At 47.8% G+C, this 71,205-nt stretch overlaps 1 protein-coding gene across 5 annotated transcripts; it reads left to right on the forward strand.

The window, feature by feature from the left end:
* Positions 1 to 1,410: 1,410 nt before the first annotated feature.
* Positions 1,411 to 55,934, forward strand: DOK7 (docking protein 7). Of its 5 annotated transcripts, none has more exons than XR_013224707.1 (11): positions 1,411 to 1,547; positions 1,650 to 1,695; positions 13,959 to 14,189; positions 15,737 to 15,937; positions 24,732 to 24,851; positions 28,630 to 28,737; positions 29,869 to 30,722; positions 39,076 to 39,118; positions 44,908 to 44,979; positions 50,284 to 50,489; positions 51,053 to 51,183. XR_013224707.1 is itself a non-coding variant. In XM_077299949.1 (11 exons), the coding sequence occupies exons 1-11, from the start codon at positions 1,479 to 1,481 to the stop codon at positions 53,763 to 53,765; spliced, it is 2,037 nt and encodes a 678-aa protein (XP_077156064.1). In that variant the 5' UTR covers positions 1,411 to 1,478; the 3' UTR covers positions 53,766 to 55,934. The 5 variants fall into 5 exon arrangements, 4 of the variants coding, with proteins under 4 accessions (XP_077156064.1, XP_077156065.1, XP_077156062.1 ...); XM_077299949.1 differs by lacking the exon at positions 50,284 to 50,489 and adding an exon at positions 53,620 to 55,934 and having other exon boundaries at positions 13,959 to 14,183; positions 51,053 to 51,205; XM_077299947.1 differs by lacking the exon at positions 50,284 to 50,489 and adding an exon at positions 53,620 to 55,934 and having other exon boundaries at positions 1,412 to 1,547; positions 51,053 to 51,205.
* Positions 55,935 to 71,205: the final 15,271 nt, after the last annotated feature.

Below are 71,205 nucleotides of genomic sequence, written 5' to 3' on the forward strand. Positions count from 1 at the left end.
GGAATATTCAGCCTGGAGAAAAGGAGGTTGAGAGGGGACATGATAGCCCTCTTTAAGTATATGAAAGGTTGTCACTTGGAGGAGGGCAGGATGCTGTTTCCGTTGGCTGCAGAGGACAGGACACGCAGTAATGGGTTTAAACTACAAGTACAACGATATAGGCTAGATATCAGGAAAAAAAGTTTCAGTCAGAGTAGTTCAGCGGTGGAATCGGCTGCCTAAGGAGGTGGTGAGCTCCCCCTCACTGGCAGTCTTCAAGCAAAGGTTGGATACACACTTTTCTTGGATGCTTTAGGATGCTTAGGGCTGATCCTGCTTTGAGCAGGGGGTTGGACTAGATGGCCTGTATGGCCCCTTCCAACTCTAGGATTCTATGATTCTAAAACCCTGAGGATCCTACCTTTGGACCCATGTTTTTGCTTCCTGGCAGCACCATGAGGTGTGATTTTTGTGCTGCTTTCTATAGTCTAAGACAGGGGTAGTCAAACTGCGGCCCTCCAGATGTCCGTGGACTACAATTCCCAGGAGCCCCTGCCAGCGAATGCTGGCAGGGGCTCCTGGGAATTGCAGTCCACGGACATCTGGAGGGCCGCAGTTTGACTACCCCTGGTCTAAGAGATATTCTGCAGAATGAAGGTGGTTTTATTTCATGTCAAAATAACTATATGAATTCATTAGGATCCAACCCTCAGATCCACGTTTTTGGTCTCCTGTAGCGCCCCAACATTTTGGATCTATTTTTTTTTGTGGTCCAATCTACAGTTCTGCCTTCCATATGTGATTTGGTACCTCCTTTGTTAAGAGTTCAATTTCCAAAAGTGGAGGATCCACAAAGTGGGGATCCGTCCTTTGGAGCCACATTTCTGCCCTGTGGCATGACCATGAAGGTTTAAATCTGCGATTTTTGTGGTGCGTGTTGTGGCTATCAATAGAAGAGGTGATCTTATAAGTGCCTTTGGGGTGGCTGGGTGCAAAAACCTTGAGGATCCGTGAAGATGTGTCCCTTGGGGCATTTTTTGCTCCAGGGTGGTGCCACGGAGGTGTGATTTTTGTGCTGCTGCCTCTGGTCGAAGACCTCGTCTACTGAACGGAGGTGGTTTCATTTCATTTCGAAGCCAAACTCCTATGATTTCACCAGAATCCGACCCTGGGGACCAGGCTTTGGGTTCCTGTGGCGCCTCTACAGTTTGGATCCCCCTTGGCTGGGGCTCCTTTGGGGGAGGCTGGAGGAGCCGTGCCGAGGCCTGGCCTGGCCTGTCCCGGGGCCCCGCGCGGCCCCCCCTCCTCCCCTCCCTTCGGACAGGCAGACGCGGCTCCCCCCTCCCCTCCCCCTCCCCTCGGCCCGGCCTGCCGCCTCTCGCAAGGGGGGGGGGCGGGGAGGAGCCCGAGCGACGCCTCAGACGGCGACCCGGCGGCAGGCAGGCAGGCGGGCGGGAGGGGGGGGGCGGGGGCGCAGCTGTCGGGCATCATGACTGAAGATGACGGAGGCGGCGGCGGCGGCCGTGCTGGTGGCCGAGGGCCCGCTCAAGTGGCGCGACGGCAGGAAGGTCGGGCGCCCTTTCCCTCCCCCCCCCCGGCCGTCCCCCCCCCCCCCCCGGCCTGCCTGCCTGCCTGCCTGCCTGACGCTTCTCTCTCTCTCTTTCCCTCAGTGGAAGAGCCGGTGGGCGGTGCTGCGCAAGCCTTCGCCCGTGGCCGGTGAGTGCGGGAGGAGTGCGGGGGCTGCCCCAGGAGAGCGGGGGGGGGGTTGGGAGCGGGGGGGGGGTCGCCTGAAGGTCCCCCAATGGCGGGAGAGTGGGCGGGGCATCCTCCCCCCCCCCGGGGCCGACGCGCGTCTTCCTCCGGGATCCCTCCGCCGCCTCAGCCTCGCCAGCCGCGCGCTCCCCCCCCCCCCTCCCTCCCCGGAAGGCGTCGCGTGGGCACAGCGCTGCATGGGCGGGGCCTGAGGCGCAGGAGGGCGGGGCGGCGTCTCCCGACGGCGGGCTGCCCCGGGGGGGGGGGCTTCGAGGCGGAGCCCGCGGGGAGCACGAAGGGCCCGCCCCTCCCCGCCCTTCCAGGCGCCCCGCCCCCGCCGCCGCTTCCCTTCGGCTGAGTTCAGCCGCGCTCTTCCTGTTGCCGAAACCCCCTCGCGGTCCCGGGCTCAGCCCGATACGAACGACGCCCTGCAGGGCAGGACAGGGCAGCGCTGCGGCCCCAGGCACGGGCCAAGGCGAGGCAAGCTGCGGCGCAGCAGGAGGAAGGCCTCGCAAGGAGGGCTGGAAAACCCCCAGAGGGCTCTCGGCTTCCCTCCAGAGCAGGAAGAGGAGGAAGGACGAGGCGGGCTCCTTGGCACAAGGCAGAGAAGGGAGACGGAGAGAGGGCTGAACTAGTCAAGTCCCGCCTCTCTGTTACGGCAGAAATCGTGCTCAACGTGGCAAAATCATTTCAGCCTAGAATCACTGTAGGGCTAGTCCATAAACACCTCCCTTCGACATATGAAACTAAAATCTTCTGGGCCAGATGAAGAAGAAGAAGAAGAGTTAGTTCTTATATGCCGCTTTTCCCTACCCGAAGGAGGCTCAAAGCGGCTTACAGTCGCCTTCCCTTTCCTCTCCCCACAACAGACACCCTGTGAGGGAGGGGAGGATGGGAGAGCCCTGAGATTACTGAAGAAGAAACGGAGTTAGTTCTCATATGCCGCTTTTCCCTACCCGAAGGAGGCTCAAAGCGGCTTCCAGTCGCCTTCCCTTTCCTCTCCCCACAGCAGACCCCCTGTGAGGGAGGGGAGGATGGGAGAGCCCTGAGATTACTGAAGAAGAAACGGAGTTAGTTCTCATATGCCGCTTTTCCCTACCCGAAGGAGGCTCAAAGCGGCTCCAGTCGCCTTCCCTTTCCTCTCCCCACAGCAGACCCCCTGTGAGGGAGGGGAGGATGGGAGAGCCCTGAGATTACTGAAGAAGAAAAGGAGTTAGTTCTCATATGCCGCTTTTCCCTACCCGAAGGAGGCTCAAAGCGGCTTCCAGTCGCCTTCCCTTTCCTCTCCCCACAGCAGACCCCCTGTGAATGAGGGGAGGATGGGAGAGCCCTGAGATTACTGAAGAAGAATAAGAGCTGGTTCTTATATGCCGCTTTTCTCTACCCGAAGGATGCTCAAAGCGGCTTCCAGTCGCCTTCCCTTTCCTCTCCCCACAACAGACACCCTGTGAGGGAGGGGAGGATGGGAGAGCCCTGAGATTACTGAAGAAGAAAAGGAGTTCTCATATGCCGCTTTTCCCTACCCGAAGGAGGCTCAAAGCGGCTTCCAGTCGCCTTCCCTTCCTCTCCCCACAACAGACACCCTGTGAGGGAGGGGAGGATGGGAGAGCCCAGAGATTACTGAAGAAGAATAAGAGCTGGTTCTTATATGCCGCTTTTCTCTACCCGAAGGAGGCTCAAAGCGGCTTCCAGTCGCCTTCCCTTTCCTCTCCCCACAGCAGACCCCCTGTGAGGGAGGGGAGGATGGGAGAGCCCTGAGATTACTGAAGAAGAAAAGGAGTTAGTTCTCATATGCCGCTTTTCCCTACCCGAAGGAGGCTCAAAGCGGCTTCCAGTCACCTTCCCTTTCCTCTCCCCACAACAGACACCCTGTGAGGGAGGGGAGGATGGGAGAGCCCTGAGATTACTGAAGAAGAAAAGGAGTTAGTTCTCATATGCCGCTTTTCCCTACCCAAAGGACCTGAACAAAAGTCAGAAACCCAAAAGTGCCCCAATGTTAAAAACAAAGTAAAAACGACACATACCGAACTGCACATGACAGAATACACCAGCGGTTCTCAATGTGGGGGCCGCAACCCCAATGGGGATCGGTCGACCCTTTTCCCAGCGGGGGTCGCTGAGGCTGCTGCTGCCACGTCGCCGCAGAGTGTTTTTGCAGGCAAAGTTAGGGAGGCCAAATGCCAGACCCATTTCTAAAGCTTTCCCCAGAGGCTGATCTAAGCTGGATCCAAAGGGAGTCGCAGCATTAGGAAGGTTGAGAACCACTGGAATAGACCAAATGCTTTTAGACCCATAGGCATCTTCCTCAGTGATCTATATATTGTGTGAGGTGCTCTTGTGTATAAGATCAAAATCTAAAGGCTTGCTGGGTGGCAAAGAAAAATCTGTTAGGTATAGCTCCAACTAGTGTTTCTAAAGTATCTGATATGGAGCCCATCTTATAAAATATTTATTATCTGAGGCCCCCACTCTCAACTTTTGCCTAATTCTACATCAAAAGTGCATTTCCAGTTGGAGCTACACCTCACTTCAAGAAGGACGTAGATAAAATTGAAAGGGTACAGAGGAGATCGACGAGGATGATTTGGGGCTAAGGGACCAAGCCCTATGAAGATAGGTTGAGGGACTTGGGATACTTTCTAACTCTATGATTCTATGATTCTATCATTTGACTTATAGCCCACCACTTCCCTTGCTGACTCATGGCAGGTAACACAATTTCAGACCACACAATAAAACCCCATAAAATTCATAAAAACCATTACAATAATATGAAGGGAGCAGAATAAAATACCATATATACTTGTGTATAAGCCAAGTTTTTCAGCATATTTTTTTGTACTGAAAAAGCCCTCCTCGGTTTATATGCCAAGAAATGGGTGGTATAGAAATCTAAAAAAATAAATGTACCGTAATTGAAATAACAGCCAGTCAATCGTTGCTTTGCACTTTCCAAATGTATTGCAAGCTGAGTTTGCTCTGGCAACTTGTAGGGCATTAACGGGTTGACTCTGGGACTCTGGTCTTTTTTCCCTTTTGCCTTCATGTTTCTTCTTCCTCTTCCTAACCACTTCTTCCAAACTATTCTTTTGGTTTCTGTGGGTGAAGTGAGGTGGGTTCTGGGGGTGTTTTGAGATTTACTGTTTCTTTCCCCTTTTCTTTGGGTTGTGTTCCTTTTAAAATTTGATTTTTACAATTCTTTCTTTCAGTGATTTATTCGGAGGGGGGCACTGTAGTTGTAGTTCGAGTAATCCATTCTCCCAGTTTGGTAGCTGTTGTACTTGTTTTAGTGGGTTGCCAACTTTGGGTACTGTTGTTCTGCTCTGGCTTGCTGGCCTGGGGGACACTGTTTGGTTCTCCTGCCAGAGCTGTTCTCATGAAGCAGTTCTGTCAGAGCTCTCTCAGAGTGTCTGGCATGAAGAGACAAAGGGAAGGCAATTGTATGCCACTTTGAGACTCCTTTGGGTAATGAAAAGTGGGGTACAAAAACCAGCAGCTATTCATCCTCTTGACTTTTTTTTTTTTGGGCGGTGGGGGGGAGTCTGGATAGAATCCTAGAATCCTAGAGTTGGAAGGGGCCATACAGGCCATCTAGTCCAACCCCCTGCTCAACGCAGGATCAGCCCAAAGCATTCTAAAGCATCCAAGAAAAGTGTGTATCCAACCTTTGCTTGAAGACTGCCAGTGAGGGGGAGCTCACCACCTCCTTAGGCAGCCTATTCCACTGCTGAACTACTCTGATGTTGAAAAAACGGAAACAGCATCCAGCCCTCCTCCAAGTGACAACCTTTCAAATACTTAAAGAGGGCTATCATGTCCCCTCTCAACCTCCTTTTCTCCAGGCTGAACATTCCCAAGTCCATCAACCTATCTTCAGAGGGCTTGGTCCCTTGGATGGGAGAGCCTGTGATGATGGAGCATGGATTAAGCGATTAGGTAGGCCACCCTGAGCTCCTCCACTGGATGGAGATCAGTAGGGTAGGTTCACGTGATAATCTTGCTGAGGAGGAGGAAGGTGTCCATGTGACACTCCGCCCCCCCCCCTTGCTTTCTGACGCTATGGATGGCAGGGAAGGCAGCGCTTTGTATGAGAACGACAGCAGGGATGGTGATGGTGACGGTGATGACGGCAAACTCAGTCCGTGCTGACAACCTCCCACCAGCTACAGCCGAAGCTCTGTTTGACCATACAGATGATGATGAGGAATCCAGTCTTGAAGGATTTTAACTCTTGTGTTTTTGCTTGGTTGCTCATTGAGCTAAGGTTTTTGCACTTTTAAAGTTATTGTTGATACCATATTGTTCTTGTTGACCCTCTTTTGCACTTACAGAGCTAGTTTACTGTTTTTCTTTGAAATAAATATTCAGAAACATTTAACCTAATGTAAATTTACCAGTCGCTGCTGCATTTCCCACCCTCGGCTTATACTCGAATCGATAAGTTTTCCCAGGTTTTTTGTGTTAAAATTAGGTGCCTCAGTTTATACTTGTGTTGGCTTATACTCGAGTATAAGCCACAGAGGGCATATAATCACCTTAGGGGGCGAATAGAGAGCAGCAGATGGCCTCATTTGCTTGGGAAGGAGCTCAGATCGTAACTCCTACCCTGACCTCAACCAAAGACCTGGCAGAAGAACTCCATCTCACAGGCCCTGTGAACTATGAAAGCTCCCTCAAGGCCCTCAGCTCTCCCAGGGGCTCATTCCACCAGATTAGGGCAAGAACCAAAAAGGCCCTCACCTGGGTTGAGGCCAGGCAAACCTCCTTTGGGTCAGGAATCTCCATTAAATTTACACCCACCAAGTAAAGTGCTCTGCTTGGGGCATAAGGAGGCAGGTGGTCCCGCAGATATGTGGGACCCGGACCGCGGATGGCCTTAAAGGTTAATACCAAAACCTTGAACCTAAACCAGGCCACAACCAGCGATCAATGCCGCTGCCTCAGGACCAGCTGGATATGGGCCCTCCAAGGTGTTCCTGTGAGGACCCAGCAGTTGCATTCTTTACCAGCTGTAATTTCCGGATCAGGGACAAGGGTAGGCTCACGGAGAGCGAGTTACAGAAGTCTAATCTGGAGGTGATGGTTGCCTGGATCACTGTGGCCAAGTGGTGTGGAGCTAGCAGCTGCGTTTGGCACAGATGGGAAGAAGCCATGAGGGCCACTCCTGTAACCTGGGCCAAGGAGGCATCCAGGACCACCCCCAAATTCTTCACCGAGGGTGAGATCTTAAGTTGCATCCCAGCTAAGGTGGGCAGGCGTGCTTCCAAATGTGCCCCCTTTCCGCCCACCGATAGGACCTTCAACCTGGAGGGGTTGAATTTCAGACGTCTCATACTCCCTCAAAAGCTATCAGTAACTAAGGCAATCTTCAACTAGGGTTTACTGAGTTGAGATGCAGAAATGGGTGCCCTTTGCAGGTCCTTTCAGGTTTCCCACTGCACCCTGTGCCTGCCCTGGCTGCCATGCCTCTGGCTCATGCTATCACAGCTTGACCAATGTCCCAGGATCTTCTCAGGCGGTTTTCTCACTCGAGCCCCCCCCTCCCACTTTCTCAGGCCTTTTTTCAGAAATCAGGCAGAGGTTAGCGAGCAGAGTCTGTGATAAAGGAGCTTTCAAGGTCCAGGCTGTCAGGATTGTAGAATCTCTGTCATAAATTAGCTTGAGTTCCTCCATGTCAGTTATATTGTTTTATATTGCTTGGCGCCTGCTTGCTCCAGGTCCTGTATCCTTGCTAGCTATAAAAGTGAATAGTTTGTTATGTTAACCTTATCACATGTTGTGGGCTCTCGGGAATGTTGTCACCTCCTCAAGGTTGTGAGAATGTATTCCTGTTTTTCTTACACATATGTCTTTTCTCTTGTCTCCCCTCCCTTGGGAACTGTCAAGTTTTGGGCGGGAGAATTGTATTGATAAGCAGAGGCAAATCTGAACTCTGGTCAGATTTGACTTTTCAGTCCTTAGCGTATAGTACTTTTCCAATAAAGCTTTCTTTAATTAAGAAGCCTGTTGTGAGTTTTCTGTACGTTTGACATTAAGTCAAATCTCACAACTCCTTTCGCCTGCCAACATGCAGGACGAAGGAAACACCTATACGGAACAGGGAGAGGGCCTGGATTGGGACCTTTCCCAGAGCGATGGAGCCGGTGTGGGTCCGTACAGCTCGGGCATGCTCAGAGCCGTGGAGGGAGCGACTCCTGGGCCTGCCGAATTCTTAGAAAGGCACATCACCGAGCGCAGGCGTTTGTCGAAATATGACCGCCTGACGGGGGATGAGCAGTGGCCGGATCAGCTAGGGATGCCTAGCTACGGGCTGGAGCCCGCCGGTGAGACGCGTGACCTGCAGCACAAGTTGGACAAGGTGACCAATTGGCTACAGGACCTCTCGGGTCGGCTGGATCCAGAGGAGCAACGCGAGACGCGACGCCTGCTGCGGGAGGTGCACGTAGGCGCCCGCGAACCCAGCGGTCGGAGATCGGGAGATCTGCCCACCCTACGAGAACGCGAGGACGCAGCGATGCAGGCGGCAGCCGAGGCCGCAGCCTTGGCGAGAGCGCGACGGGAGGAAGAAGACGGCGGTCTCGAGGGCGCAGGTGGCGCGGGTGCGGCTGAAGGTGCCGGGGCGGCCGAAGGCGCCGGAGCAGCGGCTGGAGCGGCTGCGGCGGCGGCGGACGTGACCGGAGCGGAGGCGGCGGCAGCAGTGGTGGCGCGAGAGGCGGCGGCAGCAGCAGCACGAGCAGCGGAGGCGGCACGGGCCGCGGCGGATGCGAGGGCGGCGGCAGGAGTCGGTCGAGGCATCGGTCGTGGAGCGAAAGCCCCGGTGGATTGGGGCCAGGGACGACTGCCTCCCCACCTCCGGGGAGTGGAAATGCGAAGCACCTATAAATTCAAAGCTAAATTTTCGGGGGACCCCTCGACCTTTCCTTCCTTCCTGGTGCATCTCCAAGCCTACATGATGGACATGGGGTTCACCTTCCATGATGATGCCGAGCGTGTGCGCTTCGTGGGAGAATCCCTGGAAGGGAAGGCAGCAAAATGGTTCATGGACTTGTACCGTTACAACCCAAGAGCCATCCGCAATTACAACCATTTCTTGAGAACCATGCGCCAGATGTACGTGGAGCCGTTCGAAAAGGAGACGGCGGAGAAGAAACTCAAGGCTCTGAAGCAAGGGAAACTGACGGTGGCCGAATATGCCAGGGAATTCAAGGAGCTTTCCTCAGCGGTGCCGGACTGGACCGAGCCCCAACGTGTGCACGCGTTCGTGGGGGGCCTCTCTGGGGACTTGTCCAGCAAGTGCCTCCTTCTGGAAGACCCCCTCACCGTGGCCGGATGGGTCCAGCTGGCTGGGGAAATGGAGAGTCGCCTGGAAAGGGCTGCGGAGTATCAAGGAATTGCGGGGAAGGCAGGGGCTAAAACCTCTACGCCCGTGAAGGCCAAGCCAAAGGCGAAGCTGGAGCCGACCGAGCGCACTCGGCGCATGGAGAAGGGGTTGTGCTTGGGTTGTGGTCAGGCTGGCCACTTCCTCGCGCACTGCCCCTCGAAGACAGTGACCGGTGCAAAAGCAACGAGCAGTACCCCTCCGAAAGCTTCACCTGCCAAGAAAACCGTCCCGAAGAAAAATGCCAAGTCTCTGCTGGCCCCAGCCGGTGCCGCAGCGGTTGTGGAGGAATCGGAGGAGGGCAGTGGCCTGGATGGCGAAGATCAAGCGGAGGAGCAGTCGGGAAACGAAGACGGTCTGCTGTAAAGGCGCCCCGCCAGCCGGCCTCCGACAGGGGCAAACGTGCGGTGAGTGATTCCCCCCTGATACTCTTGCCCGCAACCCTCTCCAACCCCAAATCCGGGAAGACAGTGGGGGTTTGCTGCATTGTGGACTCGGGGTGTACCCAGACTCTAGTAAGCCCAGCACTAGCCGAGACTTTGGGGGTGGACAGAGTGCCTTTGGGTGAGCCCCTACCTATCACCCAGCTGGATGGGAAATGCGCTCCCGGAGGGGAAGCTACTGTAAAGACGCGCCCGATGGACTTGGACGTAGAGAAACATTGGGAGCAGATTCAACCCCTTGTAGCACCCCACTCAGCATTCCCGTGTGTCCTGGGGCTGGATTGGTTGAGGGAGCATGATCCCACGGTGAAATGGAAGAAAGGAACAGTGGAGTTTTCCTCTCCTGGTTGTAAGCAACACGTTCGGCCCCAACCCTCCCTAAATGACCGGGTCGTGGCCGCGGTGGGGTCCGCAGGGGAAGCGGCTCTCCCACCAGAGTATCGGGACTTTGCAGATGTGTTTGCTGAAGCTGAGTGTAACCAACTTCCCCCCCACCGTAAAACTGACTGTGCCATCGAGTTAAAGAAAGGGGAGTCCCTCCCTAAAGCCAAACTTTACTCAATGAGCCCGAGGGAAATGGCTGAACTCAGGGAGTTTTTGGACAAAAACCTAGCCCGGGGGTTCATCAGACCCGCCACTTCGCCCCTGGCGGCCCCGGTCCTTTTCGTGAAAAAGAAAGACGGGTCTTTGCGCCTCTGCACGGACTACCGAGGGCTGAATGCTGTTTCTACTTGCAATGCCTACCCGTTGCCTTTGATAAAAGACTTGCTTGGTCACTTGGGGAGGGCACGGATTTTTACGAAATTAGACTTGAGGGAAGCCTATTACCGGGTCCGGATAAAAAAAGGGCATGAATATTTGACTGCTTTTAACACCCCCCTGAGCCAATTTGAGTACACGGTCATGCCGTTCGGCCTCGCCGGCGCTCCGGGCGTGTTCATGAACATGATAAATGAAATTATGCATGATTTATTGTATCAGGGGGTGTTGGTGTACATTGATGATATTTTGGCGTATTCTGAGGATGTGGGCAAGCACCCTGAATTGGTCCGCGAGGTGCTCCGCCGCCTGCGGAAGCATCAGTCGTTTGCTAAACTTTCAAAGTGCGAGTTTCACCGGGATGCGGTGGAATTTCTGGGTTTCCGGGTCTCCCAAGCAGGGATTGAGATGGACCCAGGCAAGCTGCGGGATTTGCTGTCCTGGGAACCACCCCGCACGCGGAGGCAGCTGCAAAGTTTCTTAGGATTTGCAAACTTTTACAGAACGTTCATCCCCAGTTTCGCCAAAGTGGCGCTGCCTCTCACTGACTTGTTAAAAACAAAAAAGGGGGGAAAGACAGCGGGCCGTCCCGGCGCCCCACTCCAGTGGACTCCCCAGTGTCAGGAAGCTTTTGAGAATCTAAAGCTGTTGTTTACCTCTGAGCCGGTGCTGGCCCATGCCGACCCCGCTAAGCAATTCACCGTGCAAGTAGATTCTTCGGATGTGGCAATGGGGGCTGTGATCCTACAAGAGGGGGAGGATGGGAAATTGCACCCGTTGGCCTATTTGTCTAAAAAATTTTCCGGGGCAGAAAGAAACTGGGCGATTTGGGAAAAAGAGGCGGCTGCGGTAAAATTGGCCTTAGCCACCTGGAGACATTGGTTGGAAGGGTCCGCCGTCCCCTTCGTAGTTTGGACAGACCATAAAAATCTTCAGGCGCTCAAGCAGCCCCGCTCGCTTTCAACAAAGCAAATGCGGTGGGCGGAGTTTTTCTCTCGCTTCAACTTCTCTCTCAAGCATCTGCCGGGCAAAATGAACTTTTTGGCGGACGCTCTTTCTCGCTTGCCCCAGTATAATAGCAAGCACGACCCATTGGTGGACACAGTTTTTACCCCCGCCCAACTGGGAATGGCCGCAGTGACGCATAGCCAAACCAAGCAGGGAAATTCAATCCCGGGAGGGTGGGTCCAGAAGGAGGTGTCACAGGACTCTGAATTTGGTTCTCTCCGCCCCGACCTTATTGAGAAGGGGGGCCTGTTTTTCAAGGGGGAGCGTCTCTATGTCCCGGCGGCGGCGCGCAGAGACGTTTTGAAACTTTGCCACGATGCAAAAACCGCTGGACATTTTGGGTTTGTAAAAACTCTGCACCTGGTCAGGAGACATTATTGGTGGCCAACTTTACGCTCTGATGTGGAGAAGTACGTGCAGGGTTGCCCCACATGCATCGTCTCCAAACCTGCTGGTGGGAAGAAAAAAGGGTTGCTGCAGCCCCTGCCCACTCCCTCCCGCCCGTGGGCCGATGTCACCATGGATTTTATCACGGACTTACCCCCCAGCCAGGGGAAAACTGTCATCTGGGTGGTAGTGGATGCATTTTCCAAGCAAGCCCACTTTATCCCTTGTGCTGGCCTGCCTTCAGCGGCCAAATTGGCCTCGATGTTTGTGACCCACATAATACGCCTACATGGGATCCCGAGGCGCCTGCTCACGGATCGGGGCCCCCAGTTCGTTGCCAAGTTCTGGCGGGAGCTCCTGAGACTGTTGGGGGTGGAGCAAGCTTTAACATCGGGCTACCATCCGGAATCGAATGGCCAGACTGAAAGGGTGAACCAAATCCTTGAACAATACTTGCGCTGTTTTATCAACCATCAGCAAAATGACTGGGTTGCCCTGTTGCCACTAACTGAGTTTGCCTATAACAACGGGGCCCATGCATCCACGGGTGTGTCACCTTTCAAGGTGGTGTATGGGACTGATTTGGTGGCTGCCCCCACATGGGAGCTAAGTTCGTCCGAGGCCCCAGAAGTCACCAAATGGGCAGAGACTATTAGAGCCGGGTGGCCTGTAATCGTTTCAAGCCTCAAGGACGCAAAACAGGCCTATAAAACCCAGGCAGACAAGAAACGGGCACCTGCGCCCGCGTGGAAAGTAGGGGACTTGGCTTATTTGTCCACAAAGAACCTGCGTTGCCAGCAAAAGTCCAAGAAACTTGGTCCCAAATATGTGGGGCCCTTCACTATTGTGAAACTTATCAATGCTGTGACTGTAGAATTATCTTTGCCAAAAACTTACAGGAATGTGCATCCGGTTTTGCATTCCAGCCTGCTGCGGAGAGCCTATGTTCCGGATGTGTGGCACCCCCCACTATCTACGCCGGTGCCAATCTACATCGATAAAGACACCCACTACGAAGTCAACCAGATTTTAGACTCTCGTGTGCACAAGGGTCGCCTCCAATATTTGGTTGATTGGAAGGATTTCCCCTCAGGGGACAAGGAGTGGCAGAAAATGTGAAAGCACCTCGCCTTCTCCGGGCTTTCCACCGAGCATTCCCTGATTGTCCTCGCCCTGTTGATGCAGGCTAGGGTGGGGGAGGTCCTTTTAGTGTGGAGGGATGTCAGGATTGTAGAATCTCTGTCATAAATTAGCTTGAGTTCCTCCATGTCAGTTATATTGTTTTATATTGCTTGGCGCCTGCTTGCTCCAGGTCCTGTATCCTTGCTAGCTATAAAAGTGAATAGTTTGTTATGTTAACCTTATCACATGTTGTGGGCTCTCGGGAATGTTGTCACCTCCTCAAGGTTGTGAGAATGTATTCCTGTTTTTCTTACACATATGTCTTTTCTCTTGTCTCCCCTCCCTTGGGAACTGTCAAGTTTTGGGCGGGAGAATTGTATTGATAAGCAGAGGCAAATCTGAACTCTGGTCAGATTTGACTTTTCAGTCCTTAGCGTATAGTACTTTTCCAATAAAGCTTTCTTTAATTAAGAAGCCTGTTGTGAGTTTTCTGTACGTTTGACACAGGCGAAGTAAGGATCCAAAAGAAAGGCTTTATTGAACAGGCTTTATTTTGCCATCTGGACTCCTGCCTTGTCCTGAACATTATTGTTGCCCGTTCCTGCCTCTAGGAGTCAAGCTGTAAACCGTGCATACTCTTTGATGAGAAGGTGGTGCATCTTGTTAAGATCGCATCAAATGGCACAGGGGGGGGGGGGAGGGGGGAATGCCTGGCTCTTTATCCATTCTATTTTGTGTGTTTCCAGCTTTAGCAACAAAATGTCCTGTGTAGCCATTGGTCGTCTCTTCAATAAACTACTGAAGTCCCACCGAGGACTCGGGGGTTTGCCCTTTTGGGGAGAATCGCCATGGCAATTGGCAGTTGGCTCCATGTTTTCCTAGTTAGAGGGAGGGAGGGTGCCAGGGCAGAAAACTGATGATGTGGAGAAAATAAAGGTGGGTTGGCTGGTGGTTAGGAAGGAGAGGAGACCGGAGAAAGGGAGAGGCCGTGGGAGTTTTCAAGGAGAGGGAAGAAGGAAACGGGGCGAGAGGGAAATTCACCCCGCAAGTCCTTGTGGATTCCTGCTTGTAAATAAATAAAACCGTGTTCAGTTTTGCATCACATTTCACTGCAAGTTTTCATCCTTCAGATTGTTTGCTGCTGCTGGTGTTTAAGGACAGGTCTGAACGACTGAAAGGTCTGAAGGAGCGAAGCAGCATAACTTTGGAAGACATCTGCGGCCTCGACCCTGGGCTGTGCTATGAGGGTCTCAATCATACTCTTGCCATCATCTGTTTGACTCAAGTCGTTATGCTGAGTTTTGAGAACAAGGAAACTATGCAGGCCTGGGATGTACGGATCCGCTATAGTTTAGGTGAAGGTAATGTTTCATTTCATTTTTGCTAAAGCAACTTTGAGGCAGGTTTTGAAAATAATGGGGATTTGGAAAGCAATTTATAATGGGGCTTGAAAATTTTATGTTTACGAAAAAATTCTAAAGTTTTGTTGAGCTAAGCACAGGGCCTTTCCTTGACATTGTCCATGGTTTTTATATACCGGTCATGAATTTCAGATTTCTTCCCTAACAAGGTGGTACTTTGGTTTAGTTTTGAATTCTGGCCAAAGTTTGTGTCTAGTTCAGGTTATTTCCCTACAAGTATTTTTTTCCTGGACCTCTCCCTTACAGAATGAGCCTTGTGTGGGTTGGATGTCAAAAGATGTTTATTGTATTAACTGCAACATACATGCCCATTTCATTTGCTTTATTGAAGAAGAAGAAGAGGAGGGGGAGGTGTGGGGGGAGGTTCTTATATGCCGCTTTTCTCTACCCAAAGGAGACTCAAAGTGGCTTCCAATCCCCTTTCCTCTCCCCACAACAGACACCCTGTGAGGTGGGTGAGGCTTAGAGAGCCCTGATATCACTGCTCATTAAGAACAGCTTTATCGGTGCCGTGGCGAGCACAAGGCCACCCAGCTGACTGCATGTGGGGGAATGCCCTTGCCTGGGGGACCCTTGCAAACCCTATCTTTTTGGGCAGTCCACACTCTTGCCCTCTATCAGGCCAGCATCTCTTGCCCTCTATCAGAGCTGACACTACCTGGCTACAAACTTTGTCAGTAGCTCTTCTGTGAGGTGTCTCCCTGGTGATGTGTAGGGCTGCAACTTGGTCTTCTTCAGGCTTGGTTTATCTGACACTAAACTGTTGGCACGTATAGCAGACAAGAATCAGCTTCCAGTGAAGCCATGCGACACTCTGTTTGACAGCTCACATCTTCTTCTGGTAAGTAGCTTGGGAGTCTCCCAGATCTGGGGCTACACAGAAGACCAGAGACGAAAACAGGGATGCACTTTTCTGTAACTGTTGTTCATCAAGTTGTCTTCTGTGTAGATGCACATTCTCCCCGCCCCCGCTGTGAACTCTGTCATTTAACCCACATCCTCATGCAGAAGCTCCAGCAGCTTGGGAGAACTGAAGGGAAGATGCCATTGGTCCCCTTCAGTTCATCTTGCTTTTGGCAGGAAAAGTTGAGCACATGCTGAGAAAGGGAGAGATGTCCTATGAACCAAGAAGTTTCCTCCAGTGGTAGGCCTTCATGTGTGCAGTCCCAAAAGTGTGTCTGCACAGAAGACAACGAAATGGTGAGTGCAACGGTTTTCTCAGTGTGGCGGCTAGGCCTGGTCACTTGATGTGCACCATATGCTGTTCCAATTGAATCTTCCAGGTTGTCTTCAAAGGCATGTATACTGTGACAGTCCTTGAGTCTACAGCATCATAAGGCTTGAAAGATGCCCATTTATTCATTACAGTAACATTTATTGATATGAAAATGTGCATACTAGTTTTAGCAAAGTCTTGTTTGACACTTGGTTACTTTAATATTTTTGACACAAAAACTAATTGTGTGTTCTTGTTTTTAATCTTAAAGTTCACAGGTTTCACGTTGTGGTGGCACCCGGAACTAAACTGGAAAGTGGTCCAGCTACTCTCCATTTCTGCAATGATATTCTAGTGCTAGTAAAGGATGTCCCACCAATTATAATGGGACAATGGAAACTATCTGATCTGCGACGCTATGGAGCTGTTCCTAATGGATTTGTCTTTGAAGGAGGAACTCGATGTGGCTTCTGTGAGTGATGGCACTTTGTTTTCTTGTTTAAGAACAGGCAGTAATACTGGGGGACTGGGCTGCGTTAATGTGTGTGTGTGTGTGTGCATCTTTTTTTTAATATAATTTTATTATTTATTGTTATATGAAGCATTTACAGAGAAGTAAAGAGAAAAAAGCGACCAGCTGATATGGTTTGCCATCCTCTTTTAACATACCGTATTTGCCGGCGTATAAGACGACCCCCCAACATTTCCACTCAAAATATGGAGTTTGTTACATTACATTACAGTACTATGGGCCACTATGGGCAGCTATGTCTATCCCAACTGAAGTGCACCCGGCGTATAGGACGACCCCCCCACTTGGAGGCATATTTTTCAGGGGGGAAAAGTAGTCTTATACGCCAGCAAATACTGTACATATTCAGTTCCCATCACATATTAATCCTAATCTAGAAGTGTTTACCATTTTTCTTAGCAAAATGATTGTTAATACATATGAGAGTATGATCTATTCTAAGAATATATTCTATTATTATCTTAAGTGATATACGGTCAGTCCCTTCATAAATTGGCCCTGACCTAAGAGTTACTGCTGCTGTCTTGTTAATACATATGAAGTATAGTTTGTCATCTTCTTTTAGCATACATATTGGCATACATATTCAGTTCCCATCACATATTGATCCTGATCTAGAAGTTATTACCATCTTTCTTAGCAGAGCAATTGTTGATACATATAAGAGTATAATCTATTATAAGAATATATTCTATTATTGTCTTAGATGATATAAAGTCAGTTCCCTTCATATATTGGTCCTGTCCTAAGAGTTACTGCCGCTGTCTTCCCCACAGGAAACCAGGAGAATGCTCCACTGTTCAACACATCCTTCAGGTGGCCGCAGAAAATGAAATTGTGTTTTTTTCCATAGTAGAGTATTTCTGATTGTCCTTCTGTCAGGGCCAAAGAAGTCTCTTGCTTGATTCTTGCTTGCAGTCGCCTTTAAGTAGGCTCTGTATACTTTATCAATCTGGATCTCTTCCTCTGGTCGCACAGAGATATCTCCTGATAGCTTTTTGCGTGCTGTCGCCTTTGAATAGACTCTTTTTATTTTGCTGATCCAAATAACTTCCTGCTCTAAATAGACTTCCAGGTTTTCGGTGCTTTCCTTCCTTAAATCTGTTTTCCCAAGTTCTTCCAAGGTGCTTTGGATTTTTACGTCCCTAGCTCTCTCCCCCTCCTGTTGATTAACTTCCAGACATTGAATTCTCGTTTGTATTGTTGACTGAGCTGTGTCCTCATCAACTGCTCTCTCCAGACCGTCGGCTCCGTCCAAAAGCTCCCCCTTAGTCCCTTGGATTTCCTTTTCTAGCTTATTGACTGCTTTCAGTATCTTTGAGTTCCCTTCGCATAACAAATGGAAAAGCTGTGCCTTAGTTAATTTTTCCATAGTTCTAGGCAGTCACAAAGTATAAACAGAAAGTCTCATGAGGTCTCGCAGGAGCACGAGCGATCCCAAATTATCAGTTTGTCGATCTCCGTATCAAGTCAGCTTCCCCCACTGAACTCTCGCCAGCAAAACTTTAAAGTTTCTTTTTTCTTAAGCTCTCCCTTTGTTTGGTTAGTGGGTATAATTAGCTGGGAGCCTCTCACTCAACGAAAGAAGGAATTCACTTGTAAATTGGTTGAGGGGGGGGGGGAAGAGCTTGTGGGGAAAGAAAAGGAAAAGCCAGAAAGCTTTCAATCCTTACTGTTGTAGACTTCAGCTCCTGTCAGTCTAGTAATAGATGATCTGGGAAGAATGTAGGGTCAGCTGGTCGTTTCAGGCTTAGAAAGTTATTTACGACAAGGGCGCCATCATGACCTTAAGCACATGCCGCGGTTGATCCGGAGAGCTTAGTCTCCCTCCCTCTCCACGGATCTGTAGGACCCTCAGGATGCTGTTCCCGGTTCCTGGGGCGACCGGCGAGCAGATTTGCGTATCTGCTCAGATCTGCCAGGTGCGGTTGCTCCTGACCCTCAGCATGGCTTAAGAGCTGGACAGAAGCCCAGATGTTACGGCGCCATCTTCAGTCGTTCTCATCTCTGTGTGTGTGCATCTTTAACCACTCCGCAGGAGCGGTATAAATAAAACAGTAAGGGGGGTTGGGGTGGGCGCAGTCCAGAATGGGGAAGGGCGCCCATTGGCCCCTTGCACCAGACTGACAAGTGGAGGGCCCGCCTGCTGATTGGCCCCTCCACTTGTCAGTCTGGCAACAAGGCATCTTGGCCCCAGACTGGGCCCCCCCCCTAGCTGCCGAAACGGCAGGTAGGCGGCCGGCCGAGCCAGTCTGGGGGGGGCAGCTTTGGGCCGTGTCGCAGACATGATGGTGCTGTCCTTTTGCCAGCCTCAAAGCACCAGGTGGTCCCGGAGGTGGCCGGGAAGGGGGACTTCAGCCCCGGCAAAAGGACAGCCCCGCCGTGTCGCAGTTTACACTAAACTGTCCCTTTGCGGGCCCCAAAGCCCAACGCCGGGGATCCTAGCGACCGCTGTATTTAGCATACAGTGGGCTTGCTTTCTAGTATATATATAACTAGTAATCAAGCCCGCTGTAATATAAATACAGCGGGTGCTAGACCAGGGAGCCCCCAGCAGTCACGCGGAGCGCAGCTGCCGGGGGCTCCCTTTTTCGGGGGCCTGACGCAACCATCGGGCAGGGAGCCATCAGGCCATCAGGCAGGGAGCCCCCAGCAGCCGCGCTCTGCGCGGCTGCCAGGAGTTCCCTTTGTGGGTGGCCTGACGCGGCAAGAGGCGCTTTGCGCCTCTCGCCACGTCAGGCCACCATCAAGGGAGCAACTGCGAGCTGCGCTCCGCGCGGCTCGCAATTGCTTCCTTGTCAGCAGGCTGGGAATCGGCCCGGCCAATGGTCTGTCCAGAGGAAGGGGCCAATCAGGCCCCTTCCTCATCACAGACAAAGCCCTCCCCCCAAGGGCTTAACGAATTATTTAGTGTGCCGCGGGCGTGTTAAGGATGTGTGTGTAGGTTGACAGAATTGTAAGTATATGTAAGAAAACGTAAGGAGAAATGGTTCATCTTCTGCTTTATTGTGCAGACACACATTTGGGAAGCGCTCCTTTCTCATGATGTGCTCCGCATACAAGTTAAATAGGCAAGGTGACAGTATATAGCCTTGCCGAACTCCGTTCTCAATTTTGAACCAATCAGTGATTCCATGCCCGGTTCTCACTGTTGCTTCTTGACCTGGATATAGATTTCTCAAGAGACAGATAAGATGCTCTGGTATTCCCGTCTCTTTAAGAACTTGCCAAAATTTGTTGTTCTCCACACAATCAAAGGCTTGAGCATAGTCAATGAAGCAGAAGTAGATGTTCTTCTGGAACTTCCTAGCTTTCTCCATGATCCAGCGTATGTTGGCAATTCAATCTCTACTTCTTCTGCCTCTTTGAAATCCTGCCTGTACTTCTGGAAGTTCTTGGTCCACATATTGCTTGAGCCTAGCTTGTAGGATTTTGAGCATAACTTTGCTAGCATGAGAAATGAGTGCAATGGTGCGGTAATTTGAACATTCTTTGGCATTGCCGTTCTTTGGGATTGGAATGTATACTAACCTTTTCCAATCCTGTGGCCACTGTTGAGTTTTCCAAATTCGCTGGCATATTGAGTGTAGCACTTTTACTGCATCGTCTTTTAAGATTTTGAATAGTTCAGCTGGAACACTGTCACCTCCACTAGCTTCACTGTTGCTCAGACTTCCTATGGCCCATTTGACTTCACATTCCAGGATGTCTGGCTCCAGGTCAGTGACTACCCCCTTGTGATTATCAGGGACGTTAAGCTCGCTCTTGTATAGTTCTTCTGTATATTTTTCCCAACTTTTTAAAATCTCTTCTGCTTCTGTGAGGTCCCTACCATTTTGGTCCTTTATCATACCCATCTTTTCATGAAATGTTCTCTTCATATCTCCAATTTATTTGAAGAGATCTCTGGTCATCCCTATTCTATTGTTTTCTTCTATTATTTGCACTGTTCATTTAAGAAGGCATTCTTATATCTTCTAGCTATTCTCCGGAATTCAGCATTCAGTTGGGTGTATCTTTTTCTTTCTGCCTTGCCTTTCATTTCCCTTCTCTCCTTAGCTATTTGTAAAGCTTCCTCAGACAGCCATTTTGCTTTCTTGCATTTCTTTTTCTTTGGGATGGTTTTAGTTGCTACCTCTTGTACAATGTTGCGAACCTCCATCCATAGTTCTTCAGGCACTCTGTCTATCAGATCTAATTCCTTAAATCTATTTGTCACCTCTACTGTATATTCGTCAGGGATCTGATTTAGTTCATACCTGAGTGGCCTAGTGCTTTTCCCTACTTTCTTCAGTTTAAGCCTAAATTTTGCAACAAGAAGCTGATGATCTGAACCACAGATCCTCCTGAACCTCCTGGTCTTGTTTTTACTGAACGTATAGAACTTCTCCATCTTTGGCTGCAGAGCACATAGTCAATCTGATTTCTGTGTTGACCGTCTGGTGATGTCCATGTGTAGTCTCTTGGGTTGTTGGAAAAGAGTGTTTGCTATGACCATTGTATTCTCTTGACAAAATTCTACCAGCCTGTGCCCTGCTTCATTTTGTACTCCAAGGCCAAATTTGCCTGTTATCCCGGTAATCTTTTGGCTTCCTACTTTAGCATTCCAGTCCCCCATGATGATAAGCACATCATTTTTTGGTGTTGCTTCTAGAAGGTGTTGTAGGGCTTCATAGAACTGATCAACTTCATCCTCTTCAGCAGCAGTGGTTGGGGCATAGACCTGGATTACTGTGATGTTGAATGGTTTGCCTTGGATTCGAACTGAGATCATTCTGTCATTTTGGGGATTGTATCCCAAGACTGCTTTTCCTACTCTCTTATTGATTATGAAGGCTACTCCATTTCTTCTGCGAGATTCTTGCCCACAGTAGTATACCTGATGATCTGAAATAAATTCACCCATTCCTGTCCATTTTAGTTCACTGATTCCTAAAATGTCGATGTTCAGTCTTGTCATCTCTTGTTTAACCACGTCCAGGTTGCCTTGATTCATGGATCTGACGTTCCAGGTTCCTATGGAATAAAAATCTTTACAGCATCGGACTGTCTTTTCACCTCCAGTTGCCTCCACAACCGAGCATCCTTTCGGCTTTGGCCCAGTCGCTTCATTCATTCTGGCACTACTCGTACTAGCCGTCTGCTCATCCCCAGTAGCATAGTGGACACCTTCTGACCTGAGGGGCTCATCTTCCGGCGTCATATCGTTTTGCCTTTTGGAACTGTCCTTTGGGTTTTCATGGCAAAGATACTGGAGTGGTTTGCCATTTCCTTCTCCAGTGGATCACCTTTTGTCAGAGCTCTCAGCTATGACCTGTCCATCTTGGGTAGCCCTGCACAGCATAGCTCATAGCTTCACTGAGCTACGCAAGCCCCCTTGCCACAGCAAGGCAGCGATCCCTGAAGGAGTTCTGTAGTTTAGGAACGTCAGAAATGGGGTATCTTGTCCTAGTTGGAGCCATGCATGCATGGTGGGTTGGATGCCCCTCCCTCAGTTCCTTTTTCACTGCTGTGTAAACAGTAGGTCTCTCTAGTGAACTCTGTTTGTTTAGCCTTATGATTTCAAATTGTTTTTCCTTGAGATTTTGGAGGATATCTGTGTGGTTGTTGTGCCTTCTGAGATTTCTGTGAAGTCTCTTTTCATAAGAAGAGTGAGGGCTTAATTGTTCTGTATCGTCCTTGAGCTTGTGATCCCATAAGAAATGGCGTTCAAGTCACTTTTCAAAAAAGTGCAGCTCAAAAATGCCCCATAGTGACCAGCATGAGCTGTGCTTATTCTGTTTGGGTGATTCCCATAATATTGGGATCAGTACCATATGCCAGCGTTTCAGCCCAAGAGACCACTAAGGTAGGAGAGAAGGCCTTGTCCTCTTCTGTCTCATGAGTCAGCTCCAAGCTCCAGATTGGGAGCTTTGGTTCCAACTGTTCCAGCTTGTTGGGTGGACCTCGCTCTGACCCTCCGTTGGTTCTCTGCATTCCAGCAGTTTGACGTCTTAAGAAGTGCTGAAGAGGACAGCATCTGGTAATTACTTTCAAGGTCATATGTGGTCTGGGCCCTGAGGATCTGAGAAACCACCTGTCTACCTACATCCCCGAAAGAGCATTTTGCACCACCAATACCAGAAAACAGCACTGTTTGATAGAAGGCTCACTGTTAAATATGTTTGTATTTGAATCAAGTTGTTTATTGTGCTGCATTGTTTTATGAGAGTTACCACCCTGAGCTGAAAGGGAAGGCAATATCTAAATGTAATACATTAATAAATAAAGTGTATGCTGATTCTACAGAGCCTTGACTTATCTTCTAATTAACCTTACCCCTTGATTAGAAAGGATTTTGTACCTGAGAGAGCAAGATACCTCCTCATTGCTTGATAACATCTAGGCCAGCCTTTCTAAACCTTTTTACCATTGAGAACCCCCTGAAACGTACTTCAGGCTTTGAGAAACCCAGGAAGACTACCTTTCAGCAGTCTGTACTTTCCTGACCCAAAGTCACATGCCACCAGACACTCCCACCAGATGTGACATCACTGGGCTACTCCCACAGCACTATACCGGCACTCTGGACTGGCTTGTTCTTCTTCAGCTAAGGGGAGGAGCCTGCAGAGACAGGGACAAAGCAGACCTAAGCCACTCCATCACCACCTCTCTCCCCCCCCCCCCAGGCCAGAAACAGCTGAAGCAGGCTTATGCTGCTTTGTCACCCCAGCCCCAGAAACATGGCCGGGGTAGGCCTATGCTTCTCCATCGCTCCCACACCCACCACAATGATAGAAACAGGGCCAGAGCAAGCCTATGTCTCTTTGCCGCCACCCTCCTCCCAGTCACAGAAGTTAAAATGAGAGTACTTAACCTCTCTAGACTCCAGTCACCACCATGCGCGATGAGTCTTGGCCAGTGAGGATTTTTATGGTCCCTCTCCTTCCCACCTCCTCCAGGCCCATCATAGGCCTTTGCAGGGGGGCATAATTCTTTAAATTATTTGTACCATAAATAAAGCCTAGTAGGGATGGTGGGAGGCGTTGGGACTCATCACATATCTGATTGGCCATACGTCCAATGAACAGCTGATCGAGCAGGCTGTTCGTCCCTGATTGGCCATCCATCCAATCAGTGGCCAATCTGGTAGCCTGTCCCACCTCTGGCCATATCCCCCTCCACTGCCAGTCCCCGATACTCAACTGACTGCAAGAGGTAAGGCAGCCAGCGAGCGCGAGCTAGAAGGAGTGGGGATGGCCTGGGACTGCAGCTGAGACCGGGGCATGGGAGGGAACGGAAGCGAGCCCTGGACTCGCTGACACGTGGGGGGCCTCTCTAGGCCTCAGTGGATTGTGGGGGACGGAGGAGATAAGCCCCCACCTCCGCTCCCCCCTGACCTGAGAAGGCCCCTGCGGCCTCTCCAAGCCTTGACAGGTCTGCCTGGATTGCAGGCAGAGAAGGCTAGCACTCGTCATATATTTTAGATAAAACAGACCTTTTTGCTTGTGTGTGTGTGTGTATGTGTGTATAAATTGATATATGTGTGTATAAAGTTTTTTAATTTAATTTTTTAAAATATAAAAACCAGCCAATCGATGGACCTTTCTGGGGCTGCCACCAAACCCTACTTGAGAAAGCCTGGTCTTGAAAGAGGTCAGCTGGACATGTACAGAAAGGGCCCTGGAAAACCTTCAGAATTGCAAGCTGAAATTCTGGGATCCAGCTGAAAAGTACCTTTGTCTGCAATGATTTGTCAGTGAGCCTGGTGTCTGTCTATGGTGAAATACTTTGTGCTGAAAAATAACTTTTGTTAAGGGAACCCTCCTTAGTGCCCCGCAGCCAGTGAGGATTCCTAGGGCGGACCCTTTGGATCCCAGTAAACTTGGAGTTAATGCTGTGAGAGGGTCAGGAAGCGATGTCGCCACAGGCGGAGGCACTTCCACGAGCCCCCACTCTTCAAAAGAGGGTGCAGCCAAGGGCACCCCTTTGGCGGAGACTCGGTACTCCTGTTGACAGAAAACGGAGAGTGCTTAATCTCTATCCCTGCAGACCTGCAGGGATCCCTGGACCCAAATTTTGGAAATGTATGCAAAGATGCAGCCCAGACTAGCCTGATCTCGTCGTCTTGGAAGCTAAGCAGGTCTTCCCTGACTAGTATTTGGGTTGGAGATGTTCAGTGAAGTCCAGGGTCAGGAGGAGGAGGAGGAGGAGGCAGGTGATGGCAAAGCACTTCTGAATGGCTCTTGCCTGGAAACCCCGTAGGGTCACCATGTCAGCTGTGGGTCAGGCATCTTAAAGGTGGCAGTGGCTGTGTGGAGCTCCTGTGCACACAATGGCTGGGCGTAAATGTGTCTAAAGAGCAGAGATCTATACACGTGACACAGAGACAATGGAAGGTGCGGGACTGTGTCTGTTAGCCCTGCTCCATCTGCAAGTGTGCAGCTCCATCTTGGCACAGTCTACTGACACGTTTGAAACAGAAAGGTTGCATTGAAATATTCAGAACAGAGAACTCTACCTGAAGGCCCCGTCCCCGTGGCTGGGAACTCTGATTTTCCAAGGATCTGCATTGCCTGGAGGCATCTGACTCGGCAGAGGAGGGGGATACGGCTAGAGGATGCCGTGGCATGTGCTCCGTGGCATGTGCTCAGCGCTCGGGTTTCTTGCTGCATCCTTGACATTCCGTATGTTGTGCCATCCATCCAAATATGTTTATAATTTCATGTGTGCTGCATGTTTTCCTTTCTTGCAGGGGCTGGCGTGTTTTTCCTCTCTTGCATCGATGGTGAGAAGATCAGTTTTCTGTTTGACTGTATTGTTCATGGCATCTCCCCAATGAAAGGCCCCTTTGGCTTGCGTCCACTCCTACCAGGTTAGTATAGAAAGCACAGGGCAAGCATGCAAAGAGAAAAATTGCTTTTTTGAATACGAGAGTGGAGATGCTAATACACAGAAGGTGTGAAGTGGTAAACAGCGGCAAATACAAAGTCAGGACCATGGGCATGCCTGCTCTCATCTGTTGCTGTAGGTTACATTTTTGCAGTGAGCTTTTGCCTTGGAATATCTAAGTGTGTACAAATGTTAAAAGCTAAACAGGGACAGAATTAACTTGGAACTTTTTCCCAAAGTTTATTTGTCTGATATTTTACATTATTCGAAGGACTCTGGAAACAACAATTCTTTCCTTGGCTAGCTTTGCCGAAGAAGCCAGACACTGAATTCCTTAGTCATGGTTTTCCTCTTTTAGCCAGTGATAGAGGATAATCTGCCTTAATTGTATGTCACAGAGGGCAGAGCGATCTCTGCTGCGCCTGCACTGTGGAGACTAGCCATGGTAGAGCTGTGGTGCCACTAGCTGCCCCCCGAATGGGAAAGTTCTATGAAAGCCCAAACCGGGGGGGGGGGGGGGGCTGCGCAGCCAGTGTTGGATGCTGCCGTGTTGGCATATGTGGTGCTTCTGCTGCAGTAGTCTGTCCTGGTGTGACGGACAGGGCAGGCAGGACCAATGAAAGGAATGAGTGGAGGGGTGTGAGCCAAGCCCAAGGCACGGAGGGAGGGCAGCCTGGGGAAGCAGGCCCCTCCTGTCACAAGCCCTGGCCACCTGTCAATGGAATAGGGGCCGTCCCATGAGCATCTTATGAGCACCCCAGCTCCCCACTGCTCACAGTGCTGGCCATGACCATAGATACATCGGTGCCCCAACTCACCACCCCATGCTACCCTTTGTGCCATCCCTGCTGGAGAGGGCTAGGGGAGTACAGGAGGAGCATGTACAGATTCTGAGGTCTCTGAAGCCTCCTCATGCCCCCTGAGCCTAACCTACAATCTTCATGATGACGAGAAGTCCCTCCAGGTGCCCGACATCATTGTCCAAATTTGGCGTTTTCCTCAGCTTTGTTGTGTTTTTCCCAACTTGCTTTTTATGTTGGGTCGCTGTGTTGGTCTGAAGCAATAGTACAAAGTTTTGAGTCCAAGGGCACCTTGAAGACCAACTAAGTTTAATTCTGTGCACATGAAAGCTGATGCCCAGAATTAAACTTTGTTTCTTGGACTTAAGTTTGGGATTCCATCCATCCTCACCTGTAGCTTCTTTCCATTGCCATTGGTGCCTGCTATTCCCCCTCCTTCTGGTGGCTTTTGACAGTGGGTAATTCACCCTCTACTGTTAGGGGAAGAACCAGCCCAAAGCCATCCAGTGTGGCAGAGCAAGGAGAAATTGTGGAGAGTATGCCCACGAGGAGGACCCATTTCTATTATGGATTTGCAGTGACAGTGAAAACAGAATGGGGAATCGCCCCAATATAAAAGCAACCAAGCATGTCTTCCTCCTCTGGGGTTTGTTTATGGCATTGATTACTTCTCACCGGATTGTAGCCCAGGATACTCTTCTCCTCCATTTCCACAACTGCCTGGCTAACTTCCTTAATCTGCGGAGGGCTGGAACTGCAAGTTGCCTACTTCGCATTTAACGCTGGAGCTTCTAGGAGCAAAATGCAGAGCAGGGAAGTCATCAAATTCATGGTGGTGGAAAGTGCTGCCAAGTCGCAGTGGACTCCCGGTGACCCCAAGAGCCAGTTTGGTGTAGTGGTTAAGAGTGCAGACTTCTAATCTGGCATGCCGGGTTCAATTCTGCACTCCCCCACATGCAACCAGCTGGGTGACCTTGGGCTCGCCACGGCACTGATAAAACTGTTCTGACCGGGCAGTGATGTCAGGGCTCTCTCAGCCTCACCCACCCCACAGGGTGTCTGTTGTGGGGAGAGGAAAGGGAAGGCGACTGTAAGCCGCTTTGAGCCTCCTTCGGGTAGGGAAAAGCGGCATATAAGAACCAACTCTTCTTCTTCTTTCAAGGGGAGAGACATGTAGAGGCAGCTTGCCCTTCCCTGCCTCTGTGTCCATGGAGGGCCCTCCCATCCAAATGCTAGCCGGGGCCCACCTCGCTTAGCTTCCAGGATCTGGCAGGGTCAGGCCCAGTCCCTCAAATTCATCCAGAAATATCTATTTTATATAAGTTTATTGCAGTCCTATATGTACCACTATAAACTTTTGAGGCTTCAAATTTTAGATCTGTCAGTCTGTGTCCTTAGGGAGGAAGGAGGCAGAAACGACCAGAAAAGACACCGCGGTGTTGCTGTGGTGGTGCTTCTCTTGGGATGGTCTTCCGGGCAGTTGCTTGTACAAAGAAGAACTGGCATTGCTGACGTGGTTCCCAGTGGCTTTCTTTGAGTTCCCACTTGGGACACAGTTGATCCAGGAGCATAGCTTGCTTTTCCAGACACCCAGGCCACAGAGGGCAGGAACAGTCCGAACCTCCCTCTCTTTTTTCGGTGGTGTCTCTGAGTGCCTGTAAACCCCCCCCCCCCAATACCTATGGTGCCCTTGTGCCAAAACCTGCTTGCCATTCTAGATACTGGATGGCCAAATCCCCCTGCCGTGTGGTCTGGGCACATCAGTGATGAGTTTGGGGTAAGGAAGGAGACCGTATGCCTGGAGAGGAGTGTTCCTTCCTTTGTTTGGTTTGTTTGAATCCTGAAAGTGGGATCAGATTGATCTGGAGAAGTGGTCAAAAAAACACAATTTTGTTTTCAAACTCATGCAACTCCACAGTTGCCCTGTGATATTTTATGTTTCCCTTCCTCTTAACTTTGTATAATAATGGAGTTATTATGCAATAATAATGGAGTTATTATGCAATGAAAGGGAAATTGAAATTAGCACGTTGGGTAAAACAAGTAAAATTACCTGTATCTTACGAAGCGTGCATTATGCCTTAAATAAAACTTAAAGGTGCTCCTGGACTCAAACTTTGGTCTGCTGCTTCAGACCCCACATATCTGAATCTAACAAAATTATATTTGCCTTAATTTTCTTAAATTTTCTCCCTGGAGTTTCTGGTGCTCTTCTGTTTGTTTGTGGCTCAAGAACAGTATTTAAAGACAGAGGGTTGGTGTGCAACTTTCAGTGTTTTTTATCTGCTTCACTGGAATGCTAAAAAATACCATTTGTTCATGGGAGGATTTTAATTAAAAGTTAGCTTTTCTGTCTCTCAGCCTGTAGTTTGGTCCTTATATCTTTGGTGTCTGGAGAATATAACCAGTTGGGCTATAGAGGGGCCAGGCCAGAAAAACAAATTTGGCCCTGCCTCTTGTGGCCTCCCCAATGAAAGGGGAATTGATAGGATAACTCCATTTCTTTCCCGTCCCATTCATCACTGAGCCAGATGAAAGGTGGGACAGGGACCATTTATTTATTTTAAGAAAAAGAGGCAGTTTGGAGTTTGGAGACTTCTTTCCTGCCTTCCCACAATCAAACTTGATGGTCTTTTTGGTATGGGAAGTGATGATCCCTTATGTGACAAAGAAATGCCCAGCACAAGTTATATTAGAGCAAAAATATTCTCCTACTTACTTTGAGCGGTGATGTGCTTTGATTTCCCATTAAATCAGTTTAGTGTTGCTTGTCGTAGGAGGCAGCTGCTGCTTGTCCTCTCCAGAACTCTGCATGTTTCCTATTCAGTCCTGCCCCACCAGAGCGAGGGGGAGGGGGGAGGGAGGGGGGAGTCGAGCTCTAGAGAAACCTCGGCAGTTTGTGAGGCTTCTTCCAGACGGGTCTCAGTGCTGACGGGATGTGGTGCTATCCTTGCTTTAAAGACCCCAGTGCGAGTCACAACAGCACGGAAGGAAGAGTGGCCCACGAAGCGCTGCAGTTGGAGAAACGGCTGAGCCTTCTGTCGCACACCAGCCATCGCGGGAGTGGAGGTAAGAACAAACTATGTTCTCCAGGTTGCCTTTTAATCTCAGTTTCTGAGCCATTTGCCAGAATGTGGACCTTTTCTGAACTTGCTGAGATCTGTGGATCAGATCTATCAATTTGCCCCTGTTTTCGATCTATGGCTGAACTCCCAGTTATCCCTCTGCCGTGCAAAATCTTCTCTCGCCTTCCCCTCAATACCTGTGTCCACTGCTGGCAGCAGGAGGCTGGGGAGGAGCCAAGACAGGGCAGCAGGTGGTAATTTGGGGCTGTCCTCAGTGAGATGGCAGCTGCCATGGCTGCCTGCAGGAACGCTCTCTCTTAAAGAGGGCTTGGCCGTGAGCAGTGTCAGGAGCAGCCGTTCTGTCATGCAGCTGTCTAGGGACATGGCTCATCTTGTCAGCCAGTCTGCAAAGGAGGCGCTGTGCCCGGTCTCTGCTCATAAATGGGAGAAGTGCCTGGTCTGAGTCGGGTGAGGGGAAGCTGTGGAGCAAGTTAGCTGTATAGGAGAGGTCTTCTGGGTTTGCTGCGGAGGGATTTCAGCAGGCAGTGTGCCATCGGCCAGGATGCCTCAGCTCCACATGAGCAACGAACGCTTCTCCCCTGCTACATCCAAGCCATTAGGAAAGAGATCAGCCTACGAACGTGCCAAAGGAGAGCTCCTCGTGTCACAATCTGAAGCATTCTGTTGCATGGAAGGTCATCTGCCTGTATTTTTCTTCCTGCTTTATTTATTTATATATATATTGTATTTATATACTGCCTTCCCCGAAGGTTCAGGTTGGTTTACGTGAAACTAGACCAATACAGGTAACAATCCATTTGTAATAATAACATGGTGATAACAACATTAACATAATAATAACAAGAACAACATTATAGAACGGTGGGAACTGCAAAGAGCATCAGCTAAACTCATACTGAGGCCCAGTGGGTTGGGCAGATTTGTAGTAGTCGTCGTAGGAGGGAGGCTCGGGGGCCAATGGAGAAGTGGTGGTCCAGGTCGACAACCAAATGCCTGGCGGAGGAGCTCCCTTTTGCTGGCCCTGAACAAGTTCCGTCAGGGCCCTGATCTCCTCTGTGATCTTCCATGTGCAGACAGTTTAATTTGGATGATGAATTGCCTTTTTTTATCCTAGGTGATGACAGAAGTTTATCCAGTTCGTCTTCAGACACAAGCCACTCTGATGCCAGTGTTGGCAGTCGGTTGACAATCTGGCCCGACCACTCCTCAGCCAGTACTTCCCAAGAGAGCCATGGACTCGCTGTGGCAAAGGAAATTCACCTTGGGGAAGAAAAAGCCCACGGAGAAAGCATCCACAGTATCACCAAACCGCCTCCTAAACAGCGCCGCTCCAGGCAACTGCAAGAGATCGGCCGCCAAAGCTCTTCTGACAGTGGGATAGCTACTGGGAGTCACTCTTCGTACTCTGGAAGCTTCTCTTCATATGCTGGGAGCCTGGACATTAGCCAGGGGGATGAATTTGGATCACTTCTGAGCCTGCCGCTGCACCTTCCTCCAGACCAGAGTGTGTGTACTTGCCCACTTGGCGAGCATCCAAGGAGCTCTAGCTTGGAGTACCAGGTTCCCAGCTCTCTTAGACATGCCTATGACACTCCCAGAAGTTTGCTACAGGTAGCTGCTAAAGATGTGCAGGCCTCAAGTGCAGATTCCATCCCACCCAAGGACCAGGTAGCTCAAGGAACTGGAGACCTGAAGCTGCAGACCCCACATCAACATGAACAAACTACTTCCAAGGCAAGCCAGGAAGCCTTTTTTGTGGCAAGCATGAAAGACTCGGGTCCTGAGGCAAGCGTGGATTTTGCCTCAAGGTGGTCCCATCTGAGGCCGCAGGAGCAGGCCTTGGACTCCAGGAGCGCTGAGATGGGGTCGGCCAGGGCCGTTTCCAGTAGTGCTTGTGAAATCTGTAGCTCTCCCCCGGGGATCGTGCAGCCGCTCTTTTCGTCCTGCCCAGTCTGCGGTGGGCTGAAGGTAAATGCCTGGGCTGTGGGCATCCTGTTTTCAGTCTTCCCTTGATCTTGCCTGGCGCCTTGCCTTGTGCTTAGGACAATGGATTGTCACAGGCTGTGAAATGCTAACAGAACGAGGCACTGGTTTCTTCAAAAATAGTTGAAAATCTGTTGTACCTTTTATGGAAGTAAGGGCCATTCTGAATCGACCTGCTTCAGAAGAAAATTCCTTCTAACTATCACATTTTTAAATTTAATAATGCTGATACCACCAGGAATTAATTAATATTAATAACATCATAGATATTTAGATTTGGAAATGAATAGATTCCTTTAAAATCTGGATTAGTGGTTTTCAGTGTTCTGACAGTGAATATTCTACTTGGCATACACTGAAGCTGATTTCTCCTATCACTGTGAAAATTGGCATGGAGTGTCTGTGGTGAGGGACATAAATCTGATCACCTGTGAAAAATCCCTTCACTGGAAAATGATTGAGTTTTACAGTGATATCTGAGGTTTCCATGTTTGCAGGAGTTTCTTGGGGGGGTGTCCTCTCAAACCATACTTTAACATGATCATTTTGTTGGTTTAAATCTAAATAAGGCAAGTGTCTTGGAGGGGGCCTTTATATTCCTACAGTTACAAGGTTTCAAAGTTTCCTTTTTCAGTGGGGTGAATTTTGCAGTGCCTGGCTGTTTGACAGCTAGAGGTAGAGTTAATGCAGTTTCTTTCCCTAAAGAAAAAGGTGCATTGTTGGGCTGGTTTGGCAGCATAAGGGTACATTGTGTTTTTGTATTGTGTGATTATATGCATACATAAGAATGAACTCCTAGCTCCTATGTTTTTTATAAAATGTGTAACTACTTTATACAGACTATGACTACGTATTATAATAGGAGTGTGTAGTCTGGCTCGCTTCTTCTGTGCTTCCATTTGCATGTGTATTGATATCTGCCATGTTCACTGATCTGCCATGTTGACCTAATTAATTAACCAATTCATTAGTCTCGCATCTTGTGCTTCTGGGCAAGGTGGTAGAGCGGGTCACGGCACGCTAGCTCCTGGCATTCTCGGAGGAAACTTCGGCCCTAGATCCATACCAGTCGGGCTTCGATCCTGGCCATGGGGTGGAGACTGCACCGGTCACCTTGAATGATGATATCCGGTGCCAACTGGATCAGGGTGGGTTGGCCATCCTCATGCTTTTAGACCTGTTGGCTGCATTTGATGCAGCCGGCCATGAGTTGTTGGCCTAGGGCCTCGCTGGAACCAGGATTAGGGGGACTGCACTGCAATGGCTGGTCTCCTTTTTCGGGAACTGGATGCAGATGGTTGCTGTGGGGGATGAGTTGTCAGACCCCCTTGGGCTCCCATGTGGAATGCCACACAGGGCGATTTTCTCCCCTACGCTGTTCAATATCTATGTGCCCTCTAGCCCAGTTGGTCCGGGGTTACAAACTGGGTTGTCACCAATATGCAGATGACACCCAGCTCTATCTCCTAATGGGTGGACAGACTCCCCCCAGAAACATTTGCCAGTTGTTTGGAAACAGTGGCTGGATGGTTCAGGCAGAGCTGTCTGAAACTCAGCCCCTCCGAGACGGAGGTCCTGTGGCTGGGGAGAAGAGGGGAGCATCAGGAAGTGCATCTCCCATGCCTGGATGGGGTGCAATTAACACCTGCAGCAGTTGCCAGGAATTTGGGAGTGATCTTTGATGCCTCCCTTTCCGTGGAGGCTCAGGTCACAAAGATAGCCTGGATAGCCTTTCTTCATCTGTGCAAAGCTCGGCTACTAGCACCCTACCTGTCTTCAGAACACCTGGTCACAGTGATCCATGCAACAGTCACTTCCAGGTTAGACTTCTGTAACTCACTCTGTGCGGGCCTCCCCTTGGCTTTGATCCGGAAATTACAGCTGGTACCAATGCGGCTTCGAGGGTCCTCACTGGGACATCTTGGAGGGCCCATATTCAGCCAGTGCTGCATCATCTGCACTGGTTACCAGTCTGCTTCTGTACCAAGTTCAAGGCACTGGTTTTGACCTTTAAGGCTATACGCAGCTTGGGCCCTACCTATCTGCGGGACTTCTTATCTGCTTATGCCCCCCACAGGGCACTTAGCTCTGCGGGTGTGATTTTGCTGGCTGTCCTGGGCCCCCGGGACGTTCGCCTGGCCTCAACCTCATGGAATGAGCTCCCAGAAGAGCTGAGGGCCCTGTCAGAGTTGTCAGCTTTCTGCAGGGCCTGTCATTTGGAGCTCTTCCGCCAGGTGTATGGTTGAGGCCAGGGTGAGGTCCCAGAGTTCCCAGTGGGGGATCCCTTAGTGTTTACTAGTTCTGAGTTTAGAAGTCTGATTGTATCGCCACCTTTTAAATGTTTAATGTATTAAGGGGGCTTTAGGGGTTTACTGCATTTTATTGTTTTATTGTAAACTGCCGTGAGACGAATTGAAAGATAAATAATTTATGTATTAGATTTCTTTCCTGCTGCTCCTGACCCAGCTGGTTTGCAGTGGCTCACAGCCAGTTTAACACAGGGGACTGTTTCGAGGCCCCCTGTACCTCAGCTTCAGGCTACGGGCAGTATAGAGAGAGCAACAGTGGACTTTATGGCTAGTACAGGTCTTGAATGATAAAAATCACAATAAGCATAGTGATGCTGTGGAGATACTAAAAACTGCCTCCCTTAACAGATAATGTATGTGGTCTTTTTTTAGTTCAGTAGAGCAAAATATAAATCCTATTATTCATGGAAGTGAATTTTTGACCCTCTCCCTTCCCTGCCATCTCCCCGTTTCCTCTTAAGCAAATGCAAGTGGGAAGAAGAACTTCTGTTGGCACCTTATTTATTTCCTGCACAGAAGTGTCCTGAGGTGCTGAGCCCTACCAGCATCCCCTGGTGCCCTAGTGAATGTCCTTTAGCACTCCCCCTTTTCAAGAAAATTCTGCAGGAAGAGTCATCTGTTTATTATTAGTTAGATAGATGTGGGATGATGCTTCTTGTCTCACTCGGCTTAATCTGCACCTGCCCAGGTGCTTCTTTGGCTTTTAAGATCCAGTCTTCCTCCTGAAGAGTTTTGAGCCAACACTGGAAGTAGGATCAGGCATAGGACTTCCTTTACAAAAGCAAATGCTTCTAAACCCTCAACTCTTAATTCGGAGAACCAAACTCTTGACAAACTCCATCTTGTTCATGTTTAGCAACAATTAAGAATAAGTAACGGTTACTCAGTCATCTCTTGTAATGAATTTTATTTTAAGTGGAGCCAACTGCTGACAGGTCTGAGATGCCTGTTTTTAAATGCTGGGCTCCTCTCCTGCTTCTGCTGCCTGACAGTGGCAGCCACTTGCCCCAGTACGTGTCTGTCCTCCTCCCAGGAACCTAGCCTCTCCCTTCCAGAGGGCACAGTCTCCTGTGTGTGATGTTCTCTCTCACCCAAATGAAAGCATGCAGGGAAAACCTCTGAGCAGAGTGCAGCTTTGAAGCTTATGATCCTGTACTGTCCACCCCCCCCCACCCCCCGCAGAAAAAGACGGCCAAGGCCAAGGAAAGAGTGGCCACACGAAGCCTAGGCTGCAAGCTAGAACCGCAGGAGAGACGGTAGAATGGGATTCCTGCTTCCATGGCTAAGCAGCTCACAATGTTCGTACTCTTAGGCGCTTGATTGGGTTTGTAAACACTACTTTCAACCACGTAGGGGTTTTCTTCTTAAAAAATCATCGAATAATATATAAAGTGGCATAGAAGAAACTTTGAGGAGGGTAGTCATCTCATTGAACTGTTTGAATCTGAGCTGTGTTGCTTCTGCCTCTTGTTGCTGGAATACCCTTTACAGGCTGTTTTTTTCCAAAGGCCTTACCCAGCGATCATTGAGAAGGAGGAAGACTGAGATGCTACTGTAATTCTAGTTGTTCTAATAATAGGGCAGTGATGCAAGGGGCATTAAGCAGAATGGCTGCTCTGCTTTCAGAGAATTAGCCATGTCCTTAAAAGTGCAAGCTTGTGGAGCTCAGCACTTAATTTCTGAAATGACACGTGTTCAGAGGCAGTGTATGGCTGGAGGCCAGAGGCTGAGAGAAACACCAGGAGGGAGCTGGTTTCTTCATACATTGCGTGTAAGCAAGCTTCCCAGACTTACCTGGCTGGTGTAAGTTGAAGGTTGAACTAGATCGGCCTTTGTTCGACTCCAGCCTCCAGTTCTCACAGGCGGGGTGGAGCCTCATAGATCCTAACTTTGGTTTGAAATCTCTCTCCCCCCCCCCCCTTTGTTGGGGCTTGTTGTTTTATTTGGCAACAGTACTCCCCATGTGCTTCAAGATGATATGTTTATTCATGTTCAGTCCTGCATTGGGTCCTGCGCTTGTGCAGGTCAGCCACCAGAGGGCTCTCCCCCGTAGAGGCCATTTTCCTGCCTAAGGGCCACGTGCTCTGAGTCTGCAGGGAAGAACCCCTTTCCCACGCCGTCCTTCCTTTGCTGTCACGTTAGGAGGACATATTTCTACTGCAGCTATTTTCTCTGGTGTGAGTTTTTTCTAAGAAATGCACTCAATGTGGAATGAAGAATACTTGCTCTGACATGCATTCATTGTGCCTGTTTAGTTTGGACAAGGCTCACAACACCAGCCCACGCCAGACTTATCTGCAGTTTACTCCCAAGGCCCATTCAGGCAGGTCTGCTTGCCTGAAGGCCAGTTTGTGTGGAAAAGCCCTTGCATGCTCAAGTAGCCCAGCAGCAGATTCGCCTGTCCTGGCAGAGGAGAGCCAGTGGTCATCAAGAGCCCACCTTTGAGCTTCTCCGTTCAGTTGGTGGCAGACTGGATCAGTGTGTTAGGTGTAATCTTCAGTTCACTCAGCAGAGCATAATGCTTCGAAGCCTCCATCAAGAAGACATATTCCATTCCAAATCTGTTCTACATAACATACTTCTGGTAAGGGCTTGGAGGAGGAGTGTGTCTCATGGCTTAAGTGTCACTCAGCACTTGTCCCACCCCTGAGTGCCTCTTCCTCCAACTGGCTTGCCTGTCTGTCCAGCAGCCAGCCAATCACCTTCCGTTCCCCACACCTGACCACCCCCTCCTCCTCTCATTTTCCCTCCGCGGCTCGGAGGCTGCAGATCCCTGCTGTGTGAGAGCTGCCTCTTCCGGTGAGTTCCCTAACAGCTTTTCCGAGTCCTGGGGGGAGGGGGAGGCCATCCGTAGAGTTCTTCCACTTAACCCCTCTAATCTAGCGCCCTTTGCATTCCTGAATGCAATGGGCTTGGCCCCTAGTTGAAACATAAAGAGAAACAGCACTCTGGTACCAGCTGAACAATCACTCAGTTCCAGCCAATCCAGCAGTTCCGTTGACCTTATAAAGGGTGCAGCCTGAGGGACTCTCACTTTTTTAGTCATCCCTCTGCATCCTCACTCGAAGCAAAGGAAACGCAGGCTAAAGAGTGCACAGGTATGTACTCTTCACCTGCAGATAAGGAGCGTCACAAGATTAATGCATTGAGTAGAAAGGCCTACTCTTCTGCCTCCCTCAACTTGCACATTGCAAACTACATCATGGGAGGGTGCCAAGTATTTTTATGGGAGAAAATGACCTCTCACTTAGACTCCTTGCCAGAGGACAAGAAGTTAGCCACAAGTATCTTACAGCAGCGGTTGCGGCCCGTTGCCAAGGGGTGGGGGGAGCGGCCGACCCGGGGGCCCGCGCATGTGCGGCAGCACCCACGCAAATGCACATGCTCAGAAGTGCTGCGTGTGCGCATTTGCGCCCCCATCGGCCATCGGCCGCGCTCTCCTCTCCCCTTCCCTCCCCTCCCCTCCCTCCTGCAGCAAGAAGCTCGCCAAGCTTCAGCAACCGATATGCTTGAGGCCTAGCAAACTTCTCGCTGAGGGGGAGGCGGGGAGAGGGACCCGTGGCCTGCTTGCTGCCAAAGCTCTTGCAGCCCGGCACTGGGCCGTGGACCCGGGGTTGGGGACCACTGTCTTTACAGGCTTTGGCTTTTTAAGCAGCAGATAAATGTGAGCAGACATGCAGATGGCTCATCTCTGAGAGCCATGGCATCAGCATGGATGTTCCAGCATGCTTGGCTGCATTAACAGTCTTGCCTCCTGAAACTAGATTGATATTGGAAGACAGTTTACTAATTTAACTGGATTAACTTTTGCTTACATATTCCCACTGTCATGATGGTCAGTTCGTAGTCTGAGGAAAAGTGCTTGCACTCGGAAGCTCACGCCTTGAGTAAATCTTTGTTGGTCTTAAAGGTGCCCCTGCTGGACTCTGATTTTGTTTTGTTGTCAGATGACTATTTGTCCTCTGCTTAAAAACTTCCAAGAAGGAGAGCCTACATCCCAAGGAAACCTGTTCTACTGAGGAACTGCTCTAACTGTCAGGAACTTCTTCAGGATGTTTAACTGAAAATTCTTTTGAATTAATTTCAACCCATTGGTTCTGGTCCAGTCTGGGGCAGGGATTTCCAACCAGGGATCTGTGGACTCCTGGGGGTCTGTGGGAGTTTTGAAAGGGATCTATGGGAGCTATGAAGTGATGTGATATTGGGGGTGTCTGATGTAGTGATGTAACTCCTGGGGCCGTGGCAAGCTGACATCACTTCCTGGGCTCCTCGAAATCTGAAAGCCTGCTTTTGAAGCACAACTAAATATTTTTTGAAGCAAGTTAGTGAAGGTAGCTTTTCAAACTTCTCATGCTACAACAGATTAAATTTGAGAAGGATGGGAATTTACAATTCAATTTTGTAAGACACATCAAAACACTGAAGCTATTGCAGGTGGAATTTCAGAACAGATTCATTGATTGCCATAATCTTGGAAAGGAAATAAGAATGTTTCAGAATCCATTTGAAATAGCACCAGATGATGCAAGTAACTTTTTTTCAGATGGAACTAATTGATTTGCAATGCAATAATCATAGAGTCGTTTACAAAGATAATAGTCTATTAGATTTCTATTCTGGCCTACCTAAAGAAATTCACTGCAGGCATGTTCACAGACTTTGGCACCATATACATCTGTGAACAAATCTTTTCCAAGATGAAAATTGTGAAATTACAGTGTAGGTCAAGACTGTGATGGACATTTTCATGACATTTTAAGAGTGTCTGTCACAAACCTTGACTTGTACATCAGTGCCTTGGTTAACAGAAAACAGCTACAAAAACCACACTGTGCATGTGTAGAAGAAGAAGAGTTGGTTCTTATATGCCACTTTTCTATACCTGGAGGAGTCTCAAAGCAACTTAGAGTCGCCTTCCCTTTCCTCTCCTCACAACAGACACTCTGTGACAGATTTGAGGCTGAGAGAGCCCTGATATTATTACTCAGTCAGAACAGCTTTATCAGTGCTGTGGCGAGCCCAAGGCCACCCACAGCCGGTTGCATGTGGGGGAGCGCATAATCGAACCCTGCTCGCCAGATTAGGTCCGCACTCCTAAGCACTACAGCAAACTGTAGCTAAATAAAAGGGTTCCACAGTAAAATATTGTTCCAAAATGGATTACATTAAAGTTAACATTTTTTTTATTTACCTTTGAACATTTACTTTAAATCTAAATTAGGTTAATTATTATATTTTATTTCAAGATCTTTAGCCAATGGGCATGCTAATGTGTCCCCCATGTGACAAAAGGTTGGGGACTCTTGCCCAAAACTATAAAAATCACAATTACAAGATGATAGAAATAAAAATCCTCCAGCCACCCTACAACTGTCCACAAAAGGAGTTCGTCAGATGGAATAGCGTAGCCTGAAGGGGCCCATTGACAGATCCAACCTCAACCAAAGAAGTAGTGGAAATGTTAGTTAATTGACCATTTTGTCATGTTTTATTCTTGTCTGTTCCTTTTGCTTTCACACCTCTCCATTGTCTCCCCCCATCCATCTCCATTCATCTTCAGAATGTGACCTTGGCTTCTGCCTACCTGGCTGTTGTGACTAGGGTTGGGCACCTTGGCCGCCAAAGCTGCTGTTAAAGCCCGAAGCAGCCCCCCCCCCTCCCCGCACTGCGGCGCTGGCTGCTTCAGGCTGGAGTGGCCACTTCGGCAGCTGAAGCGTCCAACCCTAGTTGTGATTGTTTGAAGTCTTCCCACATTATATTGGTTCTAACAGGAGGCGGCACAAGGCGAGGGATTCTATGCTGTGCCTGTTTGCCTGTGCCTCAGTTTCGACAAAGTATGGTTGAGTTAACTTGCTTGCTCTGAATAAATGAAATGTTCTGCACCAAGTCAAGGGTTTGTGAATCTGGGCCATTGAAGATCCTACGCAATCTTTCAGAATCATTAACAACAAAATTAGTTCATAGATAATCCTGCCAACTGTATGAATACTCATTCTAACACATTCTGTTTATGTGTGTTGTTTTTGAAGGAAACTGCAATTTTATCATCTGGAGTCTTACCAGCTATACCAGGTAGGAATAGATATTTGCTATTACCTCTTAATTTCAGTATTTAAGAAAAAGGAATTTCAGAGAGACCTAAATCTAGAGACTTACATTTACGTAGATGAATTTTCCCCAATACCCTGTTTGTTGAAGGTATAGTGCTTAGGACTTCTATTCTGGTGAGCCGGGTATGATTCCACACTCCCCCACATGCAGCTAGCTGTTCTGACCAGACAGTAATCTCAGGACTCTCTCAGCCTCGCCTACTTCACAGGGTGTCTGTTTTGGGGAGAGGAAGCAGGAGGTGAATGTAAGCCATTTTGAGACTCCTTCGAGCTGAGAAAAGTGGCATATAAGAACCAACTCTTCTTCTGTAATAATCTCAGGGCTCTCTCAGCCTCCCCCTCACAGGGTGTCTGTTGAAAAGAGAGGTAAAGGAAGGGCAATTGGAAGCCACTTTGAGACGCCTTTGGGTAGAGAAAAGTGGCATATAAGCACCAACTCTTCTTCTTCAGTGATATCAGGGCTCCCTCAGCTTCCCCTCCCTCACAGGGTGTCTGTTGTGGGGAGAGGAAAGGGAAGGCAACTATAAGCTGCTTTGATAGTCCTTTGGGTAGAGAAAAGCGGCATCTAAGAACCAACTCCTCCTCCTCCTCCTCTTCTTCTAAAATCCTAGGGAATGAAAAAAAATCCAAGCATTTTTCGTGTTTGGGAATTCCTTCTACATGGTGATTAGAGAGTAAGATTAGGATGGGGAAATGTTGGTCCAAACCCCTAGTCTGCCATGAGCTCGCTGAGTATTAGCTTAATTGGGGTTGCCAACTTCCAGGACAAAGAATTACAACTTATCTCTAGACTATAGAGATCATTTCCAGTAGAAAAACTGGAAGTTTTGAAGGGTGGACTATTTGGCCTTGTACCTCACTGAGGTCCCTCCCCAACTGCAACCCCAAATCTTCAGGAATTTCACAACTCAGAGTTGACAACCCTATATCCTAACCTACATTTCAGGAAGAAAGGGAGAATCATGCATGGCAGCCAGCACTTGGAGGGTTGAAAATGTGATTGATAACAATGTTACCTAAAAACCACTTGGCCATTTATTTTAAATGTCATTGCAGCTTCTGTGTGAGAAGAGGAACAGTACTTAAAATGGCATTTCTCTCTTGAAATTTTCTCACCTTCTTTCCCCATTGCCATTCTGTTTATTGGAACTCAGAAGGAAAAACATATGGCCCAAGGGTAGTTGTAGTTGGAAACAGTCAGTGGGGGAAAGCACCAAACATCTCCTCTTCAACTCCAAACAAAAATCTTCCCTTGCAAAGTTTTTTTAAAGGAAAATTGTAGAACTTAATGATGGGCAAGCAGTTTCGCAAATAAATTTGAATAACATGAAGGCCATTTACACACGGGCAGTCTGCCTCATTCATAATCTTTTTGGAAAGTTTTTGCTAGTTTGCCCACAATGTTGTAGCACATTCCAGGGCTCAGCCTGGCTTTTCTCTGATCTTTCTTAAAGCTGCTCTGGAATTTGGGGGAAAGATTGCAATAAAGTCTGAGCAGATCTTCTGACCCTTGTTCTTGGCCCAGTTCCTGCCAAATGTTTCTTCCCCTGACACCAGGGGAGTTTTTTGTTTTTAATAAAATTGGCATTAGAATATTGCATCAGTATACCATTGTAGCAATAGTGCAGCAGGTTATCTGAATTCTCATCATTCATGAAAGAAGAACAAGTCTCTAGCCTCTTCCCTTGTGGAGATATAAGAAAAAGATTTATCTTCACAAGGAACGGGGCTAGAGACATACTTTAAAAAAATGAAATGAAAGGCAGTAATTCAGGTCTCGTAGTACCCTGAATTAACTCTCTGTATTCAGTGATCATATGTAGCAGGTTCCAAATAATACCTTATTCAGAAAGCTTATGTAGATTTGATGTGGGTTGTCCCAATTTCCTCTCTCATATACTCCTGGACTGTCATAGAATCATAGAGTTGGAAAGGACTTGCAGAGACATCTAATCCAACCACCTGCACAATGCAGGAATTCACAACTACCTGCCTACCCATAGTGACCCCAACTTGATGCCCAAATGATCCCCCCAGCCCAAAATCTCCAGAATCCAGCATGCCCTGGAAGAAATCTACCTCCCATCCCACTGTGGTGATCAGCAATTCCCTGAGTATGCAAGGAAGGGCCACAAGAGATAAACACTGGCACATCCCTTCCTACCCTGCCACTCACAATCTGGCTTCCTCAGCGTTTCTGTCAGAAATCAGCGTTTCTGTCAGATGACTATCTAGCATCTGCTTAAAAACGTCCAAAGGAGAACCTATTACCTCCCGAGGAAGCCTGTTCCACTGAGGAACCGCTCTAACTGTCAGGAATGTCTTCTGGATGTTTAGATGAAAATTCTTTTGAATTAATTTCAACCCATTAATTCTGGTCCGACCCACTAGGGCAACAGAAAACAACTCTGCTCCATCTTCTATATGACAGCCCTTCAAGTATTTGAAGATGGCTATCATAGTACATCTTAGCCATCTTCTCCCCAGAGAAAGCAGATCAAGTTCCTTCAAAATCTCATCATACATCTTAGTCTCCAAACCCTCACCATCTTTGTAGGCCTCCCCTGTACACAATCCAATTTTTCTACTTCTTCAGTTGTGGTGGCCAGAACTGAACACAGTACACCAAGTGAGGATTTACCAGAGCAGAATAAAGCGGTAACATCACATCACATAATCTGGACACTATACTTCTTTTAATACAGCCCAAAATCCTATTTGCCTTTTTATATACCGAGTCACACTGCTGACTCATGTTCAGTGCCTGGTCTACTAAGACCTTCAGATCCTTTTCACACGTACTACTGCTAAGAAAAGTCTCACAGATCCTATAGTGATACATATGATTTTTACCACTAAAAGAAAAACTTTACGTTTATCACTATTGAAATTAATTTTATTAATTTTAGCCCGGTTTTCAGAACTGTCAAGATCAATGAGGACTAAGGACCCTTGTCGCCAGGTGGACAGTGCCAGTTTAATGGCCGCTTCATTATCCCAAATGACCCAGCTTCTCCCGGTCTCTGTAAATGTTTCTGAAATATAGGCTAGTGGATCGAGCTGCCCATCTTCCCCTATCTGGAAGATCATAGCACCCATTGCCACATCGCTAGAATCGACCTGGAGGGTGAAGGGCTGCATTGGGACAACATGCCACAAGATAAGTTTGGACATGAACAATCTCTCTAACTCATTAAAGGTGTTCTGGCACTCGCCTGTCCATTTGAGGTGAGCCCCGGGTTGTTTCCCACTAACTCCCTACCCCTTGCTTTTCCATAAGTCCTTGAGAGGGAGTACCAATTGGGCATAATTGGGGATGAAAGTTCTATAGAAATTTGCGAACCTCAGGAAGCTTTGTAATTGCCTCCGATTGGGAGGGGGTGCCCAACTCAGCAAATCTTTGACTTTATTGGGATCCATGCTCAACCCCTACAGTGATACTTGGTACCCCAGGAAATCTAGACTTTCTTTCTGGAAATCACATTTTGACAGTTTTTAATAAAAATGGTTTGCCCTTAACCTCTTTAACATTTCTCACACCATCTTGTGTTCTTTCCAGATATAACAATATATCATCAAAATGAACCAGGACCCCTTTCTACAATAAATCATGTAAAACCTCATTAATCAAATTCATAAACTTTCCGGGCACGCGTGATAACCTGAACAGCATCACAAGATACTCTAACTGTCCCAAGTGCTTGTTGAAAGCTGTCAAGTTCTTGTGTCCACTTTTAATCCATACTCAGTAGTAAGCCTTCCTGAAATCTAGTTTTGTGAAGATCTTCCCATTCCCAATTGCCTCCGTAAATTTTTATTAATGAGAGGGATTAATGTGGACACAGCATTCCACATTATTGAATGTGGACACAGCATTCAAACTTCTGTAATCTGTACACAAATGCAAGGAGCCTTCTTTTTGAAAAACAGGACCAAAACAGGACCAAAGCGGCCATGTGAGACATGGCCGTACAAATGAAACCATGAGCTAGGTTCTTATCTAGAAATCCCACAACTCCACCATCTTCCAAGGGCTCATGGAATAACTTTGCCTTGGGCAATGGGTCCCCTGGCTTCAGTTAGATTGCACAGTCCATTTTTCGTGAGGGGGAAATTTGTCACGTTCGTGCTCCTTGAATATGGCCCATAGGTCCCAATACTCCTTGGGCAGGACAGCCCACTCCTCCTGACCCACCCCTGCATGTTCACAGTGCCCTTGAGTTTCATGAGGGATGAAGTGGCCACCCTGCAATGATATCAACAGCCTGGATCATTAAACATTGGTACCCAGGCTCTCCACCTTACACTAGGATCATGTTTCTAGACCCAGCACTAAGGGAAAAGCTGCCCCTGGGGCCACTACCAACTGGGAGGGCTGCTCGGTGTTTAGCTGCACCACCTTTTGAGTACCCCCTTCCATTTGTGCGAAAGGAATGGGCCATTGTAATGGTTCCATCACTATCCCCAAGGCATGCACCATTTTGGGGTTTAGGATGGTTCGCATGTACCCACAGTCTAACACTCCCTGGACCCTCACCCCCACTCCAGTCTTTGGGTCAGATAAAGTCACTTGGATCATCATGGGGATGGGATTCACTGATCTTATGCCCCTAGTTTGGACATGAAGTAGGACTGTCTTACAGCAGGTTGTCCCCATTTCCTGCCACCAACTCGGCTGGCTCCCAATTGAATTCTGGATTAAACTTAAGGTTTTGGTAATCACTTTAAAGGTCATACACAATCTGGGCCCATTGTACCTGAGAGACCACCTCCTTGCGTATACCCCCCAAAAGAGCCTTATGCTCTGTCACCTCCAACTGGCTGCGGATCCCTGGCCCCAATGAAGCAAGTCGGACCTCAACAAGGACCAGAGCCTTTTCTGTCCTGGCCCTCACCTGGTGGAACAAGCTCCCTGAAGAGTTCAAGGCCCTGCCTGAACTTCCACAATTCTGCAGGGACTGCAAAAGGGAACTCCTCCACTAGGCATTTGCTTCGGGCTAACCATCCCAAAAACATCTGCTGCCCCCCCCCATCATACGCCCCTTTCCATGACTGTACAATCTGACCTACCCAAGGATTTTGTCAGTTACTGTTCCTATATTGATCTGGTTATGTTATGTTATATCTTTTTATAATGTTCTATATAATTACCCTATGATTTTCTATGTAAGCCACCCAGAGCCGTATGGAAGGGCGGTATAAAAACTTAATAAATAAAATAAATTTAATGAATTTATAGGTACATTTTGCAAGAAATTAGAACTGTAGGTGGCGCATTCATTCCCTGACAGGTATTCTTATTCAAACTCTTCCTACACTAGCTCCGTAATTCTTTAGTGAAACAAATTTTAGATTGACAGATTTGCTTTGCCAGTTTGCTATAGTGGTTAGGAGTGCGGACTTCTAATCTAGCAAGCCAGGTTCGATTCTGCATTCCCCCACATGCAGCTAGCTGGGTGACCTTGGGCTCACCATGGTGCTGATAAAGCTATTCTAACCAAGCAATGATATCAAGGCTCTCTCAGCCTCACCCACCTCACAGGGTGTCTGTTGTGGGAAGAGGAAAGGGAAGGTGACTTTAAGCCACTTTGAGACTCCTTTGGGTAGAGAAAAGCGGTATATAAGAACCAACTCTTCTTCTTCTTGTAGGATTAGTTGTAAAAAATCTGGAAGAATGGAGTCTTGTGCTTTATTAAAGTGAAAGTATTGATTTAAATGGATCAAAAATACAGAAGCATCTATATGTTCTAGGTCTGAAAGGAAGTTATGAGCGGATGATGCCACCCACAGAAGCTGGATCCCTCCCTGATTCTGAGGCACCTGGTGAGTAGACGTGGTTTGCTTCTGTGGACAAAATTGTATAGAACCTGTTTTACTTGTTTTATTGTATTGCCCATTTTATGTAGATATTCTGGCCAATTTTTTATTTCCACTTTTAATCAGAAAAGCTTGCTATTCTGCTGATACCAAGGTATAGTTTTTAAGGAGTAGTTAAGATTCAGAAAGGAGCAATATTTTTACAATTTGCCATAAGGTTGCAAGGGATCAAATTACAGAGTTAAGTTTTGTCCATTCTTGACCTCCACAAATGGCATATAATGGTTGTATTACTTGTATCTTCTCTCTTAGGATATGCACTAAAGGTCCATGTATGTATGAGTAGACATGCTGAACATTCACTCATATAATTGTGTAGGCAGGTGATTCTAGGCACAGATCCTGTATAGTAGAAAGAAGAGCACAAAGACAAGACAAGTTTGGCTAAATGGGGCATGACAGAAGCTGAAATAAACGCTGCCCAATAGTAAATGTTGAGATATTTTCTAAATTATTTGTGAAAATTTTAATTCTCTGGAATACTAGAAAGAAAGGCAATTTCTTGGGATGTGGGTCAGGACTCTCAAGGAAATTGCAAAACCTCATCTGTTGGGTTGACCCTTAGAAAAAGTCCTCTTAAGGCCTTCAGCCATTCCACTGGAACCCCAGGTTTAGCAGCTCCATTGTCCCCGGTGGGGGGTTGATTCTAGGGAAGGCCCTGGGAGCCAGAATGTCAGAATCCCCAGGTTTTCTGCCATGACTCACTGTAGTAACTTGGATTTCTAAATAAGTAACCTCATAGAAATGAAAGTTTCTTTAAGAAAATGAAAGCATCTACAACGAACGCATATTCAGGACTGAGATACAAAGCATAGAGCAAGCAATACAGGGGTTTGTCCATGGGAATTCGAGCCAGGTACAGTTCAAAGGAGTAATAGAATCATAGAATCATAGAGTTGGAAGGGGCCATACAGGCCATCTAGTCCAACCCCCTGCAATGCAGGATCAGCCCTAAGCATCCTAAAGCATCCAAGAAAAGTGTGCATCCAACCGTTGCTTGAAGACTGCCAGGGAGGGGGAGCTTGCCACCTCCTTAGGCAGCCTATTCCACTGCTGAACTACTCTGACTGTGAAAAATTTTTTCCTGATATCTAGCCTATATCGTTGTACTTGAAGTTTAAGCCCATTACTGCGTGTCCTCTCCTCTGCAGCCAACAGAAACAGCATCCTGCCCTCCTCCAAGTGACAACCTTTCAAATACTTAAAGAGGGCTATCATGTCCCCTCTCAGCCTCCTTTTCTCCAGGTTGAACATTCCCAAGTCCCTCAACCTATCTTCATAGGGCTTGGTCCCTTGGCCCCAGATCATCCTCGTCGTTCTCCTCTGTACCCTTTAAATTTTATCTACGTCCTTCTTGAAGTGAGGCCTCCAGAACTGCACACAGTACTCCAAGTGTGGTCTGACTAGTGCCGTATACAATGGGACTATGACATCAAAACAGAATGCTAACCATTTGGCCGTATGGACAACAGATCTGGAAACTATGGGATCCTGACAAAAGGGAGGGGGAGGGATGTGGAGGGAGAATAGGGAGTCATAAAACATAGCAGCAGGAAACTACCTTGGAGTGTCAAACCACAGTATCTGTGTTACATCAGGGCAACACCTTAGCAGGCAACAGAATCAAATCAATGAAACAGAACAAAATCATGGCAGAAAACCTGGGGATTCTGACAGGTAATAGTGTTATTGGGGGGGGGGGGGAGAAGCATATAGAATATTTCCTTCTTTTCTATTTTAGTGGGAGAAGTCATCCAAGGCTGGTTAGGTCATACCTCTGTGTGCTCATGTAGGGCCATTCAAATTCAAATCAATTTGGTGGCCTCTCCAGTTTTGTATAGGCCCTTTGCTCAGGTAGCAGGCTTGGCTAACTCCTCATGCTTTTACTAGGAAATTCTACCTTTGCTTCAGAGAAGAGTCCTCATGGAAGGAAAGAGCTTAGCGATACTGAAGAAAAAGAAAGACCTTTCTGAGTCCCAGCTGGAGGCTACCAACCTGTGGACTGAACCAGCCACGTGGTCCATAGACTGCTTGGAGTCCCTGCCTGAGGCTTCTGAGTGGGGGAAGCAGTCCATGGCGTGTGACACCTTCAATGGACCTAGTTCATCTGAGGGCAGAATAAATACATTTCAGTCCATGGTGTTCCTGCCCTTCGAAAAGCAGCTCAGAATTGCTGGTCTCATCTAGGACTTCTTGACTGCCAACTCAGCACCACTTCAATCTCTACGACTGACATGCTGCCATGGGGATGTTTCCACTCCTAACCACTATAGTTGGCGCTCCTTCCACACCAAGGGGAAATAGCGAAAAAGGCACGAAGGTGGTTTGCCTGCCAGAGGGCCTCAAGACCCACTTCCAGTGGTGGGTTCATCCCAGCAACTTAAGACAGGGCATATCCTGTCTCCTTTAACCCCAAGTGGCACCATAGATGCCAGCCAGAGGGCTGAGGGGCACACTGTGGGGACTATTGCCCACAGGGACCCTGGACCCAGACATAGGCAAGCCACAGCATCAACTGCCTGGAGCTATTAGCATCCGGAGAGCAGCTCCAGGATTGTCATGTCCTTGTGTGGACCAACAATATATCCATGAAGGTACACATTAACAGCTAGGGCCAGACAAGGTCAAGGACATTGTTTGACACGGTTACGTTGATGGGTGGAAGCATCTCTCGCCGGTCTCGGGAGTTACAAATGCCCAGGCGGACTTCCTAAGTAGGCAAGACCTCAGTCCAGGAGAGTGGAATCCAAATTGCTAGGTGTGTCTGCTCCTGGTGGGCCGTTTTGGTCTTCCACAGATTGAACTGATGACATCAGCAAGAAATCGAAAAGTCCTCCACTTCCTCTCCAGATTTCCCAACAGTCTGATAGTGGGCATGGATGCCATGACTCACAACTGGCCACCAGGACTACTGTAAATCATTTTTCCTATCCTGTGCTGTCCTAGCTGGCCACACTCTGTGGCAGCTGTGCAGGAAGGTGCCTGGGCTGCAGAGCCTAGCCGGAGTCCACACCAAAGCAAAGTCAAAGTCCAGTCCAAGTTGTTAGGAATCAAAACAAGCAGAGTTAAGGGTGAGGCAAAGAGCAGTCGAGGGAAAGCCAAGGTCAGAGTCCAGATAAGCATATATTCACAAAGCCAGTCCAATTACCAGGTGCATAGTCAAAAGCCGTTTGCCAGGAGTCAGGGGAGCCAATGGGAGTCAGAAGGAATCCAAGCCGGACAGGAAGGTTTCTGCATAGATTGCACCGACGCCGAAGAGCTGCTGCTGTCTCTCCTAAAAGCAGTCCAGCTAATTGACTCAGTCATCCTCCACAGGAGCTATCCCAGCCTGGCCCCATTTACTTTGACAGCGTGCCTGCAGTCTCTGGCTCCTTCCGCATTCAGCAAACACCACCCTCCTGCTTTGTCTGTGTCGTTCAGGCGAGCTGTCAGGGCTGGAATGCATCTGCGACTACACCAAAGATGCTTCCTGGGAAGAGCCTGGATACTTTCCCCTGCTGCACATTCAAAGGCCCCACTCTCTTCTGCCAGAGCTGGCTCAGCTGCAGGCCTGGCAATTCCTTGGAGATGGGAGGTGGCAGCGGGGGCATGACATATCCCACTGGTCAGCCAATTGATCAACAGGATCAGGGTAGAGCATACAGACGTGATCCTCGTGGCTCCCTTCTGTCCTTGCCATCACTGCTTTTAGGACCTAGTGTCCCTGACAATTGAGGAACCATGGCATTAGACCCATGCCCATCAGACCCAACATGCTTCTTCAGGGTCCAGTGCTTCATCTGGACCCAGCCTGGTTCCAGCTGATGGCTTGGAGGTCAAAAGGCAGGATTTAGAGAGACAGCATTTCTCCAAAGAAATCATAGATGTCATGTTGCAATCTCAATCGCCAGCCATGATGTGCATCTACAACTACACCTGGCAGGCCTTCTGAAGATAGGCAGCCTCATGCGGTGTGGACCCTTTGCAGCCAACAGATTTGGATGTCGTACGATTCCTGTTTCGAGCCTGAAAGAAGGGCCTTGAATCCAACACCTTGAAGAGACAGGTCGTTGCCCTCAACATGATAACAGCAGCACAAACGATGAAGGAGCTTGAGTTCAAGCAAGTACTTCAAACAATTCATCAAAGGACTGACGCAGATCGTGCTTCCAGTACAGAACCATTTTCCCTACTGGGAGCTGTCTACGGTCCTGAAGGCATTCATGCAGGCACCATTTGAGCCTTTTAAGATTGCGGAACTCAGATTCCTGAATTGGAAGGTTTCCTTCCTAGTGGCTATAACATCAGCGCGCCGGTATCAGAAATAGCGGCCCTGTCCTCCGGGAAGGAGTTCTGTTCCTTTTGCAAGCATTTTGTGATTATTTTCATGGCTCCTTCCTTTGTTACCAAGGTGAACTTGGCCTTCCACAGAAACCAAGGTCTCTTCCTGCCCTCCTTTTACCCCAACCCAGAAAACCAGAAGGAATAGCACACCTTGGACGTTCACAGGGCCTTGCTGATTTACTTGAGACGGAAAACAGCCATAAGTTCTTTCGGACTCTTTATTTGTTTCCCACAGCCTTCAGAGTTTGCGAAAAATGTTCTCAGAATCCACCATTGCATGCTGGCTGAAGCTCTGCATTCATAAGGCCAATGAGATCCTGGGACTGCGTCCACCATCAACAATGATGGCACACTCAATGAGGGTGGCAGCAAGATTAGCAGCATTCACCACCAGCCTTGACTCTCCACACCAAGAGAGCATTTCTCGCCTAATTATATTTCAAGTAGATTAACAATATGAGCACATTGAGTGAATATATTGAATTTATGAATGCCACTTTGTGGAGGACTCATTTTTGCCACTGATGAAAGGATTGACTTGGAGGAAGCAGCTTTTAGCAGAAGAGTACTCTGACATGTCACACTTGGAGAGGTTAATAGGATGTACAATTTTTGCTTCCAGTGCATAGTTCGGGGGCATGGCTAACCAGCCTTGGATGACTTCCCCCATTGTAGTAGAATGAAACACTGGTCTCACCTGAAGGTTTCTTCTCTTCAGTGGGGTGAAGTCATCCACTTCCCACCCAAGTGATGCAAAAACAACAACAAAAAACCTACACAAAACCACACTGACAGAGATCATAGATCATAGAATAATAGAGTTGGAAGGGGCCTCATGGGTCATCTAGTCCAACCCCCTGCACTATGCAGGACACTCACATCCCTATCGCTCATCTACTATAACCTGCCACCCCTTTGCCTTCACAGAATCAGCCTCTCCGTCAGATGGCTATCTAGCCTCTGTTTAAATATTTCCAAAGATGGAGAACCCACCACCTCCCGAGGAAGCCTGTTCCCCTGAGAGACCGCTCAGATTGAGAAGACCGACATTGAATGCCATTGGAGGCTGACTGTTTGGAAAAATCACCGGTATCAACTGGTTCTTTCACTTCAACACTACCCACACAGTCCAGGTACGGAGCCTAGGATGGGTCAGGTGGCCTGGACAGGCAATGAAGGAGCTTGAGAACACTGGTCAGGCCAGGCTTCGGTCATCCAGATGGCCACCTAAGTCATTTGAATTTGAAAAGCTGTACCTGAGCACACAGAGGTGTGACCTAACCAGCCTTGGATGACTTTGCCGCACAGAAGAGTAGAAACCTCCAGGTGAGACCAATGTTTCAATTGTATGGTACTGCACAAATGTTTTTCTTTATAAGTTGTTTCCTCGCTGCCTTTGGAAAGCCTTATCTGCCTTATGGCTTCAGCTTAAGAACCAAAGAGCAGGAGGACCCTGCAAAAATAGTATGGGCCATTTTGATGTCAACATGAAGTTCTTTTTGTGTTCAGAGAAACCCGGTCACTGCAATGGAAGCAGTTTCATTGCTCAAAAGGTGAATCTGCTTCTTGTACTGAGACTAACAGGAGAACCCTTGGAGAATTCCATGTACACATGGAATTAAATTTCCCATCTGAATGGCAGGTAAATGGAAATTTAACTTTGAGTTATCTCATTTTTAAAAACCTGGTTTCTTAGCAGGTGCTGTAGGTAATTCAGCAGATCAACTGGTGGCTGATCGACTGTGCAGTGACTCAGCCACCTACGTTAATATTCCTACCAGCCCAACATCAAAGAAACAGCTTCATTACATGGAGCTAGAACTCCAGGAATCCACTACAAATATAAGAGGTATGGATTTTTGCAATTACTTCTCAATACTCTTGCTGAATGTCTTTTGTGATATTGTGTTCTGGGTGCTCCTAAAGACCAAAATAAGCTGCTGGGATAGGAAGAAAGCCCACTGGGACACAGTCAGTTTCACATCAGTGAGCCCTGGGCATTGGGTGTCCTGCAAACAAATAGAAGGAAACAATAGAATGGGAAAGACCAGAGATCTTTTCAAGAAAATTGGAGATATGAAGAGAACGTTTCATGCAAAGTTGAGTATGATAAGGGACCAAAATGGTAGGGACCTCACAGAAGCAGAAGAGATTAAACAACGGTGGCAAAATTATACAGAACAACTATACAAGAGCGAGCTTAACATCCCTGATGACCACAGTTGGGTAGTTACTGACCTGGAGCCAGACATCCTGGAATGTGAAGTCAAATGGGCCTTAGGAAGTCTGAGCAACAATAAAGCTAGTGGTGGTGACAGCATTCCAGTTGAACTATTCAAAATCTTAAATGACGATGCAGTAAAAGTGCTACACTCAATATGCCAGCAAATATGGAAAACTCAACAATGGCCACAGGATTGGAAAAGGTCAGTTTACATTCCAATCCCAAAGAAGGGCAATGCCAAAGAATGTTCAAACTACCGCACCATTGCACTAATTTCTCATGCTAGCAAAGTTATGCTCAAAATCCTACAAGCTAGGCTCCAGCAATATGTGGACCGAGAACTTCCAGAAGTACAGGCAGGATTTCGAAGAGGCAGAGGAACTAGAGATCAAATTGCCAACATACGCTGGATCATGGAGAAAGCTAGGGAGTATCAGAAGAACGTCTACTTCTGCTTCATTGACTATGCTAAAGCCTTTGATTATGTAGAGCACAACAAATTGTGGCTAGTTCTTAAAGAGATGGGAATACCAGAGCATCTTATTTGTCTCTTGAGAAATTTATATGCAGGTCAAGAAGCAACAGTGAGAACTGAACTTGGAATCACTGACTGGTTCAAAATTGAGAAAGGAGTTAGGCAAGGCTGTATACTGTCGCCTTGCCTATTTAACTTGTATGCAGAGCACATCATGAGGAATGCGGGATTAGAGGAGTCACAAATTGGGATCAAGATTGCAGGGAGAAATATCAACAACCTCAGATATGCAGATGATACCACTCTAATGGCAGAAAGTGAAGAGGAACTAAAGAGCCTGTTGATGCGGGTGAAGGAGGAGAGTGCAAAAGTTGGCTTGAAACTCAACATCAAGAAAACAAAGATCATGGCATCCGGCCCTCTCAATTCCTGGCAAATAGATGGGGAAGAAATGGAGATAGTGACAGATTTTATTTTCCTGGGCTCCAAGATCACTGCAGATGGGGACTGCAGCAAAGAAATTAAAAGACGCTTGCTCCTGGGGAGGAAAGCTATGGCAAATCTAGACAGCATCCTAAAAAGCAGAGACATCACCCTGCCAACAAAAGTGCGTTTAGTCAAGGCTATGGTCTTCCCAGTTGCAATGTATGGCTGCGAAAGTTGGACCATAAGGAAGGCCGAGCATCAAAGAATTGAGGCTTTTGAACTCTGGTGCTGGAGAAGACTCTTGCGAGTCCCTTGGACTGCAAGGCGAACAAACCGGTCAGTCCTAGAGGAGATCAACCCTGACTGCTCTTTAAAAGGCCAGATCCTGAAGATGAAACATACTTTGGCCACCTCATGAGAAGGAAGGACTCCCTGGAGAAGAGCCTAATGCTGGGAGCGATCGAGGGCAAAAGAAGAAGGGGACGACAGAGAATGAGGTGGCTGGATGGAGTCACTGAAGCAGTAGGTGCAAACTTAAATGGACTCCGGGGAATGGTAGAGGACAGGAAGGCCTGGAGGATCATTGTCCATGGGGTCGCGATGGGTCGGACACGACTTCGCACATAACAACAATAAGAAATATTAAATTTGCAGATGATACTAAACTGGGAGGGGTAGCAATCACAACTGAAGACAGCAACAGAATCTAGGATGATCTTGATAGGCTCGAGAAGTGGGCTAAACTGAATAAAATGAAGTTCAAGAGGAACAAATGTAAAGTTCTGCATTTAGGTAGGAAAAACCGAATATATCAATATAAGATGGGGCAGACTTGTCTTGGCAGTAGCATCTGCAAAAAGGAGCTTAGTAGACCATACATTGAACATTCTACACAGAAATATTTTTTGAGCTTGTTAGTTATGTCTGATGTCACTGGGAGAGTTCTTTTTTGCAGAACCCTACATCCCTTAGTTCAGTTCATCTTATCTGAGCTTTCTCATATCTGAGCTTTCCTTCATGGTGCTGCAATTTACTCTACCATTCTTCTCTCTCAAGTGTTATTAGGTTCATACATAGGAATTACTGTACTACTGAGTAGCTACAGGAAGAATGTAATGGTGATACTTTTCTGCCACAGGTGGTGGGTCAACGAAATACGCCCAGATCGACATTGCAGCAACAGAGACAGCCCACAAAGTGGGGACGCAGCATGCTCAGTTCCGAGAAGAACGGCTGCAAGAACTCGAGCAGAAGAAGAAAGGAGGCCCACCGTCCTCTTCATAGGAAGGACTCATGAAGCTCCCCCTAACACAGCCCTGCTCAGCCTTTTGGATTTATTAGTTCAACTAAACAGTGCCATTTTCAGGATTATACCAGATTCATTCCAGTCTATTAATTTCCAATTGGAAAACTGGTAGCATGGTGTGTGTGCTAAAATTGTGTCTAAAATTATTAGTTGTACACATCTGGTAAATCACTACTGTTGTAATTTTTAATGCCTAGTCCATATAACTGATTTTTAAACAGAGGATTTTATTTTAAAGAAATTTCATTTTAAAGTGTGATAAAGATGTACGTGTGTGTGTGTGTGTGTGTGTGTGTGTGTGTATGTGTATATATATATATATATATATATATATATATATATATATATATATATATATATATATATATATATATATATAGTGGTTTGTTTGTTTTTTTAATGCAAAACTGGGATAGATCTGTGCATCTTCTCTGACCAACATGCTGATGACTGGTTTACAGTGGTTCAGCATGAGAGCAAATAGCACAAACACAACTTTATGTTGCCAGAGTTCATTTTCTTGATCAGCAATTCCAAGTTTATAGTAATTGTTGCAATGAAACAGGATAACACATCTTTGTCACATTTTATTCCATCCTTCCTCCAAAGAGGTCAAGACGGGCATATTCCTTCATATGACCTTTACAGCAGCCCTGTGTGGGAGGTTAGTTGGAGGTTGAGTAACTCAGCTGCTGAGCTTCCTGGTGGAGCAGGGCCTTGAAGGGTCCTTGTCCAGCCCTCTCATTGACTCACCTCATGGGTTGCCATGCTACATTGCAGCTGCTGCCAGGACTGCAGTGGAAGACCCTGGAAAGCCACAGCTAGTCTGAGAGAACAACCCGGACTGGGCTGGACCAATGCTCTGATTCTGTACAGAGCAGCTTCCTGTACCTGTGTCCATAGCTCTAAGGCTGTCAAGTGAGGCCCCACCCCCTACTCCTTTCCAGCTAGTTTTGGCCAGTGAGAATTACTGCACCAAGCCTAGGGCTTAGTGAAGAGAACAATAACCTCTCAAAATAATTTTGCTATGGGTTGTTTTTGCTGACCTCTCAGGGCTTTGGCTCACCTGCTAAGGATTTATAGAAAATGTTGTCATATTAGAATCAGCACTGGACCAAGAGAATGTGTACTAGCAAAATAATATCAAGTAAATCTAAGTTCTATTGTAGTCTCTCTCATCTATTCATATATCAGGTAAGTTTCAGTGAAGGCTACAGAAATGTTCCAGCTACAATCACATCCCTTTGCTTTTGGTGGAACTAACACTAAACTGTCTCATTTTGGGATAGAATAGATGTATTGTTAATGGACTCCGGGGAATGGTAGAGGACAGGAAGGCCTGGAGGATCATTGTCCATGGGGTCACGATGGGTCGGACAAAACTTCGCACCTAACAACAACAACAAGATGTATTGTCAGCTTTCTAGGCATTTTTCCTTTTTAAAAAAGAACTTTTCTACTAAAGTGTCATGTTTTTTGCATGGTGCATAAGCAAAATGGTTTCAGATAAGTACATAAGTGTAAGAGTTTCCGACAGATACAGTTCTTCTTTCTCTAAGGAACTTTAGGCCTAGCCACAAAGGCCTTGTCTTTACTTGCCACTTAGGCTAATAACTTCCACAAAGCTTAGTTTCCTAGCTTGACCGATGGGCAATAACCCACAAAGATGACAGATTTCTCTGGTGTTACTTACTTGCCTCACTCAGTCTTTCTCTTGCACTCAAGTCTCCCTCCCAACCAGTCACCTCCCACCCCCTCGGATTCAGCCACGATCCAAATCACAACACACCTTGATCACCCATCAAACCCCCATCTGCCTTTTCAAACCAAAGTAACATACGTATAAAACTCTACAATAAGACACAGAAACAAAACAGCCACACAATAGTTACATTTCAAAACACCACAGGCTGTTCACAATTTGTGCAGGAATGGAAGACAGCGTCAGTGGAAACAAACACAACTGGAGTTTCTGAAACAAAAATCTCTGTGTGGAATCAGCCCATATTCATACATCTGCCTGCCCTTCATTATTAACTTCTGTCAATTCTTCACCTCACCATGGCCCTTTCTGCATGTACAGTTTACTTCAGATTATCACTAAATGGAAATTGGTACAGCTTAAAGCAGCTTTAATTTGGATCATGTGACTGTAGTCTGCACATTTTTTTTTCCTGTTTAGAATCCCAGAGTATATGTTTGGCTCCCCAACAAGCAAAGCAGGACAGACAGACCAAGCTTGTCTCTACATTTTATTCCAGCCCATTTATAGCCTGTTCTGATCTCCAGTGATCACAGTTTCTGTCCGCTCCCTCCCTCCTACCCTCTTTGCCTGAATCCCATTTAACAAAGTAGCCAGATCTCTCGAATTCACTATGCGTTCCTTCTGCCAGTAGAGAAGGCCAGTTTAAACCCCGTTGTCCAACACACAATACTCTGGCCGAAAGCATTGCCATCTTTCGAACACCAATCTCAGTTGTCGCACTTTATGAAATACTTGTCCTTCCAAGCAATGCCTTGATAACAAGCACTCCTGCTCACCTTAGGAAAACATACATAGTTCAAGAACATGGTTTACTCTAATGCAAAGGATTATGGCATATACAATATGTGATTGAACATTGGACAGTTTAACTCTAAACAACATTTAAAGCTTATATAAGATTCTTGTTTATTCAATGCACTATGCAACACAGAGCAAACAAACGGTTCTCCCAGGGATGAACAAAACCCTAAGCTAGACTCGCAGGCAAAACATGCAGTGAGATGATGCCCCACCTGCACTTGCTTGGGAAACCAGGAGAGGAAAGAACAAGAATGAAAACATCTCTCACAGCCCAGGCATGAGGCCCTCTGGAAACCAAATCTGGGCCCAGCCAGGCTTGCAAACACTATTAAATAAGCACCCTGGATGAATCCCGTAGCAGGGCAAGGTCCTGGTCTTGACACTTGTCCTCCTAGCACTGCTGCTTTAAATTGTCTGCAAAAGGATCACCATTCCTGGTTTAAAAAAAACCCTGTATTTCAAGCAATGCCCAGACTTAAACAGATGTCAGAGGCAGACAAAGCTCACAACCAGGCTTCTATAGAAAGAAAGCTTTAATTGGAAGTAGATCTGAATACTCAAACATCTGAAGTCAAGGCTGTTCGATATCGAGAAAGCAGGCAGTTATCAATACAATTCTCCTGCCTAAACCAGACCCGTTCCCATGGGAGGGGTGCCACCCCGGGCATACTGCCAAAGTGTCTCTGTTGGCGCGGCCTTGGTCAGCTCGGCACCTCAAGTTGCAGATAAGATGTTTACATGGGTACTTGCAACAAAGTATCACAGCAGGGAGAACATGCAGTGTGAAAGGCTCAGGGGGATCAAAGGGAGGACAGAGGATCAAAAGGAATGCTACAGAGTCATAAGCATAATGGTTACATGGTTAAAGCAATAGAAGTTATACACACACAAAGATGGAGTCTCTCTGGCTCGCTTGGTTCAGACACGGCAGAGAGCAGGGGACTGATCCTGACATTCCACCATCCCAAGAGCCCCTTCCCCCTCCTTAACCACCGTCAATGGGTCATGGGCAGTGAGGGAACGCTCAGTGAAATTCCTTCAACAATTTGGGAGCCCGGACATCACTCGCCTCCACCCACTCCCTGTCCCCCATGGGAAACTCCAGTTCACCAGGTACTGCAGTTTCCCCTTATGCAGTGGGAGACCAAGATCTTGTTTACTTCGTAGTGCGTGGTCTTTATCAAAGTAGACAGGGATAGGAGCAGCAGTCGCCGGGTGCCAGTCGTCCGGAGACAGGGCGTGCTTCAGCAAGCTGGAATGAAAAACGGTGTGCACATGTCAGTAAGTCTTAGGCAAAGACAGTTCAACAGTCACAGGGTTAATCAGCCTCTTGACAGCAAACGGCCCCACGAATTTCGGTCCCAATTTGCGCGAGGGCTGCTGGCACCATAGGTTTTTTGTAGACAAATAGGCCAGGTCCCCAACCACCCAGGCTGGCACCGCCGTTCTCTTTGTGTCCACCTGAATCTTGTACACGCGTTTAGCCTCCTCCAAGCACTTTACGATGGTCGGCGAGGCCCGCGAGATCCCACCAGCCCATTTCTGAACGTCAGGGTCATCGGGTGAGGCGAGCTCCCAGGTGGGCATCACCGTCAAATCAGCCCTGTAGACCACCTTAAAAGGGGACATCCCTGTGGAGGAGTGAACCCCGTTGTTGTAAGCAAACTCTGCAAGGGGTAGGAGGAAGACCCACTCTGCTGGTGATTTATAAAGCATCACAAGTACTGCTCCAAAATCTGGTTTACCCATTCAGTCTGGCCATTTGTCTCTGGGTGATATCCAGAGGTAAGGCCTTGCTCCACGCCCAACAGCCTCAGGAGCTGCTGCTAGAACTTGGCAATGAATTGGGAGCCCCTATCCGTCAGGACCCTCCCCGGCATCCCGTGCAGGCGATATATGTGTTCCATGAAAAGGGAGGCCAACTTGCAAATGGCAATCCCAGGCATGGGATGAAGTGAGCCTGTTTGGAAAAAGCATCCACCACCAACCAGATGACAGTCTTTCCATGACTGAGTGGCAAGTCTGTGATAAAGTCCATCGTAATCTCCTTCCAGGAGGCTGAGGGTGTGGGCAACGGTTGCAACAGCCCCTTGCGTTTACTCCCCACAGGCTTGTAGGTGAGACACACCGGGCAGCCTTGTACATAGAGTTCCACATCCTTTCTTAGTGTGGGCCACCAATAATGTCGGCGCACTAAATGCAAGGTTTTTACAAAGCCGAAGTGCCCCACCGCCTTGGAATCGTGGCAGTTTTAAAACATCCTTTCGCGCTGCTGAAGGGACAAATAGGCGGTCCTCCTTTAAAAACAAACCCTCCTTCTCCAGAAGGGTGGGCCGGAGGTGGGTAAACTCCGGGTCCAGCATCATGTCCTTTTGGACCCAACCCCCTGGGAAGGGCCCTCCCCCCTTAGCCTTACTTCGTGTCATCACAGTCAAGCTTAATTGGGAGGGAGTAAACACCATATCAACCAATCAGTCACGCTTGCAGTCATATTGGGGGAGGCGCGAGAGCGCATCAGCCAAAAAGTTCATTTTGCCCGGCAGATGCTTTAGAGCAGGGGTTTTCAACCCCCGGTCCATGGCCCGGCACCAGGCCGTGAAGGCCATAGTACTGGGCCGCCAGCGGCCGCGCCTGCCTCCCCCCGCAGCGAGAGGGGAGGAAAGAGGCAGGCACGGCTGCCGGCACGTCAGCGATGCAAACGCGCACGTGCGGTAGCTGCCGCACATGCGTGTTTGCTCCCCCTGCTGGCAAAAATGCGCATGCGCAGCAGCTCTGTGCATGCGCGTTAGCGCTACCTAGTGGCGAGAACGCGTATGCGCGGCAACTGCGCATGTGCATTTACGTGTAGCTGCGGTGGCCGGGCCGTCTGCTCTCTCCCACCCTCGGAGGCGGTCCCCGATTATAAGGTTGGGGACCGCTACTTTAGAGTGAAGTTGAAACGAGAGAAAAACTCATATGCCCAACGCATCTGCTTTGCCAACAGCAACCGGCTTGCAGGTTTTTATGGTCCATCCAGACAATGAACGGGTGGGCTGCCCCCTCCAACCAGTGCCGCCAGGTCGCCAGAGCCAGCTTCACGGCAGCCACCTCCTTTTCCCAAATCGCCCAATTATTTTCGGGTCCCAAAAACTTTTTGGAAATGTACACCAGCAGGTGCAGATTCCCATCTTGCCCCTCTTGGAGGATCACAGCCCCCATTGCCACGTCAGATGAGTCTACCTGCACCGTAAAGGGCTTTGAGATGGTCAAACGCTACCTGGCACTGGTCAGTCCACGCCAACGGCGCGCTCAACTTGGCTGCTTGTTTCCCGCCTCCCTTGGTTTTAAGCAAGTCAGTTAAAGGGCAAGCCACCTTGGCAAAATTGGGGATGAATAAACGGTAGAAGCTGGCGAATCCCAAGAAACTTTGCAACTGTTTTCGCGTACGTGGGAGTTCCCAAGACAAAAGGTCCCGAACCTTCCCCGGGTCCATCTCAATCCCCACACAGGAGACACGGTAGCCCATTTCGTAAAAATGCGGGCCTGCCCCAGGTGACTCAGCAAGTCTTTGATTAAAGGCAGGGGGTAGGCGTTGGATGTAGAAACAGCATTCAATCCCCTGTAATCTGTGCACAACCGCAGGGTCCCATCTTTCTTTTTTACGAACAGGACGGGGGCAGCCATTGGGGAGGTGGCTGGGCGAATGAATCCCCGAGCCAGATTGTTGTCTAGAAATGCACACAATTCTTGCATCTCCTGCGGGCTCATGGAGTATAGCTTGGCCCGTGGAAGGGGCTCCCCTGACTTCAGCTCGATCGCGCAATCTGTCTTGCGGTGGGGGGTAGCTGATTGCACTCTTTTTTTGCACATACATTTTGAAAGTCCCAAAACACTTTGGGCAGACCCTCGGGACCCGCTCAAGCTAGGGCGGCAGTCTCGGCCTTTGGGGTCCCCTGTTTTTCCGGGCGACGGTGCTCCCCACACCCTGGGTGCAGGAACCTCACAGTCCCCGTGCTCCATTTGACGCTGTGGTCATGCTTACGCAGCCAGTCTAATCCCAGCACACATGGGAATGGGCGCTGGGCGCTACCACTGGTTGGATTTTTTCCCAGTGTTCAGCCACATCCATCTCCAGCGGGAGTGTCTTGCTCACCGCTTCTCCCCCCCTCCCGGCACGCTCTTCCCATCCATCTGGGTAAAGCAGAGCGGCATGGCAAGAGGCACCTTCCCCACCCCCAATGTCTTAGCCAGTGGGGGATTTATCAAAGTCTTAGTACACCCCGGATCCATGATACTTTGGACCCTCACTTTCTTCCCCTTTTTGGGCACAGTTAAAGTCACTGGAAGAAAGACTAGGGGGGGCACTCACCGAACGCTTGCCACTGCCAGGGACCTGCTAGCGGGGCTTCTTCACAGCAGGTCTTCCTCGTTTCCCAACGGCTCCCCCAAGGCACTTTCCTCCTATGCCCCGGGGGCGGGGCTCAAATGCTGCGGGTTCGCTGAGAGGGGCCAGCAAGGTGCAGGCTGTCTTCTTGGCGGGTGCCTTTTGCTCGGAGGCCACCACGGGAGGCTTGGTGGCTGCAGCTTTGCTGGCCTGCTTCTCTCCAGAGGTGGGAGACGGCTTCTCCTCCACATCCCAGGCAAAAACCTTTATCTCAATGCCGATTGCGCTCGCCCGCGTCTACCCTGGGAGTCTTCGGGGCCGCCTTCTTCTTTGGAGTGGAGGTCTTGGGGGGAATCTTGGGTTTTTCACCCCCCAGTTTGGCTGCCACGCGTTGGCGCCTCTCCACCTCTCCGGCCAGGGGCACCGGGGTCTCGGGGTCGTCCAGGTGCAGACCGCCAACTTCCGGAACTCCTGGGTGTCCGTAGTTGAGGATGCGGAGAGCAAATGATTACGCCATCGCTGTTGCCATTACTGTAAATTATCGGTTTTTATTGTCATTTTATGGTTTTAGGGGACGGGGTTATGTAAGCCGCCTCGAGCCTTCGGGGGGAGGCGGGGTATAAATATAATAATAATAATAATAATAATAATAATAATAATAATAATAATAATAATAATAATAATAATAATACTGGCTTCCGGTCATAGAATCATAGAATCATAGAATCATAGAGTTGGAAGGGGCCATACAGGCCATCTAGTCCAACCCCCTGCTCAACACAGGATTAGCCCTAAGCATCCTAAAGCATCCAAGAAAAGTGTGTATCCAACCTTTGCTTGAAGACTTCCAGTGAGGGGGAGCTCACCACCTCCTTAGGCAGCCTATTCCACTGCTGAACTACTCTGACTGTGAAAAACTTTTTCCTGATATCTAGCCTATATCGTTGTACTTGACGTTTAAACCCATTACTGCGTGTCCTCTCCTCTGCATCCAACAGAAACAGCATCCTGCCCTCCTCCAAGTGACAACCTTTCAAATACTTAAAGAGGGCTATCATGTCTCCTCTCAACCTCCTTTTCTCCAGGCTGAACATTCCCAAGTCCCTCAACCTATCTTCATAGGGCTTGGTCCCTTGGCCCCAGATTATCTTCGTCGCTCTCCTCTGTACCCTTTCAATTTTATCTACGTCCTTCTTGAAGTGAGGCCTCCAGAACTGCACACAGTACTCCAAGTGTGGTCTGACCAGTGCCGTATACAATGGGACTATGACATCTTGTGATTTTGATGTGATGCCTCTGTTGATACAGCCCAAAATGGCATTTGCCTTTTTTACCGCTGCATCACACTGCCTGCTCATGTTTAGTTTACAATCCACAAGTACTCCAAGGTCTCGTTCACACACAATGTTACCTAGAAGCGTATCCCCCATCCAGTAGGCATGCTTTGCATTTTTCTGACCCAGATGCAGAACTTTACACTTATCTTTATTAAATTGCATCTTGTTCTCATTTGCCCATTTTTCCATTGTGTTCAGATCTCGTTGAACTCTGTCTCTATCTTCCGGAGTATTTGCCAGTCCTCCCAATTTGGTGTCATCTGCAAACTTGATGAGTAGTCCCTCCACCCCCTCATCTAGATCATTAATAAATATGTTAAAAAGTACTGGGCCGAGCACCGAGCCCTGAGGTACCCCGCTACTCACCTCTCTCCAGTCTGATGAAACACCATTGACAACAACTCTTTGAGTGCGGTTCTCTAGCCAATTCCCTATCCACCTGACTATCTGAAAATCCAGATTGCAGTCCTTCAATTTATCCATCAGAACATCATGGGGAACCTTGTCAAAAGCTTTACTGAAATCCAAGTAAATGACATGGCTCCTTGTTTCAGGGCTCACAGGCCGGCCTCTGCCATCTCGACCTCGAACGGGCCCTCGAACTGCTCCCTCATGCAGCGCATGAATCGATCATAGTTGCAGACCTCCGCCGAGGCGTATCGATAGAGGTTGACGAACCACTCAGTGGCCTCTCCATCCATGCAATCGCCGATGAAGCGAATGCGCTCGGCGCTGTCCTGGAACGTGAATCCCACCTCCATCACGTAGGCCTGGAGGTGGACCAGAAACCCGGGGAACATGTCGGGGTACCCATCAAAACGGGTTTTGAACCTGTACAGGCGGCGAACCTCGGCCTCCCTGAGCTGTGATGGTATCTGAGGTCCATCAGGCTGATTGTCTGGTTGTCCAGCCCCCACTGCTCCTGCCGGTTGCTTGAAAGGAGCCAGCCTGATGGGCCCTCTCGGCTCCCGGGGATCTGCTCCAGCCCCCAGCAGCAGCAGCCCTCACGGCTCTCAGGGTCCTGCTCCGTCCTCGGGGGGTGCCTGCAGGCACCGCACCTTCTTCTTCCCTGGGTCCTGCCGGTGGAAGGGCGAAGGTGGCCCCTTCCACGGGAATCAGCGGTGGTCGGCGCATTTATGCCAAAAAGAAACAGGCGGCTTGCTGCAATTCCTCGCCCAACTCGCCCGTAACCGTCGTCAGCCACTCTCCCAGCCAGCCCACATGGTCGCTGAGATCCAGGACCGCCATCATGGTGGCTGCCTCTTGGTCTGGCACTCCTCTTGGGAAAGCTGGCCCCCACTTGATCCGGACCATAGGATCGTCGAATCAGGAAACCCGGCGCCGTTCCCGACGTGCCTCTCCAGAGAAGCCGTCCAGCGCCCGCACCATCCCAGACCAAAACAGGGCCTGAGTAGTCATCCAGGTTCGCGCTCCAAGGGGGGTGACCACCAGGTCTCCCCGGTTGGCAGGCTTGGCAGGCTCGGCCGGCTCAGTACCCCCTCCTTGGGTGCCAGTTTCTTCCTCCTCATCATCCATGAGGTCAGTAAGAGAGATGCCCCCTCCGAACTCAGCCATCAGTGCAGAGGAAGGGCATTGTGAGTCTTGACTTACTGTCAGAGGCAGACAAAACTCACAACAAGGCTTCTGTAGAAAGAAAGCTTTAATTGGAAGTAGATCTGAACACTTAAACATCTGAAGTCAAGACTGTTAGATATCGGGAAAGCCGGCAGTTATCAATACAATTCTCCCACCTAAACCAGCCCCGTTCCCATGGGAGGTGTGCCATCCCCCACCCAGGTGCCATCCCGGGCTTCCTGCCAAAGTGTCTCTGTTGGCGCGGTCTTGGTCAGCTCAGCATCTCAAGTTGTAGATAAGATGTTTACAGGGGTACTTGCAACAAAGTATCACAGCAGGGAGAACATGCAGTGTGAAAAACTCAGGGGCATCAAAGGGGGGATAGAGGATCAAAAGGAATGCTACAGAGTCATAAGCATAATGGTTACATGGTTAAAGCAACAGAGGTTACACACACACTAAATGGAGTCTCTCTGGCTCGCTTGGTTCAGACATGGCAGAGAGCAGGGGACTGATCCTGAGAGCAGATTACTTTCAGTTTCTGCAAGCAGCACAGAGTCAAAGCATTCTGTAAAAACTGAGAGAGCGTGTGATGCTTAGACTTTCCACATTTGTCTGATCTCCCAGAGACGGGGGAGGGGGGAAGCCGATGGAAACATTTCTGCTTATGTTTGTTTGCTCCCAAGGCAAAGAGAAGGAGAAAATTCATGCAATTGCATTTTTAAATAAGCCTGACATACAACAAAAGGAAAATGAAGTGAATTTCCTCCAGGCCAGGCTTGATTCTGGAGATTTTTGGTGGTGGGGGGATCTCTTCGACATGAAATTGGGGTCACTGTGGGTAGGCAGGTATTTGTGAGTTCCTGCATTGTACAAGGAGTTGGACTAGATGACCTTGGAGGTCCTTTCGCACTCTATCATTCTATGATCTCATGAGTGCTGAAGGGAGCAAAATCCTTGCAGAAGGAGAATGAGAACCAAAGCACCTATGAAGTGACAGTGAGTTGACATGCAGAAAGGAGAAATACACCCAAAAGGAAGGCAGAGTCAAAATGAAGGGAAACGCCAGTGCATAATCAGCCTGTGTAAGTTGTGTTGATTCAGCCTCTTGAAAGTGAATTATGCAGCATTACAGAATTTTGGCCCTCTTGCATTTTTGTGTCTAAAGTTTGCTTGAGATGGCAGCTGTAATAAAAATTGCAGAGATCCACTGCTGATGATTTCTATACTTACAGTGAAATCACTGCACTGTTAGTTTTAGTTTCTAAACATAGCTTAGGAGGCTGAGTTATCAGAGGGAAGTAATGATTTTGGTGTCTTGCAAGCTGCCTTCATTGTTCTGCACTAACCTCTGTAGTGCTCTTTAGACATTCACCTTTACAGGGCAATCAGCATTATCCTCTATAACAGGGGTTATCAAACTGCGGCTCTCCAGATGTCCATGGACTACAATTCCCATGAGCCTGTGACAGCAAATTCTGGCAGGGGCTCATGGGAATTGAAGTCCATGGACATCTGGAGGGCCGCAGTCTGACTACCCCTGCTCTAGAACGAATGCCCAGCCTCCTCCTCGACCTGCTTGATGGCCTATTTAGTTATTTTCCTGTCAACATATTTTTAAAATTTAGAAATATTAGGGACTACTAAAATTCAAATGGGTAGCTGTGTTGGCCTGAAGTAGCACAATAAAATCAGAGTCCAGTAGCACGTTTGTTGATCTTAAAGGTGCTACTAGACTCTGATTTTAGAGGCTACTTAGTTGTTTTAATGATTGGCTTCTTATTGCTGAAGCAATACTCTGCCCAGTTGAAGAGGGATGTTGACAAACTGGAGAGTGTCCAGAAGAGGGCAACAAAGATGGTGAGGAGTTTGGAGACCAACATGTGTGAAGAAAGGTTGGGGGAGCTTGGTCTGTTTAGCCTAGAGAGGAGACGAATGAGAGGGGATCTGATAACCATCTTCAAGTATTTAAAAGGCTGCCATATAGAGGATGGAGCAGAGTTGTTCTCTCTTGCCCCAGAGGGACAGACCAGAATGAATGGGATGAAATTAATTCAAAAGAAATTCCATCTAAACATCCGGAAGAAGTTCCTGAGAGTAGTTTCTCAGTGGAACAGGCTTCCTCGGGAGGTGGTGGGTTCTCCATCTTTGGAAATTTTTAAACAGAGGCTAGATAGCCAACTGATGGGAGAGGCTGATTCTGCAAATCAAAGGGTGACAGTGGATGAGCGAGAGGGTTGTGAGTGTCCTGCATAGTGCAGGGAGTTGGACTAGATGACCCATGAGGTCCCTTGTAACTGTATTATTCTATGAGTCTATCATTCTAATCACTTGATGTTTCTTGTTTTTATATTTTAGTGTTAAACTGTCAGTATATTTGTTTTTAAAAAGCAGACCCCTCAGTGTCAGATGCCCACATGTATTTGTCATGATTTAGTAGCTTACCATGCCTATACCTAGCTGATACTCAAGGATGAATTCCCTTTATAGTTCTCAAAGTACACCAGTTGCCCTAACACAGGGGTCCCCAACCCCCGGTCCTGGGACCGGTACCGGTCCATGGTTCATTCGGTACCGGGCCGTGGCTCCTCCTTGTCCTCTTCCCCAGCTGCTGCCTCGGGGGCTGCCTTGCCACTGTGCCATCGGCTCACCTTTGGTGTTTTCCAGCAGCCGCCATGGCTGGGGCTCCTCCTCAGCGTGACACTGCACAGCTGCTGTTGGCAGTGCCCCTCAGCGAGCGGCGGGAAGTCAGGGGCGCTGGCAGGGAAGCAAGTGGAGCAGGGACTCAGGTGGCGGCGGCGACATCCCTCGGCAAAAGACTACCCCCCCCCCCGGGCCTCAGTAAAATTGTCAAGCGTTGACCGGTGGTCCCCGGTGATAAAAAGGTTGGGGACCACTGCCCTAACATACCTCACTGCCTTTTCCCCCTCCAACATCTATTTGGTCTCCCTCCCCTTCCCGTCATTTTCTCACCCATAGTTGTTATGAAGATGTTGTGACTCCCTTGGCATGGTATCTGTTTTATGTTCCCAGGAAGGGGGGGCACCTCCCCTGAGCCCTGTATGTGTTTACCTGTGATCTGTGCATTAGTTCTAACTGTGCTATAGGTGCAGTAACTTGTTTTGCTCTAATAAAGAAACTTTTCTAGAGGTTTGCTTTTCTTGGAGTGAACGAAGAATCTCACAGTTAGTTAGAACTCACTCGTCCCTTCTAAAGCATACTGCCCATTCTACCAACATGTTGACGGATGACAGGGCTTCCTATGATCAATCTGCCAAGGCAGCAACTGGCTGCAAAGAGGGCTCATCCAACAGCGATCGTGCCACGGAGATGGAGAAGTGTCCAAGACTTCAGAAGTGCCACGACGGGATACCACCTCGACCCTGACACTTATGCCAGCCTAGAAAGTTCTCCACTAGGGTTGTGCAGGGAGGTCCTGATTCGGACCGTTTTGGAGCTGTCCTAATCGATTCGGAGCCAATGCAAGTCAATGGAGGCCATTGACTTGCATTGGAAAGCCTCCCGGTAAATTGCCAATTCACCTGCTGAAATCATTTTTTTCTCACGCTTTTGGGAGCCCCTAGGATGGGATCCCTTGGTCCAGTCTTCGTGAAACTTGCAGGTGAGCTCAGGGAGGGTCTTCCCTGAGGCCCCTGCAAGTTTCAGGAAGATTGCACCAGGTGGTCCCATCCTGGGGGCTCCCAAGGAACATTCCCCATAGAAGTCTATGGGGAAACATGTTCAAACTAAAGAACCTGACACTCCATTGTATCCAATGGAGCAGATAGGGGCACCCTCTTTAGGAGCCCCTAGGATTGGACCCCTTGGTCCAATCTTCTTGACACTTTCAGGGAACTCAGGGAAGACCCTCCCTGGGCTCCCCAAGAAGTTTCATGGGTGCAACCTACACCCCTCCCCCCCAGCCCCCGGGGAAGGCGGGGGAAGGATTTCCAATGCAAGTCAATGGAGACTTTGACTTGAATTGGCTTCAAACAGAGCAGGCCAGGAAGGAAAATGCCTGCTCGCTCTGGACGCTCGTTGGCGGGCACGAAAGGTAGACACAGGCCAGGCGGGAGAGGGCCGGCCAGACCGCCTCCATCCTGGCCCAGTATCTCAAGGGACAGGCGTTCTCGGACTCCAGGGGCTCACCGAGGTAAGCCATCACCATCCCAGACGCACTGTCCTCCCTCGGGCACCCACTGCCCTCAAGAGAAGGAGTGGGCTGGAGGAACCCCAGCAAGAAGTTGCCCTGCTCAGCCTTCTCGCTGGGGTGGCCCGCAGTGGCTGATGTGCCAGCAGAGGCTGGGGGGGGGGGGGAGCAGCGGACGTGCTGGCTCCTTCCTCCCCTGCCTGGCCTGACACCTCAGCCTCCTTGGACGTCCACCAGGCAAGCCTCTGAATGAGCAGCTCACGCCATTCAGGAAGGCCCCGCTCCCTCTCTGCTAAGCTGCCCTTTTTTTCTGCTTAACATTTTTATTGAAAGTTTTACACAACCACACAAAAGACACAAAATCTATAAAGCATTACTACCTACACCCCTTAACCCCCAATAACAACTAATAATAAAGACACCTCCCCCACAAACCAAAAACATACAATAACAACAACAACAACAAAAACATTTAGGAAAGACCCCCAACCATCTACAAATCAGGTTCCTTAATTTTCGAATACCACATGCACAAAAAATATTATTGAAAATCCAAATTTCACAATTAAATCATTCATTGACCATTCATAATTATAATATATATCCTTAATTAAAAATAATATGATGAAATACATATTTACTACTAATAAATGTTTACTTTAGAATACACTTCATCCTTGTCTTAACTAATTTATTCAACATAACCAATAATACTACTCTCATTTACCTTAATACTTTTAAGATAATTTACAAATGGCTCCCAGTTTTTTATAAAACTATCTAGCATTTGGTCTCTCATTAATATTGTTAACTTATCTAATTCTGCATACTCCTTAACCTTATCCAACCATTCATTTACACTTGGTATTTTTTCATTTTTCCAGTATTGAGCATAAATCATTCTTGCTGCTGAAATCATGTAAAGTAATAGTATTCTCCTTGCTTTTACTATTTCAGGATCCAAAATATTTAATAAGTATAATTCTGGTTTAAGTTTCAAGTCAAGCTTTGTTATTTTCCGAGTATATTGATGGATCTGTACCCAAAATTTTTTTGCCTCTGGACATGTCCACCAAAGGTGATAAAAAGTACCATCAACCAATTTACATTTCCAACATTTTGTTAAACCATTTTTGTATATTTTAGACAATAATACCGGAGTCAAATAACATCTATACAGCATTTGTAGTAATTTTCCCTTATATTAGTTGCTAATGTAAATTTTATATCTCTTTTCCATACCATCTCCCATTGCTGAAGCTTAATAGTGTGCCCTATATTTTGTGCCCAACGAATCATTGATTCTTTTATCACTTCCTTCTCAGTGTCTTTTTTAAGTAACATATTGTAGATCTTTGCAATTAATTTCTCTTCTTGTTCATATATACACAGATCAGCCTCATTTTTTAAATTTTCAAACTGATAAACCTGTCTATCAGTTTTGAATTTGTCATATAACTGTCTATATAGAAACCAATTGCAGGTACCACTTGCTACTGTTATATCTTCCTTTTGTTTAAATTTTATTTGCTGTTCAGAGTAATCTAACAGATCTTTATATTTTAGATACTCCTCTGAGTGCCATTTTTCCCTACCATATAATGCCTCATGTGGCGACACCCAGTATGGAATTTTTGGCCACAATTGGTTCTTATATTTAGACCAAGTTCTAAACAGTGCCCGCCTTATACAATGATTTTTAAATGTTTGATGTATTCCTGCTTTCCCAAACCAGAGGTATGCATGCCAACCAAATTTTAAGTCATGACCTTCTAACTTTAAAATATAATTATTTCTTAACGTTAACCAGTCCTTGATCCAAACAAAACTTGCAGCATGATAATACAGTTCTAAATTTGGTAAGTTCAATCCACCTCTTTCTCTACTATCAAACAAATTTATTAACTTTATTCGTGGTTTCCTTCCCTGCCAAATAAATTTTGATAATTCCTTTTGCCAATCTCTAAATGGTTTCTCAGATGATATTATAGGGATTACCTGAAATAAAAATAACAATCTGGGTAAAATATTCATTTTAATAGCTGCAATTCTACCTAACAGAGACAGTGGTAAATTCCTCCATTTGTCCAAATCTCGTTTTATATCACACCAAGTTTTCCTATAATTATTATCAAACAATGTATTATTTTTACCAGAAATTACTACTCCTAAATACCTAATTTTCTTCTCTATTTTAAAGTTTGTTTTTGCCTCTAAAGTCATTTGATCCTTCTTTTGCATATTAAGTGCCAAAATTTTAGATTTCTGATTATTTATTTTAAGCCCTGATACTAAGCTAAACTTCTGAAATATTGACAAAGCTTTTTGAGAAGATGATATTGGATCTTCTAATAACAGAACTATATCATCTGCAAAGGCCCTAATTTTAAATTCTTCTCCCTTAATTTTTATCCCCTTAATCTCATTATCTTCCCTTATTTTATTCAATAATATTTCCAAAACCAAGATAAATAATAATGGTGAAAGAGGGCATCCCTGGCGTGTACCTTTTCGTACATGACACATCTGTGAACACTGTCCATTAATCTTAATATTTGTAACCTGTTCCGAATATATCACTCTTATACCTTTCATAAATTTCTCTCCTAATCCCATCTTTTCTAAGCATTTCTGCATAAACTTCCAATTAACGTTGTCAAACACCTTTTCTATATCTAAGAAAATTAAGGCTGCTGGTTTATCTATATGTAAATTCAAATATTCTATCACATTAATCACAATTCTTAAATTATCTTTAATTTGTCTTTTAGGAAGAAAACCTGATTGTTCTTTTTTAATATAGTCTTTTAAGACACTTTTCATCCTTTGAGCCAATATATCTGAGAAAATTTTATAATCATTATTTAACAAAGCAATAGGTCTGTAGCTTTTAACATCCAATACCTCCTGTTCCTCTTTGGGAATTAGCGTTATATACGATTGTTTCCATGAACTAGGGACTTCCATTCCTTCCAATATGTCATTCATAGTTATCTGCAGGGGCAGTAGTAACTCATCTATACATGTTTTATAAAAGATATTTGAGATCCCATCAGGTCCAGGAACTTTATTCAATTTACTTCTTCTTACACTCTCTATAATTTCGCTTACTGTAATAGGTGCATTTAAAAGTCTCCGTTGGTCATCTGTAATAGACATTACATTATGTTGACTTAAATAGCTTTCAATTATTTTTTCATCTATTTTCTGATCCCTATACAAATTTGAAAAAAATTGAACAAAACGTTCTTGAATATTTTTCTCTCCTGTTAATACTTCTTGTCCATCTTTTAGTTTTATTATTCTTCTTTTTGCCTTTTCTTGTCTCAATTTAATAGCTAGCCATCTACTTGGTTTGTTAGCAAATTCAAAATTATTTCTTTTAATAAATTTCATTTTTTTCTCCATATCAGAATCCATTAACATA

This window comes from Paroedura picta, chromosome 10 (genome assembly GCF_049243985.1).
Source record: "Paroedura picta isolate Pp20150507F chromosome 10, Ppicta_v3.0, whole genome shotgun sequence".
Lineage (NCBI taxonomy): Eukaryota > Metazoa > Chordata > Lepidosauria > Squamata > Gekkonidae > Paroedura > Paroedura picta.

Excerpts from the sequence above, each read along its gene's own strand:
- DOK7 (XM_077299947.1), top strand. The coding sequence starts at position 1,479 with ATGACGGAGGCGGCGGCGGCGGCCGTGCTGGTGGCCGAGGGCCCGCTC. Across the intron at positions 28,738-29,868 it reads CAGCCATCGCGGGAGTGGAG|GTGATGACAGAAGTTTATCC; the intron begins GTAAGAACAAAC and ends TTTTTATCCTAG. Across the intron at positions 30,723-39,075 it reads CAGTCTGCGGTGGGCTGAAG|GAAACTGCAATTTTATCATC; the intron begins GTAAATGCCTGG and ends TTGTTTTTGAAG.